General features: G+C 42.3%; 1 protein-coding gene across 1 annotated transcript; it reads right to left on the bottom strand.

Annotated features, from left to right (window-relative positions):
- Positions 1-41,736: 41,736 nt before the first annotated feature.
- On the bottom strand, positions 41,737-54,939 carry LOC149273388 (prostaglandin reductase 1-like; the record flags this gene model as incomplete). Its single annotated transcript, XM_089506378.1, has 5 exons — positions 41,737-41,805; positions 43,490-43,644; positions 53,026-53,144; positions 53,925-54,092; positions 54,880-54,939. Coding segments are annotated over 5 exons (571 nt in total), but the record flags the coding sequence as incomplete, so codon positions are not given.
- Between the last annotated feature and the right edge of the window lie 17,150 nt (positions 54,940-72,089).

The following is a 72,089-nucleotide window of genomic DNA, read 5'->3' as shown; positions in this document are numbered from 1 at the left end:
TTGCAGGCTTTTGAGGGCTTTCAGCAAAGTATGGAGGTTTGCTTAGGCTTCGGTGGTTGTGGGGAAGATGGAGGAGTGTATTGCAGGCTTTTGAGGGCTTTCAGCAAAGTATGGAGGTTTGCTTAGGCTTCGGTTGTTGTGGGGAAGACGGAGGAGTGTATTGCAGGCTTTTGAGGGCTTACAGTAAAGTATGGAGGTTTGCTTAGACTTCGGTTGTTGTGGGGAAGACGGAGGAGTGCATTGCAGGCTTTTGAGGGCTTTCAGCAAAGTATGGAGGTTTGCTTAGGCTTCGGTTGTTGTGGGGAAGACGGAGGAGTGTATTGCAGGCTTTTGAGGCCTTTCAGCAAAGTATGGAGGTTTGCTTAGGCTTCGGTGGTTGTGGGAGTGTATTGCAGGTTTTTGAGGGCTTTCAGCAAAGTATGGAGGTTTGCTTAGGCTTCGGTGGTTGTGGGGAAGATGGAGGAGTGTATTGCAATCTTTTGAGGGCTTTCAGCAAAGTATGGAGGTTTGCTTAGGCTTCGGTGGTTGTGGGGAAGATGGAGGAGTGTATTGCAGGCTTTTGAGGGCTTTCAGCAAAGTATGGAGGTTTGCTTAGGCTTCGGTGGTTGTGGGGAAGATGGAGGAGTGTATTGCAGGCATTTGAGGGCTTTCAGCAAAGTATGGAGGTTTGCTTAGGCTTCGGTGGTTGTGGGGAAGATGGAGGAGTGTATTGCAGGCTTTTGAAGGCTTTCAGCAAAGTATGGAGGTTTGCTTAGGCTTCGGTGGTTGTAGGGAAGATGGAGGAGTGTATTGCAGGCTTTTGAGGGCTTTCGGCAAACTATGGAGTTTTGCTTAGGCTTCGGTGGTTGTGGGGAAGATGGAGGAGTGTATTGCAGGCTTTTGAGGGCTTTCAGCAAAGTATGGAGGTTTGCTGAGGCTTCGGTGGTTGTGGGGAAGGTGGAGGAGTGTATTGCAGGCTTTTGAGGGCTTTCAGCAAAGTATGGAGGTTTGCTTAGGCTTCGGTGGATGTGGGGAAGATGGAGGAGTGTATTGCAGGCTTTTGAGGGCTTTCAGCAAAGTATGGAGGTTTGCTTAGGCTTCGGTGGTTGTAGGGAAGATGGAGGAGTGTATTGCAGGCTTTTGAGGGCTTTCAGCAAAGTATGGAGGTTTGCTTAGGCTTCGGTGGTTGTGGGGAAGATGGAGGAGTGTATTGCAGGCTTTTGAGGGCTTTCAGCAAAGTATGGAGGTTTGCTTCGGTGGTTGTGGGAGTGTATTGCAGGCTTTTGAGGGCTTTCAGCAAAGTATGAAGGTTTGCTTAGGCTTCGGTGGTTGTGGGAGTGTATTGCAGGCTTTTGAGGGCTTTCAGCAAAGTATGGAGGTTTGCTTAGGCTTCGGTAGTTGTGGGGAAGATGGAGGAGTGTATTGCAGGCTTTTGAGGGCTTTCAGCAAAGTATGGAGGTTTGCTTAGGCTTCAGTGGTTGTGGGGAAGATGGAGGAGTGTATTGCAGGCTTTTGAGGGCTTTCAGCAAAGTATGGAGGTTTGCTTAGGCTTCAGTGGTTGTGGGGAAGATGGAGGAGTGTATTGCAGGCTTTTGAGGGCTTTCAGCAAAGTATGGAGGTTTGCTTAGGCTTCGGTGGTTGTGGGGAAGATGGAGGAGTGTATTGCAGGCTTTTGAGGGCTTTCAGCAAAGTATGGAGGTTTGCTAAGGCTTCGGTGGTTGTGGGGAAGATGAAGAAGTGTATTGCAGGCTTTTGAGGGCTTTCAGCAAAGTATGGAGGTTTGCTTAGGCTTCGGTGGTTGTGGGGAAGATGGAGGAGTGTATTGCAGGCTTTTGAGGGCTTTCAGCAAGGTATGGAGGTTTGCTTAGGCTTCGGTGGTTGTGGGGAAGATGGAGGAGTGTATTGCAGGCTTTTGAGGGCTTTCAGCAAAGTAAGGAGGTTTGCTTAGGCTTCGGTGGTTGTGGGGAAGATGGAGGAGTGTATTGCAGGCTTTTGAGGGCTTTCAGCAAAGTATGGAGGTTTGCTTAGGCCTCGGTGGTTGTGGGAGTGTATTGCAGGCTTTTGAGGGCTTTCAGCAAAGTATGGAGGTTTGCTTAGGCTTCGGTGGTTGTGGGAGTGTATTGCAGGCTTTTGAGGGCTTTCAGCAAAGTATGGAGGTTTGCTTAGTCTTCCGTGGTTGTGGGGAAGATGGAGGAGTGTATTGCAGGCTTTTGAGGGCTTTCAGCAAAGTATGGAGGTTTGCTTAGGCTTCGGTGGTTGTGGGAGTGTATTGCAGGCTTTTGAGGGCTTTCAGCAAAGTATGGAGGTTTGCTTAGGCTTCGGTGGTTGTGGGAGTGTATTGCAGGCTTTTGAGGGCTTTCAGCAAAGTATGGAGGTTTGCTTAGGCTTCGGTGGTTGTGGGGAAGATGGAGGAGTGTATTGCAGGCATTTGAGGGCTTTCAGCAAAGTATGTAGGTTTGCTTAGGCTTCGGTGGTTGTGTGGAAGATGGAGGAGTGTATTGCAGGCTTTTGAGGGCTTTCAGCAAAGTATGTAGGTTTGCTTAGGCTTCGGTGGTTGTGGGGAAGATGGAGGAGTGTATTGCAGGCTTTTGAGGGCTTTCAGCAAAGTATGGAGGTTTGCTTAGGCTTCGGTGGTTGTGGGGAAGATGGAGGAGTGTATTGCAGACTTTTGAGGGCTTTCAGCAAAGTATGGAGGTTTGCTTAGGCTTCGGTGGTTGTGGGAGTGTATTGCAGGCTTTTGAGGGCTTTCAGCAAAGTATGGAGGTTTGCTTAGGCTTCGGTGGTTGTGGGGAAGATGGAGGAGTGTATTGTAGGCATTTGAGGGCTTTCAGCAAAGTATGGAGGTTTGCTTAGGCTTCGGTGGTTGTGGGGAAGATGGAGGAGTGTATTGCAGGCTTTTGAGTGCTTTCAGCAAAGTATGTAGGTTTGCTTAGGCTTCGGTGGTTGTGGGGAAGATGGAGGAGTGTATTGCAGACTTTTGAGGGCTTTTAGCAAAGTATGGAGGTTTGCTTAGGCTTCGGTGGTTGTGGGAGTGTATTGCAGGCTTTTGAGGGCTTTCAGCAAAGTATGGAGGTTTGCTTAGGCTTCGGTGGTTGTGGGGAAGATGGAGGAGTGTATTGCAGGCTTTTGAGGGCTTTCAGCAAAGTATGGAGGTTTGCTTAGGCTTCGTGGTTGTGGGGAAGATGGAGGAGTGTATTGCAGGCTTTTGAGGGCTTTCAGCAAAGTATGGAGGTTTGCTTAGTCTTCGGTGGTTGTGGGGAAGATGGAGGAGTGTATTGCAGGCTTTTGAGGGCTTTCAGCAAAGTATGGAGGTTTGCTTAGGCTTCGGTGGTTGTGAGGAAGATGGAGGAGTGTATTGCAGGCTTTTGAGGGCTTTCAGCAAAGTATGGAGGTTTGCTTAGGCTTCGGTGGTTGTGGGGAAGATGGAGGAGTGTATTGCAGGCTTTTGAGGGCTTTCAGCAAAGTATGGAGGTTTGCTTAGGCTTCGGTGGTTGTGGGGAAGATGGAGGAGTGTATTGCAGGCATTTGAGGGCTTTTCAGCAAAGTATGTAGGTTTGCTTAGGCTTCGGTGGTTGTGGGGAAGATGGAGGAGTGTATTGCAGGCTTTTGAGGGCTTTCAGCAAAGTATGTAGGTTTGCTTAGGCTTCGGTGGTTGTGGGGAAGATGGAGGAGTGTATTGCAGGCTTTTGAGGGCTTTCAGCAAAGTATGTAGGTTTGCTTAGGCTTCGGTGGTTGTGGGGAAGATGGAGGAGTGTATTGCAGGCTTTTGAGGGCTTTCAGCAAAGTATGGAGGTTTGCTTAGGCTTCGGTGGTTGTGGGGAAGATGGAGGATTGTATTGCAGGCATTTGAGGGCTTTCAGCAAAGTATGGAGGTTTGCTTAGGCTTCGGTGGTTGTGGGGAAGATGGAGGAGTGTATTGCAGGCTTTTGAGGGCTTTCAGCAAAGTATGGAGGTTTGCTTAGGCTTCGGTGGTTGTGGGGAAGATGGAGGAGTGTATTGCAGGCTTTTGAGGGCTTTCAGCAAAGTATGGAGGTTTGCTTAGGCTTCGGTGGTTGTGGGGAAGATGGAGGTGTGTATTGCAGGCTTTTGAGGGCTTTCAGCAAAGTATGGAGGTTTGCTTAGGCTTCGGTGGTTGTGGGAGTGTATTGCAGGCTTTTGAGGGCTTTCAGCAAAGTATGGAGTTTTGCTTAGGCGTCGGTGGTTGTGGGAGTGTATTGCAGGCTTTTGAGGGCTTTCAGCAAAGTATGGAGGTTTGCTTAGGCTTCGGTGGTTGTGGTGAAGATGGAGGAGTGTATTGCAGGCTTTTGAGGGCTTTCAGCAAAGTATGTAGGTTTGCTTAGGCTTCGGTGGTTGTGGGGAAGATGGAGGAGTGTATTGCAGGCTTTTGAGGGCTTTCAGCAAAGTATGGAGGTTTGCTTAGGCTTCGGTGGTTGTGGGGAAGATGGAGGAGTGTATTGCAGGCTTTTGAGGGCTTTCAGCAAAGTATGGAGGTTTGCTTAGGCTTCGGTGGTTGTGGGGAAGATGGAGGATTGTATTGCAGGCATTTGAGGGCTTTCAGCAAAGTATGGAGGTTTGCTTAGGCTTCGGTGGTTGTGGGGAAGATGGAGGATTGTATTGCAGGCTTTTGAGGGCTTTCAGCAAAGTATGGAGGTTTGCTTAGGCTTCGGTGGTTGTGGGGAAGATGGAGGAGTGTATTGCAGGCTTTTGAGGGCTTTCAGCAAAGTATGGAGGTTTGCTTAGGCTTCGGTGGTTGTGGGGAAGATGGAGGTGTGTATTGCAGGCTTTTGAGGGCTTTCAGTAAAGTATGGAGGTTTGCTTAGGCTTCGGTGGTTGTGGGAGTGTATTGCAGGCTTTTGAGGGCTTTCAGCAAAGTATGGAGGTTTGCTTAGGCTTCGGTGGTTGTGGGAGTGTATTGCAGGCTTTTGAGGGCTTTCAGCAAAGTATGGAGTTTTGCTTAGGCTTTGGTGGTTGTGGGAGTGTATTGCAGGCTTTTGAGGGCTTTCAGCAAAGTATGGAGGTTTGCTTAGGCTTCGGTGATTGTGGGGAAGATGGAGGAGTGTATTGCAGGCTTTTGAGGGCTTTCAGCAAAGTATGGAGGTTTTCTTAGGCTTCGGTGGTTGTTGGAAACATGGAGGAGTATATTGCAGGCTTTTGAGGGCTTTCAGCAAAGTATGGAGCTTTGCTTAGGCTTCAGTGGTTGTGGGGAAGATGGAGGAGTGTATTGCAGGCTTTTGAGGGCTTTCAGCAAAGTATGGAAGTTTGCTTAGGCTTCGGTGATTGTGGGGAAGATGGAGGAGTGTATTGCAGGCTTTTGAGGGCCTTCAGCAAAGTTTTGAGGTTTGCTTAGGCTTCGGTGGTTGCGGGGAAGATGGAGGAGTGTATTTCAGGCTTTTGAGGGCTTTCAGCAAAGTTTGGAGGTTTGCTTAGGCTTCGGTGGTTGTGGGGAAGATGGAGGAGTGTATTGCAGGCTTTTGAGGGCCTTCAGCAAAGTATGGAGGTTTGCTTAGGCTTCGGTGGTTGTGGGGAAGATGGAGGAGTGTATTGCAGGCTTTTGAGGGCTTTCACCAAAGTATGGAGGTTTGCTTAGGCTTCGGTGGTTGTGGGGAAGACGGAGGAGTGTATGCAGGCTTTTGACGGCTTTCAGCAAACTATGGAGGTTTGCTTAGGCTTTGGTGGTTGTAGGAGTGTATTGCAGGCTTTTGAGGGCTTTCAGCAAAGTATGGAGGTTTGCTTAGGCTTCGGTGGTTGTGGGAGTGTATTGCAGGCTTTTGAGGGCTTTCAGCAAAGTATGGAGGTTTGCTTAGGCTTCGGTGGTTGTGGGGAAGATGGAGGAGTGTATTGCAGGCTTTTTGAGGGCTTTCAGCAAAGTATGGAGGTTTGCTTAGGCTTCGGTGGTTGTGGGAAGATGGAGGAGTGTATTGCAGACTTTTGAGGGCTTTTCAGCAAAGTATGGAGGTTTGCTTAGGCTTCAGTGGTTGTGGGAGGTGTATTGCAGGCTTTTGAGGGCTTTCAGCAAAGTATGGAGGTTTGCTTAGGCTTCGGTGGTTGTGGGGAAGATGGAGGAGAGTGTATTGCAGGCTGTTGAGTGCTTTCAGCAAAGTATGGAGGGTTTGCTTAGGCTTCGGTGGTTGTGGGAGTGTATTGCAGGCTTTTGAGGGGCTTTCAGCAAAGTATGGAGTTTTGCTTAGGCTTCGGTGGTTGTGGGAGTGTATTGCAGGCTTTTGAGGGCTTTCAGCAAAGTATGGAGGTTGGCTTAGGCTTCGGTGGTTGTGGGGAAGATGGAGGAGTGTATTGCAGGCTTTTGAGGGCTTTCAGCAAAGTTTTGAGGTTGCTTCGGTGGTTGCGGGGAAGATGGAGGAGTGTATTTCAGGCTTTTGAGGGCTTTCAGCAAAGTATGGAGGTTTGCTTAGGCTTCGGTGGTTGGTGGGGAAGATGGAGGAGTGTATTGCAGGCTTTTGAGGGCTTTCAGCAAAGTATGGGGGTTTGCTTAGGCTTCGGTGGTTGTGGGGAAGATGGAGCAGTGTATTGCAGGCTTTTGAGGGCTTTCAGCAAAGTATGGAGGTTTGCTTAGGCTTCGGTGGTTGTGGGAAGATGGAGGAGTGTATTGCAGGCTCTTGAGGGCTTTCACCAAAGTATGGAGGTTTGCTTAGGCTTCGGTGGTTGTGGGGAAGACGGAGGAGTGTATTACCAGGCTTTTGAGGGCTTTCAGCAAAGTATGGAGGTTAGCTTAGGCTTCGGTGGTTGTGGGGGGAAGACGGAGGAGTTATTGAAAGCATTTGAGGCTTTCAGCAAAGTATGGAGGTTTGCTTAGGGCTTCAGTGGTTGTGGGGAAGATGGAGGAGTGTATTGCAGGCTTTTGACGTTTTTCAGCAAACTATGGAGGTTATCTTAGGCTTTGGTGGTTGTAGGAGTGTATTGCAGGCTTTTGAGGGCTTTCAGCAAAGTATGGAGGTTTTGCTTAGGCTTCGGTGGTTGTGGGAGTGGTATTGCAGGCTTTTGAGGGCTTTCAGCAAAGTATAGAGGTTTGCTTAGGCTTCGGTGGTTGTGGGGAAGATGGATTAGTGTATTGCAGGGTTTTAGAGGGCTTTCAGCAAAGTATGGAGGTTTGCTTAGGCTTCGGTGGTTGTGGGAGTGTATTGCAGGCTTTTGAGGGCTTTCAGCAAAGTATGGAGGTTTGCTTAGGCTTCGGTGGTTGTGGGGAAGATAGGAGGAGTGTATTGCAGGCTTTTGAGGGCTTTCAGCAAAGTATGGAGGGTTTGTCTTAGGCTTCGGTGGTTGTGGGGGAAGATGGAGGAGTGTATTGCAGGCTTTTGAGGGCTTTCAGCAAAAGTATGGAGGTTGTGCTTAGGCTTCGGTGGATGTGGGGAAGATGGAGGAGTGTATTGCAGGCTTTTGAGGGCTTTCAGCAAAGTATGCAGGTTTGCTTAGGCTTCGGTGGTTGTGGGGAAGTTGGAGGAGTGTTTTGCAGGCTTTTGAGGGCTTTCAGCAGGTTTGCTTAGGCTTCGGTGGTTGTGGGGAAGATGGAGGAGTGTATTGCAGGCTTTTGAGGGCTTTCAGCAAAGTATGGAGGTTTGCTTAGGCTTCGGTGGATGTGGGGAAGATGGAGGAGTGTATTGCAGGCTTTTGAGGGCTTTCAGCAAAGTATGCAGGTTTGCTTAGGCTTCGGTGGTTGTGGGGAAGATGTAGGAGTGTATTGCAGGCTTTTGAGGGCTTTCAGCAAAGTATGGAGGTTTGCTTAGGCTTCGGTGGTTGTGGGAGTGTATTGCAGGCTTTTGAGGGCTTTCAGCAAAGTATGGAGGTTTGCTTAGGCTTCGGTGGTTGTGGGGAAGATGGAGGAGTGTATTGCAGGCTTTTGAGGGCTTTCAGCAAAGTATGGAGATTTGCTTAGGCTTCGGTGGTTGTGGGGAAGATGGAGGAGTGTATTGCAGGCTTTTGAGGGCTTTCAGCAAAGTATGGAGGTTTGCTTAGGCTTCGGTGGTTTTGGGGAAGATGGAGGAGTGTATTGCAGGCTTTTGAGGGCTTTCAGCAAAGTATGGAGGTTTGCTTAGGCTTCGGTGGTTGTGGGAAGATGGAGGAGAGTATTGCAGGTATTTGAGGGCTTTCAGCAAAGTATGGAGGTTTTTCTTAGGCTTCGGTGGTTGTGGGGAAGATGGAGGAGTGTATTGCCGGCTTTTGAGGGGCTTTCAGCAAAGTATGGAGGTCTGCTTAAGCTTCGGTGGTTGTGGGAGTGTATTGCAGGCTTTTGATGGCTTTCAGCAAAGTATGGAGGTTTGCTTAGGCTTCGATGGTTGTGGGAGTGTATTGCAGGCTTTTGAGGGCTTTCAGCAAAGTATGGAGGTTTGCTTAGGCTTCGGTGGTTGTGGGAGTGTATTGCAGGCTTTTGAGGGCTTTCAGCAAAGTATGGAGGTTTGCTTAGGCTTCGGTGGTTGTGGGGAAGATGGAGGAGTGTATTGCAGGCTTTTGAGGGCTTTCAGCAAAGTATGGAGGTTTGCTTAGGCTTCGGTGGTTGTGGGGAAGATGGAGGAGTGTATTGCAGGCTTTTGAGGGCTTTCAGCAAAGTATGGAGGTTTGCTTCGGTGGTTGTGGGAGTGTATTGCAGGCTTTTGAGGGCTTTCAGCAAAGTATGAAGGTTTGCTTAGGCTTCGGTGGTTGTTCGAGTGTATTGCAGGCTTTTGAGGGCTTTCAGCAAAGTATGGAGGTTTGCTTAGGCTTCGGTAGTTGTGGGAAGATGGAGGAGTGTATTGCAGGCTTTTGAGGGCTTTCAGCAAAGTATGGAGGTTTGCTTAGGCTTCAGTGGTTGTGGGGAAGATGGAGGAGTGTATTGCAGGGCTTTTGAGGGCTTTCCAGCAAAGTATGGAGGTTTGCTTAGGCTTCGGTGGTTGTGGGCTTTTGAGGGCTTTCAGCAAAGTATAGAGGTTTGCTAAGGCTTCGGTGGTTGTGGGAAGATGAAGAAGTGTATTGCAGGCTTTTCAGGGCTTTCAGCAAAGTATGGAGGTTTGCTTAGCTTCGGTGGTTGTAGGGAAGATGGAGGAGTGTATTGCAGGCTTTTGAGGGCTTTCAGCAAGGTATGGTGGTTTGCTTAGGCTTCGGTGGTTGTGGGGAAGATGGAGGAGTGTATTGCAGGCTTTTGAGGGCTTTCAGCAAAGTAAGGAGGTTTGCTTAGGCTTCGGTGGTTGTGGGGAAGATGGAGGAGTGTATTGCAGGCTTTTGAGGGCTTTCAGCAAAGTATGGAGGTTTGCTTAGGCTTCGTGGTTGTGGGGAAGATGGAGGAGTGTATTGCAGGCTTTTGAGGGCTTTCAGCAAAGTATGGAGGTTTGCTTAGGCTTCGTGGTTGTGGGGGAAGATGGAGGAGTGTACTGCAGGCTTTTGAGGGCTTTCAGCAAAGTATGGAGGTTTGCTTAGGCTTCGGTGGTTGTGGGGAAGATGGAGGAGTGTATTGCAGGCTTTTGAGGGCTTTCAGCAAAGTATGGAGGTTTGCTTAGGCTTCGGGTGGTTGTGGGGAAGATGGAGGAGTGTATTGCAGGCTTTGAGGGCTTTCAGCAAAGTATGGAGGTTTGCTTAGGCTTCGGGTGGTTGTGGGAGTGTATTGCAGGCTTTTGAGGGCTTTCAGCAAAGTATGGAGGTTTGCTTAGGCTTCGGTGGTTGTGGGGAAGATGGAGGAGTGTATTGCAGGCTTTTGAGGGCTTTCAGCAAAGTATGGAGATTTGCTTAGGCTTCGGTGGTTGTGGGGAAGATGCAGGAGTGTATTGCAGGCTTTTGAGGGCTTTCAGCAAAGTATGGAGGTTTGCTTAGGCTTCGGTGGTTTTGGGGAAGATGGAGGAGTGTATTGCAGGCTTTTGAGGGCTTTCAGCAAAGTATGGAGGTTTGCTTAGGCTTCGGTGGTTGTGGGGAAGATGGAGGAGTGTATTGCAGACTTTTGAGGGCTTTCAGCAAAGTATGTAGGTTTGCTTAGGCTTCGGTGGTTGTGGGAGTGTATTGCAGCCTTTTGAGGGCTTTCAGGAAAGTATGGAGGTTTGCTTAGGCTTCAGTGGTTGTGGGAGTGTATTGCAGGCTTTTGAGGGCTTTCAGCAAAGTATGGAGGTTTGCTTAGGCTTCGGTGGTTGTGGGGAAGATGGAGGAGTGTATTGCAGGCTTTTGAGTGCTTTCAGCAAAGTATGGAGGTTTGCTTAGGCTTCGGTGGTTGTGGGAGTGTATTGCCAGCTTTTGAGGGCTTTCAGCAAAGTATGGAGGTTTGCTTAGGCTTCTGTGGTTGTGGGGAAGATGGAGGAGTGTATTGCAGGCTTTTGAGGGCTTTCAGCAAAGTATGGAAGTTTGCTTAGGCTTCGGTGGTTGTGGGGAAGATGGAGGAGTGTATTGCAGGCTTTTGAGGGCTTTCAGCAAAGTTTTGAGGTTTGCTTCGGTGGTTGCGGGGAAGATGGAGGAGTGTATTTCAGGCTTTTGAGGGCTTTCAGCAAAGTATGGGGGTTTGCTTAGGCTTCGGTGGTTGTGGGGAAGATGGAGCAGTGTATTGCAGGCTTTTGAGGGCTTTCAGCAAAGTATGGAGGTTTGCTTAGGCTTCGGTGGTTGTGGGGAAGATGGAGGAGTGTATTGCAGGCTTTTGAGGGCTTTCAGCAAAGTATGGGGGTTTGCTTAGGCTTCGGTGGTTGTGGGGAAGATGGAGCAGTGTATTGCAGGCTTTTGAGGGCTTTCAGCAAAGTATGGAGGTTTGCTTAGGCTTCGGTGGTTGTGGGGAAGATGGAGGAGTGTATTGCAGGCTCTTGAGGGCTTTCACCAAAGTATGGAGGTTTGCTTAGGCTTCGGTGGTTGTGGGGAAGACGGAGGAGTGTATTACAGGCTTTTGAGGGCTTTCAGCAAAGTATGGAGGTTTGCTTAGGCTTCGGTGGTTGTGGGGAAGACGGAGGAGTGTATTGCAGGCATTTGAGGGCTTTCAGCAAAGTATGGAGGTTTGCTTAGGCTTCAGTGGTTGTGGGGAAGATGGAGGAGTGTATTGCAGGCTTTTGACGTTTTTCAGCAAACTATGGAGGTTTGCTTAGGCTTTGGTGGTTGTAGGAGTGTATTGCAGGCTTTTGAGGGCTTTCAGCAAAGTATGGAGGTTTGCTTAGGCTTCGGTGGTTGTGGGAGTGTATTGCAGGCTTTTGAGGGCTTTCAGCAAAGTATAGAGGTTTGCTTAGGCTTCGGTGGTTGTGGGGAAGATGGATTAGTGTATTGCAGGGTTTTGAGGGCTTTCAGCAAAGTATGGAGGTTTGCTTAGGCTTCGGTGGTTGTGGGAGTGTATTGCAGGCTTTTGAGGGCTTTCAGCAAAGTATGGAGGTTTGCTTAGGCTTCGGTGGTTGTGGGGAAGATGGAGGAGTGTATTGCAGGCTTTTGAGGGCTTTCAGCAAAGTATGGAGGTTTGCTTAGGCTTCGGTGGTTGTGGGGAAGATGGAGGAGTGTATTGCAGGCTTTTGAGGGCTTTCAGCAAAGTATGGAGGTTTGCTTAGGCTTCGGTGGATGTGGGGAAGATGGAGGAGTGTATTGCAGGCTTTTGAGGGCTTTCAGCAAAGTATGGAGGTTTGCTTACGCTTCGGTGGTTGTGGGAATGTATTGCAGGCTTTTGAGGGCTTTCAGCAAAGTATGGAGGTTTGCTTAGGCTTCGGTGGTTGTGGGAGTGTATTGCATGCTTTTGAGGGCTTTCAGCAAAGTATGGAGGTTTGCTTAGGCTTCGGTGGTTGTGGGGAAGATGGAGGATTGTATTGCAGACTTTTGAGGGCTTTCAGCAAAGTATGGAGGTTTGCTTAGGCTTCAGTGGTTGTGGGAGTGTATTGCAGGCTTTTGAGGGCTTTCAGCAAAGTATGGAGGTTTGCTTAGGCTTCGGTGGTTGTGGGGAAGATGGAGGAGTGTATTGCAGGCTGTTGAGTGCTTTCAGCAAAGTATGGAGGTTTGCTTAGGCTTCGGTGGTTGTGGGAGTGTATTGCAGGCTTTTGAGGGCTTTCAGCAAAGTATGGAGTTTTGCTTAGGCTTCGGTGGTTGTGGGGAAGATGGAGGAGTGTATTGCAGGCTTTTGAGGGCTTTCAGCAATGTATGGAGGTTTGCTTAGGCTTCGGTGGTTTTGGGGAAGATGGAGGAGTGTATTGCAGGCTTTTGAGGGCTTTCAGCAAAGTATGGAGGTTTGCTTAGGCTTCGGTGGTTGTGGGGAAGATGGAGGAGTGTATTGCAGGCTTTTGAGGGCTTTCAGCAAAGTATGGAGGTTTGCTTAGGCTTCGGTGATTGTGGGGAAGATGGAGGAGTGTATTGCAGGCTTTTGAGGGCTTTCAGCAAAGTATGGAGGTTTTCTTAGGCTTCGGTGGTTGTGGGAAAGATGGAGGAGTATATTGCAGGCTTTTGAGGGCTTTCAGCAAAGTATGGAGCTTTGCTTAGGCTTCGGTGGTTGTGGGGAAGATGGAGGAGTGTATTGCAGGCTTTTGAGGGCTTTCAGCAAAGTATGGAAGTTTGCTTAGGCTTCGGTGGTTGTGGGGAAGATGGAGGAGTGTATTGCAGGCTTTTGAGGGCTTTCAGCAAAGTTTTGAGGTTTGCTTAGGCTTCGGTGGTTGCGGGGAAGATGGAGGAGTGTATTTCAGGCTTTTGAGGGCTTTCAGCAAAGTATGGAGGTTTGCTTAGGCTTCGGTGGTTGTGGGGAAGATGGAGGAGTGTATTGCAGGCTTTTGAGGGCTTTCAGGAAAGTATGGAGGTTTGCTTAGGCTTCGGTGGTTGTGGGGAAGATGAAGGAGTGTATTGCAGGCTTTTGAGGGCTTTCAGCAAAGTATGGAGGTTTGCTTAGGCTTCGGTGGTTGTGGGGAAGACGGAGGAGTGTATTGCAGGCTTTTGAGGGCTTTCAGCAAAGTATGGAGGTTTGCTTAGGCTTCGGTGGTTGTGGGGAAGACGGAGGAGTGTATTGCAGGCATTTGAGGGCTTTCAGCAAAGTATGGAGGTTTGCTTAGGCTTCAGTGGTTGTGGGGAAGATGGAGGAGTGTATTGCAGGCTTTTGACGGCTTTCAGCAAACTATGGAGGTTTGCTTAGGCTTTGGTGGTTGTAGGAGTGTATTGCAGGCTTTTGAGGGCTTTCAGCAAAGTATGGAGGTTTGCTTTGGCTTCGGTGGTTGTGGGAGTGTATTGCAGGCTTTTGAGGGCTTTCAGCAAAGTATAGAGGTTTGCTTAGGCTTCGGTGGTTGTGGGGAAGATGGATTAGTGTATTGCAGGGTTTTGAGGGCTTTCAGCAAAGTATGGAGGTTTGCTTAGGCTTCGGTGGTTGTGGGAGTGTATTGCAGGCTTTTGAGGGCTTTCAGCAAAGTATGGAGGTTTGCTTAGGCTTCGGTGGTTGTGGGGAAGATGGAGGAGTGTATTGCAGGCTTTTGAGGGCTTTCAGCAAAGTATGGAGGTTTGCTTAGGCTTCGTGGTTGTGGGGAAGATGGAGGAGTGTACTGCAGGCTTTTGAGGGCTTTCAGCAAAGTATGGAGGTTTGCTTAGGCTTCGGTGGTTGTGGGGAAGATGGAGGAGTGTATTGCAGGCTTTTGAGGGCTTTCAGCAAAGTATGCAGGTTTGCTTAGGCTTCGGTGGTTGTGGGGAAGATGGAGGAGTGTATTGCAGGCTTTTGAGGGCTTTCAGCAAAGTATGGAGGTTTGCTTAGGCTTCGGTGGTTGTGGGAGTGTATTGCAGGCTTTTGAGGGCTTTCAGCAAAGTATGGAGGTTTGCTTAGGCTTCGGTGGTTGTGGGGAAGATGGAGGAGTGTATTGCAGGCTTTTGAGGGCTTTCAGCAAAGTATGGAGATTTGCTTAGGCTTCGGTGGTTGTGGGGAAGATGGAGGAGTGTATTGCAGGCTTTTGAGGGCTTTCAGCAAAATATGGAGGTTTGCTTAGGCTTCGGTGGTTTTTGGGGAAGATGGAGGAGTGTATTGCAGGCTTTTGAGGGCTTTCAGCAAAGTATGGAGGTTTGCTTAGGCTTCGGTGGTTGTGGGGAAGATGGAGGAGTGTATTGCAGACTTTTGAGGGCTTTCAGCAAAGTATGTAGGTTTGCTTAGGCTTCGGTGGTTGTGGGAGTGTATTGCAGCCTTTTGAGGGCTTTCAGCAAAGTATGGAGGTTTGCTTAGGCTTCAGTGGTTGTGGGAGTGTATTGCAGGCTTTTGAGGGCTTTCAGCAAAGTATGGAGTTTTGCTTAGGCTTCGGTGGTTGTGGGAGTGTATTGCAGGCTTTTGAGGGCTTTCAGCAAAGTATGGAGGTTTGCTTAGGCTTCTGTGGTTGTGGGGAAGATGGAGGAGTGTATTGCAGGCTTTTTAGGGCTTTCAGCAAAGTATGGAAGTTTGCTTAGGCTTCGGTGGTTGTGGGGAAGATGGAGGAGTGTAGTGCAGGCTTTTGAGGGCTTTCAGCAAAGTTTTGAGGTTTGCTTCGGTGGTTGCGGGGAAGATGGAGGAGTGTATTTCAGGCTTTTGAGGGCTTTCAGCAAAGTATGGAGGTTTGCTTAGGCTTCGGTGGTTGTGGGGAAGATGGAGGAGTGTATTGCAGGCTTTTGAGGGCTTTCAGCAAAGTATGGAGGTTTGCTTAGGCTTCGGTGGTTGTGGGGAAGATGGAGCAGTGTATTGCAGGCTTTTGAGGGCTTTCAGCAAAGTATGGAGGTTTGCTTAGGCTTCGGTGGTTGTGGGGAAGATGGAGGAGTGTATTGCAGGCTTTTGAGGGCTTTCAGCAAAGTATGGAGGTTTTCTTAGGCTTCGGTGGTTGTGGGGAAGATGGAGGAGTGTATTGCAGGCTTTTGAGGGCTTACAGAAAAGTATGGAGGTTTGCTTAGGCTTCGGTGGTTGTGGGGAAGATGGAGGAGTGTATTGCAGGCTTTTGAGGGCTTTCAGCAAAGTATGGAGGTCTGCTTAGGCTTCGGTGGTTGTTTGAGTGTATTGCAGGCTTTTGAGGGCTTTCAGCAAAGTATGGAGGTTTGATTAGGCTTCGGTGGTTGTGGGAGTGTATTCCAGGCTTTTGAGGGCTTTCAGCAAAGTATGGAGGTTTGCTTAGGCTTCGGTGGTTGTGGGGAAGATGGAGGAGTGTATTGCAGGCATTTGAGGGCTTTCAGCAAAGTATGGAGGTTTGCTTAGGCTTCGGTGGTTGTGGGGAAGATGGAGGAGTGTATTGCAGGCTTTTGAGGGCTTTCAGCAAAGTATGGAGGTTTGCTTAGGCTTCGGTGGTTGTGGGAGTGTATTGCAGGCTTTTGAGGGCTTTCAGCAAAGTATGGAGTTTTGCTTAGGCTTTGGTGGTTGTGGGAGTGTATTGCAGGCTTTTGAGGGCTTTCAGCAAAGTATGGAGGTTTGCTTAGGCTTCGGTGGTTGTGGGGAAGATGGAGGAGTGTATTGCAGGCTTTTGAGGGCTTTCAGCAAACTATGGAGGTTTGATTAGGCTTCGGTGGTTGTGAGGAAGATGGAGGAGTGTATTGCAGGCTTTTGAGGGCTTTCAGCAAAGTATGGAGGTTTGCTTAGGCTTCGGTGGTTGTGGGAGTGTATTGCAGGCTTTTGAGGGCTTTCAGCAAAGTATGGAGGTTTGCTTAGGCTTCTGTGGTTGTGGGAGTGTATTGCAGGCTTATCAGGGCTTTCAGCAAAGTATGGAGGTTTGCTTAGGCTTCGGTGGTTGTGGGGGAAGATGGAGGAGTGTATTGCAGGCTTTTGAGGGCTTTCAGCAAAGTATGGAGGTTTGCTTAGGCTTCTGTGGTTGTGAGAGTGTATTGCAGGCTTTTGAGGGCTTTCAGCAAAGTATGGAGGTTTGCTTAGGCTTCTGTGGTTGTGGGAGTGTATTGCAGGCTTTTGAGGGCTTTCAGCAAAGTATGGAGGTTTGCTTAGGCTTCGGTGGTTGTGGGGAAGATGGAGGAGAGTATTGCAGGCTTTTGAGGGCTTTCAGCAAAGTATGGAGGTTTGCTTAGGCTTCGGTGGTTGTGGGGAAGATGGAGGAGTGTATTGCAGGCTTTTGAGGGCTTTCAGCAAAGTATGGAGGTTTGCTTAGGCTTTGGTGGTTGTGGGAGTGTATTGCAGGCTTTTGAGGGCTTTCAGCAAAGTATGGAGGTTTGCTTAGGCTTCGGTGGTTGTGGGAGTGTATTGCAGGCTTTTGAGGGCTTTCAGCAAAGTATGGAGGTTTGCTTAGGCTTCGGTGGTTGTGGGGAAGATGGAGGAGTGTATTGCAGGCTTTTGAGGGCTTTCAGCAAAGTATGGAGGTTTGCTTAGGCTTCGGTGGTTGTGGGAGTGTATTGCAGGCTTTTGAGGGCTTTCAGCAAAGTATAGAGGTTTGCTTAGGCTTCGGTGGTTGTGGGGAAGATGGAGGAGTGTATTGCAGGCTTTTGAGGGCTTTCAGCAAAGTATGGAGGTTTGCTTTGGCTTCGGTGGTTGTGGGGAAGATGGAGGAGTGTATTGCAGGCATTTGAGGGCTTTCAGCAAAGTATGTAGGTTTGCTTAGGCTTTGGTGGTTGTGGGAGTGTATTGCAGGCTTTTGAGGGCTTTCAGCAAAGTATGGAGGTTTGCTTAGGCTTCGGTGGTTGTGGGAGTGTATTGCAGGCTTTTGAGGGCTTTCAGCAAAGCATGGAGGTTTGCTTAGGCTTCGGTGGTTGTGGGAGTGTATTGCAGGCTTTTGAGGGCTTTCAGCAAAGTATGGAGGTTTGCTTAGGCTTCGGTGGTTGTGGGGAAGATGGAGGAATGTATTGCAGGCTTTTGAGGGCTTTCAGCAAAGTATGGAGGTTTGCTTAGGCTTCGGTGGTTGTGGGAGTGTATTGCAGGCTTTTGAGGGCTTTCAGCAAAGTATGGAGGTTTGCTTAGGCTTCGGTGGTTGTGGGGAAGATGGAGGAATGTATTGCAGGCTTTTGAGGGCTTTCAGCAAAGTATGGAGGTTTGCTTAGGCTTCGGTGGTTGTGGGAGTGTATTGCAGGCTTTTGAGGGCTTTCAGCAAAGTATGGAGGTTTGCTTAGGCTTCGGTGGTTGTGGGGAAGATGGAGGAGTGTATTGCAGGCTTTTGAGGGCTTTCAGCAAAGTATGGAGGTTTGCTTAGGCTTCGGTGGTTGTGGGGAAGATGGAGGAGTGTATTGCAGGCTTTTGAGGGCTTTCAGCAAAGTATGGAGGTTTGCTTAGGCTTCGGTGGTTGTGGGAGTGTATTGCAGGCTTTTGAGGGCTTTCAGCAAAGTATGGTGGTTTGCTTAGGCTTCTGTGGTTGTGGGAGTGTATTGCAGGCTTTTGAGGGCTTTCAGCAAAGTATGGAGGTTTGCTTAGGCTTCGTGGTTGTGGGAGTGTATTGCAGGCTTTTGAGGGCTTTCAGCAAAGTATGGAGGTTTGCTTAGGCTTCGGTGGTTGTGGGGAAGATGGAGGAGTGTATTGCAGGCATTTGAGGGCTGTCAGCAAAGTATGGAGGTTTGCTTAGGCTTCGGTGGTTGTGGGGAAGATGGAGGAGTGTATTGCAGGCTTTTGAGGGCTTTCAGCAAAGTATGGAGGTTTGCTTAGGCTTCTGTGGTTGTGGGAGTGTATTGCAGGCTTTTCAGGGCTTTCAGCAAAGTATGGAGGTTTGCTTAGGCTTCGGTGGTTGTGGGAGTGTATTGCAGGCTTTTCAGGGCTTTCAGCAAAGTATGGAGGTTTGCTTAGGCTTCTGTGGTTGTGGGAGTGTATTGCAGGCTTTTCAGGGCTTTCAGCAAAGTATGGAGGTTTGCTTAGGCTTCGGTGGTTGTGGGGAAGATGGAGGAGTGTATTGCAGGCTTTTGAGGGCTTTCAGCAAAGTATGGAGGTTTGCTTAGGCTTCTGTGGTTGTGAGAGTGTATTGCAGGCTTTTGAGGGCTTTCAGCAAAGTATGGAGGTTTGCTTAGGCTTCTGTGGTTGTGGGAGTGTATTGCAGGCTTTTGAGGGCTTTCAGCAAAGTATGGAGGTTTGCTTAGGCTTCGTGGTTGTGGGAGTGTATTGCAGGCTTTTGAGGGCTTTCAGCAAAGTATGGAGGTTTGCTTAGGCTTCAGTGGTTGTGGGAGTGTATTGCAGGCTTTTGAGGGCTTTCAGCAAAGTATGGAGGTTTGCTTAGGCTTCGTGGTTGTGGGAGTGTATTGCAGGCTTTTGAGGGCTTTCAGCAAAGTATGGAGGTTTGCTTAGGCTTCAGTGGTTGCGGGAGTGTATTGCAGGCTTTTGAGGGCTTTCAGCAAAGTATGGAGGTTTGCTTAGGCTTCGGTGGTTGTGGGGAAGATGGAGGAATGTATTGCAGGCTTTTGAGGGCTTTCAGCAAAGTATGGAGGTTTGCTTAGGCTTCGGTGGTTGTGGGGAAGATGGAGGAGTGTATTGCAGGCTTTTGAGGGCTTTCAGCAAAGTATGGAGGTTTGCTTAGGCTTCGGTGGTTGTGGGGAAGATGGAGGAGTGTATTGCAGGCTTTTGAGGGCTTTCAGCAAAGTATGGAGGTTTGCTTAGGCTTCGGTGGTTGTGGGAGTGTATTGCAGGCTTTTGAGGGCTTTCAGCAAAGTATGGAGGTTTGCTTAAGCTTCGGTGGTTGTGGGAGTGTATTCCAGGCTTTTGAGGGCTTTCAGCAAAGTATGGAGGTTTGCTTAGGCTTCGGTGGTTGTGGGGAAGATGGAGGAGTGTATTGCAGGCTTTTGAGGGCTTTCAGCAAAGTATGGAGGTTTTCTTAGGCTTCGGTGGTTGTGGGGAAGATGGAGGAGTGTATTGCAGGCTTTTGAGGGCTTACAGCAAAGTATGGAGGTTTGCTTAGGCTTCGGTGGTTGTGGGGAAGATGGAGGAGTGTATTGCAGGCTTTTGAGGGCTTTCAGCAAAGTATGGAGGTCTGCTTAGGCTTCGGTGGTTGTGGGAGTGTATTGCAGGCTTTTGAGGGCTTTCAGCAAAGTATGGAGGTTTGATTAGGCTTCGGTGGTTGTGGGAGTGTATTCCAGGCTTTTGAGGGCTTTCAGCAAAGTATGGAGGTTTGCTTAGGCTTCGGTGGTTGTGGGGAAGATGGAGGAGTGTATTGCAGGCTTTTGAGGGCTTTCAGGAAAGTATGGAGGTTTTCTTAGGCTTCAGTGGTTGTGGGGAAGATGGAGGAGTGTATTGCAGGCTTTTGAGGGCTTTCAGCAAAGTATGGAGGTTTGCTTAGGCTTCGGTGGTTGTGGGGAAGATGGAGGAGTGTATTGCAGGCTTTTGAGGGCTTTCAGCAAAGTATGGAGGTTTGCTTAGGCTTCGGTGGTTGTGGGGAAGATGGAGGAGTGTATTGCAGGCTTTTGAGGGCTTTCAGCAAAGTATGGAGGTTTGCTTAGGCTTTGGTGGTTGTGGGAGTGTATTGCAGGCTTTTGAGGGCTTTCAGCAAAGTATGGAGGTTTGCTTAGGCTTCGGTGGTTGTGGGAGTGTATTGCAGGCTTTTGAGGGCTTTCAGCAAAGTATGGAGGTTTGCTTAGGCTTCGGTGGTTGTGGGGAAGATGGAGGAGTGTATTGCAGGCTTTTGAGGGCTTTCAGCAAAGTATGGAGGTTTGCTTAGGCTTCGGTGGTTGTGGGAGTGTATTGCAGGCTTTTGAGGGCTTTCAGCAAAGTATAGAGGTTTGCTTAGGCTTCGGTGGTTGTTGGGAAGATGGAGGAGTGTATTGCAGGCTTTTGAGGGCTTTCAGCAAAGTATGGAGGTTTGCTTAGGCTTCGGTGGTTGTGGGGAAGATGGAGGAGTGTATTGCAGGCTTTTGAGGGCTTTCAGCAAAGTATGGAGGTTTGTTTAGGCTTCGGTGGTTGTGGGGAAGATGGAGGAGTGTATTGCAGGCTTTTGAGGGCTTTCAGCAAAGTATGGAGGTTTGCCTAGGCTTCGGTGGTTTTGGGAGTGTATTGCAGGCTTTTGAGGGCTTTCAGCAAAGTATGGAGGTTTGCTTAGGCTTCAGTGGTTGTGGGGAAGATGGAGGAGTGTATTGCAGGCTTTTGAGGGCTTTCAGCAAAGTATGGAGGTTTGCTTAGGCTTCGTTGGTTGTGGGGAAGATGGAGGAGTGTATTGCAGGCTTTTGAGGGCTTTCAGCAAAGTATGGAGGTTTGCTTAGGCTTCGGTGGTTGTGGGAGTGTATTGCAGGCTTTTGAGGGCTTTCAGCAAAGTATGGAGGTTTGCTTAGGCTTCGGTGGTTGTGGGAGTGTATTGCAGGTTTTTGAGGGCTTTCAGCAAAGTATGGAGGTTTGCCTAGGCTTCAGTGATTTTGGGAAGATGGAGGAGTGTATTGCAGGCTTTTGAGGGCTTTTAGCAAAGTATGGAGGGTTGCTTAGGCTTCGGTGGTTGTGGGGAAGATGGAGGAGTGTATTGCATGCTTTTGAGGGCTTTCAGCAAAGTATGGAGGCTTGCTTAGGCTTTGGTGGTTTTGGGAAGATGGAGGAGTGTATTGGAGGCTTTTGAGGGCTTTCAGCAAATTATGGAGGTTTGCTTAGGCTTCGGTGGTTGTGGGGAAGATGGAGGAGTGTATTGCATGCTTTTGAGGGCTTTCAGCAAAGTATGGAGGCTTGCTTAGGCTTCGGTGGTTGTGGGAGTGTATTGCAGGCTTTTGAGGGCTTTCAGCAAAGTATGGAGGTTTGCTTAGGCTTCGGTGGTTGTGGGAGTGTATTGCAGGCTTTGAGGGCTGTCAGCAAAGTATGTGTAATGCTATGTCCATGTTTATTGTTATCTCTATGTTTAACGTTATGTCCATTTTTAATTTTATATCCATGTTTAATGCTGTATCCGTGTGTAATGCTATGCCCATGTTTAATGCTATGTCCATTTTTAATGCTATCTCTGTGTAATGCTATATCCATGTTTAATGCTATGTCCATGTTTAATGTTATCTCTATGTGTAATGCTTTGTCCATGTTTAATGCTATTTCCATGAGTAGTGTTATGTAAATGTTTAATGCGATATCCATGTATAATGCTATGTCATGTTTAATGCTATGTCCATGTTTATTGCTATGTCCATGTTTATTGTTATGTCCATGTTTATTGTTATGTCCATGGTTATTGCTATGTCCATTTTTATTGCTATGTCCATGTTTAATGCTCTGTCCATGTGGAAGGCAATGTCACTGTTTAATGCTATGTCCATGTGTAATGTTATGTCCATGTTTAATGCTATGTCCATTTTTAATGTTATCTCTATGTGTAATATGTCCATTTTTAATGCTATATCCATTTGTAGTGCTATGTCCATGTTTAATGTTAACTGTATGTTTAATAGTATGTCCATGTTCACTGTTATCTCTGTTTCATGCTATGTCCATGTTTAATGCTATATGCATGTGTAATGCTATATTCATGTTTAATGCTATGTCCATGTGGAAGGCTGTGTCAATGGTTAATGCTATGTCCTTGTTTAATGTTATCTCTATGTGTAACGCTATATCCATGTTTAATGCTATTTCCCTGTTTAATGTTATCTCTATGTATAATGCTATGTCCATGTTTAATTCTATATCCATATTTAATGATATGCCCATGTTTAATGTTATATCTATGTTTAATGCTATATCCATGTTTAATGCTATGCCCATGTTTAATGTTATCTCTATGTGTAATAATATGTCCATGTTTAATGCTATATCCAAGTGTAGTGCTATGTCCATGTTTAATGTTATTTGTATGTTTAGTGCTATGTCCATGTTCACTGTTATCTTTATGTATAATGCTATGTCCATGTTTAATTCTATATCCATGTTTAATGCTATGCCCATGTTTAATGTTATCTCTTTGTGCAATGCTATATCCATGTGTAATGATATGCCCATATTTAATGCTGTGTCCATGTTTATTGCTATGTTCATGTTTAATGCTATGTCCATGTGGAAGGCTGTGTCAATGTTTAATGCTATGTCCTTGTTTAATGTTATCTCTATGTTTAATGCTATAGCCAGGTTTAATGCTATTCCCATGTTTAATGTAGGGCTGCAACTAACGATTATTTTAATAATCGATTAGTTGGCCGATTATTTTTTCGATTAATCGATTAATCGGATAAAAAAAAAACAATATGCAAATTTTTTGTTTATTTAAAATAATTTAATGAACTGGATGTTAAAAAACAACTTAAAATTTACATTAACATTCTTATTTTGTTATGATGTAATAAAAAAACTATATTTTCAAAGTACAAAAACCCAAACACAATATTTCTGAAACAAAATAACCCCAAACATTCTGAAAAGAGGTGGACTATTACTGTTCAAGAAACTTTGCACCCAGCACTTTGCACCCAGCACTTTGCACACAGCACTTTGCACACAGCACTTTGCACCCAGCCCTGGCACTTTGCACCCGGCACTTTGCACCCGGCACTTTGCACCCAGCACTCAGCACTTTGCCCCAGCCCTGGCACTTTGCACCCAGCACTTTGCACCCAGCACTTTGCACCCAGCACTTTGCACCCAGCACTTTGCACCCAGCCCTGGCACTTTGCACCCAGAACTTTGCACCCAGCCCTGGCACTTTGCACCCAGAACTTTGCACCCAGCCCTGGCACTTTGCACTTTGCACCCAGCCCTGGCACTTTGCACTTTGCACCCAGCCCTGGCACTTTGCACTTTGCACTTTGCACCCAGCCCTGGCACTTTGCACCCAGCACCCAGTCTCCAACTCTGCCCTGCACCCTGCCCTGCCCCCACACTCACACCCTGCACCCACTCTGCCCTGCCCCCACACTCACACCCTGCACCCACTCTGCCCTGCCCCCACACTCACACCCTGCACCCACTCTGCCCTGCCCCCACACTCACACCCTGCACCCACTCTGCCCTGCACCCACACTCTGCCCTGCACCCAGTCTCCAACTCTGCCCTGCACCCAGTCTCCTGCCCTGCATCCCCTGAAACCCCACCCCCACGAATCGCTCTGTGTGAATGGAGCCACTCGCACAGAGCGGTTCGCTCTGTGCGAACGGAGCCACTCGCACAGAGCGGTTCGCTCTGTGCGAACGGAGCCACTCGCACAGAGCGAAGCGGAAGCGGGGAACGCTCGCGGAGGTAAGTAAAAGGAGCCGAGTGCTCCAACAACGAATCGATCACTCGATTAATCGATAACGGAAATCGTCGACAACGATTTCCGTTATCGATTATTATCGATTTTATCGATTCGTTGTTTCAGCCCTAGTTTAATGTTATCTCTATGTTTAATGCTATGTCCGTGTTTAATGTTATCTCTATGTTTAATGCTATGCCCATGTTTAATGTTATCTCTATGTGTAATGATATGTACATGTTTAATGCTATATCCATGTTTAATGCTATGCCCATGTTTAATGTTATCTCTATGTGTAATGATATGTACATGTTTAATGCTATATCCAAGTGTAGTGCTATGTCCATGTTTAATGTTATTTGTATGCTTAATGCTATGTCCATGTTCACTGTTATCTCTATGTTTAATGCTATGCCCATGTTTAATGTTATCTCTATCTTTAATGCTAAGTCCATTTTTAATGCTATGTCCATGTTTATTGCTATATCCATGTGAATGATATGTCATGTTTAATGCTATGTCCATGTTTAATGCTATCTCCTTGTGTAATGCTATATCCATGTGAATGCTGTGTCATGTTTAATGCTATGTCCATGTTTAATGCTATGCCTATATTTAATGCTATATCCATGTGTAGTGCTACGTCCATGTTTAATGTTATTTGTATGTTTAATGCTATGTCCATGTTCACTGTTATCTCTATGTATAATGCTATGTCCATGTTTAATTATATATCCATGTTTAATGCTATGCCCATATTTAATGTTATATCTGTTTCATGCTATGCCCATGTTTAATGTTATCGCTATCTGTAATGATATGTCCGTGTTTAATGTTATCTCTATGTGTAAGGCTGTGTCTGTTTAATGCTATGTCCATGTTCAATGTTATCTCTTTGTGCAATGCTATGTCTATGTTTAATGATATGTCCACGTTTAATGCTATATCCATGTTTAATGCTATGTACCTGTTTAATGTTATCTATATGTCTAATGATATGTCTATGTTCAATGCTATATTTATGTTTAATGTTATCTCTATGTTTAATGCTATGTCCATGTTTAATACTATAGCCATGTTTAATGTTATGCCCATGTTTAATGCTATATCCATGTGTAGTGCTATGTCCATGTTTAATGTTATTTGTATGTTTAATGCTATGTCCATGTTCACTATTATCTCTATTTATAATTATATGTCCATGTTTAATTCTATATCCATGTTTAATGTTATGCCCATGTTTAATGTTATGTCTATGTTTAATGCTATATCCATGTTTAATGCTATGCCCATGTTTAATACTATGTCCATGTTTAATGTTATATCTATGTTTAATGCTATGCCCATGTTTAATGTTATCTCTATGTTTAATGCTAAGTCCATGTTTAATGCTATATCCATGTGAATGCTATGTCATATTTAATGCTATGTCCATGTGTAATGCTATGTCCATGTGGAAGGCTGTGTCAATGTTTAATGCTATGTCCTTGTTTAATATTATCCCTATGTGTAATGCTATATCCGTGTTTAATGCTATGTCCCTGTTTAATGTTATCGCTATGTTTAATGCTGTGTCCGTGTTTAATGTCATATCTATGTTTAATGCTATATCCATGTTTAATGCTATGCCCATGTTTAATGTTATCTCTGTGTGTAATGATGTGTCAACGTTTAATGCTATATCCATGTGTAGTGCTATGTCCATGTTTAATGTTATCTCTTTGTGCAATGCTATATCCACGTGTAATGATATGTCCATTTTTAATGTTATATCTACTTGTAATGCTATGTCCATGTTTAATGCTATCTCTATGTTTAATGCTATATCCATGTTTAATCTTATCTATATATGTAATGCTATGTCCATGTTTAATATTATCTCTCTGTTTAATGCTAAGTCCATGTTTAATGCTATCTCCATGTGTAATGCTATATCCATGTTTATTGCTATGTTCATGTTTAATGCTATGTCCATGTGGAAGGCTGTGTCAATGTTTAATGCTATGTCCTTGTTTGATGTTATCTATATGTTTAATGCTATGCCCATTTTTAATGTTATCTCTATGTGTAATGCTATATCTATGTGTAATGCTATATCTATGTTTAATGCTATATCTGTGTTTAATGCTTTGTCCCTGTTTAATGTTGTCTCTATGTCTAATGATATGTCCATGTTTAATGCTATATCTATGTTTATTGTTATCTCTATGTTTAATTCTATGTCCATGTTTAGTGCTATAGCCATGTTTAATGCTATATCCATGTTTAGTGCTATGTCCATGTTTAATGTTATTTGTATGTTTAATGCTATAGCCATGTTCACTTTTATCTCTATGTATAATGCTATGTCCATGTTTAATGCTATGCCCATGTTTAATGTTATCTCTATGTGTAATAATATGTCCATGTTTAATGCTATATCCAAGTGTAGTGCTATGTCCGTGTTTAATGTTATCTCTATGTGTAAGGCTGTGTCTATGTTTAATGCTATGTCCATGTTCAATGTTATATCTACTTGTAATGCTATATCCATGTGTAATCCTATGTCCATGTTTAATCCTATGTCCATGTTTAATGTTATGTCTATGTTTAATGCTATGTCCTTGTTTAATGCTATGCCAATGTTTTGTCCATGTTTAATGTTATGTCTATGTGTAATGCTATATCCGTGTTTAATGCTATATCCGTGTTTAATGCTATGTCCATGTTTAATGCAATAACCATGTTTAATGCTATATCCATGTGTAGTGCTATGTCCATGTTTAATGTTATTTGTATGTTTAATGCTATGTCCATGTTCACTGTTATCTCTATGTATAATGCTATGTCCATGTTTAAATCTATATCCGTGTTTAATGCTATGCCCATGCTTAATGTTGTATCCATGTTTAATGCTATGACCATGTTTAATGTTATCTCTATGTGTAATAATATGTCCATGTTTAATGCTATATTCAAGTGTAGTGCTATGTCCATGTTTAATGTTATTTGTATGTTTAATGATATGTCCATGTTCACTGTTATCTCTATGTATAATGCTATGTCCATGTTCAATTCTATATCCATGTTTAATGCTATGCCCATGTTTAATGTTATATCTATGTTTAATACTATATCCCTGTTTAATGCTATGACCATGTTTAATGTTATCTCTATGTGTAATGCTATGTCCATGTTTAATGCTATATCCAAGTGTAGTGCTATGTCCATGTTTAATGCTATGTCCATGTTCACTGTTATCTCTATGTACAATGCTATGTCCATGTTTAATTCTATATACATGTTTAATGCTATGCCCATGTTTAATGTTATATCTATGTGTAATGCTATATCCATGTTTAATGCTATGCCCATGTTTAATGTTATCTGTATGTGTAATGATATGTCCATGTTTAATGCTATATCCAAGTGTAGTGCTATGTCCATGTTTAATTCTATATCCATGTTTAATGCTATGCCCATGTTTAATGCTATCTCCATGTGTAATGCTATATCCATGTTTATTGCTATGTTCATGTTTAATGCTATGTCCATGTGGAAGGCTGTGTCAATGTTTAATGTTATCTCTATGTCTAATGATATGTCCATGTTTAATGCTATATCTATGTTTAATGTTATCTCTATGTTTAATGCTATTTCCATGTTTGTTTTTTTTTGAAAATATGTTTTTTATTCATTTTTAACATCGAAAAGACAATTGCTTAGTTATTAGACCATACTAAGCAATAAAAAAATAAAAAATACAATACAAAACACAATTTAACACATTAAGACATACCAAAAAATATAACATGAGATGCAGCAAGGGAAGGAACCAGAACCAGTCATACTTCAATTGCCAATATGTTTAGGATTTTCTCCCATTTCCTAATTTTAGTTACGTTAAATCCATTTAATTTAGTTATACCCAATTCCATTTTACAGTGATAAATTGTACTTAATTTTATCTCCTCCCAATTAGGCAGTTTATTACTTTTCCAATACTTCGCTATAGATAATTTAGTAGAGACAAGGATATGAGTTATTAAGCTTCTGTAGGCATTAGAGACTTTTGGCCAGTCCAGATGTAGTAAAAGACAATCTGGTGTGAAGGGTAGCGAGACACCAGTAATTTGTTTTATCTGATAAAAAACCTCCTTCCAAAGGACCTCTATATGTTGGCAAGTCCACCAGATATGTAGGAAGCTTCCAGTTTCATTCCCACATCTCCAACAATTTGCCTCAGTGTGTATATACATTTTTGCCAGCTTTGTTGGAACAAGGTACCATCTATAACAAACCTTAAAGAAGTTCTCTCTCAAATTTAAGCAGTGAATCTCATTATTAACCGATTGTAGTATGTTTCTCCAAGTATCCCAGGGAATAGATCTATTCAGTTCTCTCTCCCATATCTTAATTGCTTTTACAGACTTATGTTCATAATCCAATTTAATGAGAGTTAAGCACTTAGTAATCAATCCCTTGGGATGTGTCATATTAAACAAAGAATTAAGGAGAGCCCACTTTTCTCCAATATTTAATATATTATGTTTTGAAAGAAACCCTTTAATTCTAAGATAAGATAACACTTCCTTAGGGGGAAGTAAAAATTCCTCCTGAATCTGAGAAAAGGGTTTAATTTCCTTATCAAGACACATATCATGGATAGTCAGGATTCCTGCCCGTTTCCATGCTTGTAAACAAATATCCTCTATACTAAACTCGAGGACTTCCAATGGAAGGAAGTCTGCCAGACAATTAAGAAGAGCTAAGTTCTTCATAGTTTTTTTCCATGAATCTAACGTATCTTTAACAACCAGGGATCCTACTCTCACCTGAGCATCTCTTTCTAAGGCTCTAAAAGTCCATGGAAGAACGGCTAAGCCCTGGATACCTAGTGCTATTTCCTCAATTTGGTACCATACTTCCATTTTCGTATCTTTAATCTGAGTCAACATCACATGTGCGGCCATACAGGCCTCGTTATATTCTATAATATTTGGTATCCCAAGGCCCCCATTCTTCACCTTTCTAGATAGGAGTGACAGACCCATTCTTGGCTTCTTACCTTGCCATATAAACTTATTAAAGGCTGTCTGTACCAGTCCTAACCATGCTTTAGGGACCTTTAGCGGTAACATTTGAAATAAATAGGTCCATTTGGGCAATATATATGATCTGATAGTGTTGATCCTACCGACCCAGGAGATTTCTTTCTTTTTCCAATCGTTTAATAGTTTATTTGTGGATTTCAACAAGGGTAAAAAATTTTCCTCCATTATTTTTGTCAAATCCTTCGTGATCTTAATACCCAGATACTCCATACTATCCTTAACCCATGTAAACTCAAAATTAGCCTTCAAAAACAATATATCCGTCTGATTTATGTTACACGCAAGCAGGGTGGTTTTATTAACATTCAATTTATAGTTAGAATATTTTGAGTAGTCTTCAATTACCCTCAATAACTCCGGTAATGATTTTCTGGGTTCCTCTAAGACCACCAAAATATCATCAGCATAGAGACTGATCTTGCTTTCCATTGTTTTTAGTCTAAAACCATGTATATCCTGGTTTTCTCTAATATCATGAGCAAGAGGCTCAACCGTCAAAATATAAAGCAACGGTGAGAGGGGACATCCCTGTCTCGTACCATTTTTTATTTCAAACCATTCTGCTTCTATTCCTGGACCAATTGTCCTAGCTAAAGGGCAAGTATATAGGGCCATAATTGCTCGATATATGTTACCACTAAATCCAAATGCCTGCAATGTATGCCCTAAAAAATCCCATCTGACCCTGTCAAAAGCCTTCTCGGCATCTAATGACAGGGCCAGAATGGGAGTATTTAACCGCTGAGAAATATCTATGATATCAATAACTTTCCTAATATTATATTTAGATGATCTTCCAGGAATAAAACCTGTTTGGTCTCTCTGAATTAAATCCACAATCACTTCTTTTATTCTTTTTGCTAATATAGACGCATATATCTTAATGTCCCCATTTAATAGCGAAATTGGCCTATAATTAGACATAATCTCCTGATCTTTATTAGGTTTTGGGATTGGAATTATATTAGTCCTTAACATGTCCACAGGAAAGCTCCCCTTTACTATTGTTTCATTGAAAGTTTTAACGAGTTTGCCTGCCAAAAGGTCCTTATATATTTTATAGAATTTATTGCTGAACCCATCTGGTCCAGGCGCCCTATTAGATTGTAATTCAGATATTGCCTTTTTGACCTCTGCTATATCAATAGGTCTATTAATGATTCTTAATTGTTCTTCTGAAATTTTAGGAAGTTTCTTATTGAGAAAATAATCCTGAGGTTGGTCTTGTTCTCTACTTATTAAATTATATAGAGTTTTATAATAGTTATTAAAGGCAGCCCCTATTTTCTCGGGAGTAAGGCATAGCTCCCCATTTTGTCTAATCCTGTTAATTCTTTTAGATTGTCTCTTACCCTTTAGTTTGTTTGTCAGCAGGGTGTCTGCTCTGTTGCTTTTATAATACCATTTAGTTCTTAAATAATATAAATTTTTATTCCTTTCATCAATAAGTAATTCATTTATTTTATTCTGAATCTCACTTAGTTGTTTAGTTTTAAGTTCAGATGGTAGAAGCTTATTTTCTTGTGAGAGTCTATAATACTTCAAATAAAGATCTGCTAATGATTCCCCTCTAGTTTTTTTTAGGATAGTACCGAGTTTAATTAAGTGGCCTCTAATTACACACTTATAGGCGCACCAGATAATAGGTAACGTAGCTTCATCCCTTTCATTTTCCAGAAAATATTTCTCTGTCATTTCCGCGATATACTCTCTATTTTCTTTTTTGAGCAATATATTTTCATTTAAACGCCAATTTGCCCTCTTTTTGCATGTTTGAGGTAACATATCTAGTACTATCGCATTATGGTCTGACCAGGTTATTTCATGTATCAACACCTTTTTTACTTTCTTAACCATTTCATCATCTCCTAAAAATAAGTCAATTCTAGAATAAGAGAGAAAAGTCTTAGAAAAACAAGTAAAATCCATCTCCTCAGGGTGATATAACCGCCAAAGGTCTAAAAGACCGTGGCTTCTAAGCATTTTCTTAAATTGAATCGCCTGTAATTTTATATTTCCATCCAAGATCTTATCTCTGGCAGTTTTTTTATCCAATGTCGGATCTATTATACGATTAAAGTCCCCTGCTAGGAGTAATTTTCCCTGTTTTATTCTATCTATTTTCCAAAAGAGATTTTTAAAGAAAGAGTTTGAGGGTCCATTAGGTGCATAAACATTTATCAGAGTATATATTTCTCCTTGGATCTCAGCTATCAGTATTACTACTCTAGCTTCTTCATCAGCCTCATGGTAAATAATTTTAATATCTAGCTCATCACTAATAAGGAGTGCCACGCCTCTTTTCCTATTAGTCTCTAGTGAAGAACAAAAAACATGACTAAATCTCTTAGGAATAAATCTCTTGCAATCTAATTTTTTCCAATGGGTCTCTTGTAGAAAGACAATCTGAGCCCTTTCCCTTCTAATATAATCAAATAACATTGAGCGTTTATTAGGAGAGTTTAAACCCTGGGTATTAATGGAAATGATCTTAACCATAATCCTTGTTTCTCTGATTCCTATTTCTTCCCTCCCTGCGTATCTCAAAAAACATAAATAACACATAATAAACATTGAAAGCATAAACAATACAAAATATTAAAAATAGAACGCCATAGCCTTCTATACTCCGTGGAATCAACCCCCTACCACGGTTTAAGCATACCATATTCAAAATACGTAAGAATATGATATAAAATAGAGCCGCGAGACCGTTAACCGAGTGAAAGGAAAAAAAAAAAAACAAAAAAAAAAAAAACAAACAAATATATATATATATGGATATTCTCTTAACTATATAATTGGCATAGATAATAATTATAGGATATAATGTGTAATGTGTCCATGTGTTTATATAATGTGTCCATATCTAAGCTGCCAATTTTTGTGCACTAAATATTGCTTTCTACTTATAGCGTGTCAATTAGGCATTCCAATTTACTACCTTAATTACATTAACTATTTTCCTTAAAGTTCCAATTATCTTTTATTAACATATGCTATCCCATAAGTGTATGTCTATATGATTAGTGTAATTTTATATATCTATTTCAAACTAACAGACTATATAACTCTATAATTCTTATACCACCCGAAACCAAGTATCCATATAACATATATACTTAAATGTGTATTTAGTGTATCCCAATACCAACCTATCCATTCTATACATCATAATATTCCATAGTCACCTATTGTAATAACAATCCAAATTTCTTCCTATTCTTTATCTTTATTTAACATGTGCTATTCAAAGAATATTTGCCATTATGCTTTGTTTATTAAACCATCTCATTCTCTGTATCAAACTTGCTAAATGTTATCTTCTTATAACCATTGTCTGATATAAAACACCCTAATGTGAGATCAACTATCCTAAAAATAAATAAATAAATAAATTCCAAATTCTCTGCTTCTGTCTCTTTATTGCCGCCTATTTTTCGAAATACCTGGCTCAAAAGTATGCCCGCTTATCTAACCATTCCTTAGCTGCTTCAGGAGAAGCTAAAATTTCCTTTTTATCATCTATTGAGATAATAATTTTAGCTGGAAAACCCCATTTGTATTTTATATCATATTTTCTCATCTTTGAAGTAACCTCTGAGAAAGCCTTCCTGTCTTTTCTAGTTTGAAATGATAGATCTTGGAATATTTTTATATCTCGAAAAGGACCCTCATTTAATTTAGAAGTTCTGATCGCTTTAAGAATATTATCCCTCAATTTAGATGAATAGCAATTAATCATAACATCTCTAATAGCGTTAGGCGGAGCCGATAATGGTTTAGACAACCTATAGTAATTAACCAACCCCCTGCCCCCCTCTTCTGTTTGAACGCCTAGTTCTTTAAAGAATTTTCTTATATAGTCCTCCAAAGCAGATTGTGAAATTTCTTCAGGTATATTCCGGAGTCTTAGGTTGTTGCGTCTAGATCTATCATCCATTTCTGCTATTTTCAACTCCATATCTCTTAATTTAGACTGCTGTTTAGAGATTATGTCTTTTTGTGAGAGTATTATAAAGTCTAAGTTCATCAACTTTTCCTCCATGGTCTTAACCCTTCGTCCAATATCCCCCATATCTTCTTTCAGATCTGATATATTATCCTGAATTTCTTTTTTAATTTGGATTAGCTGTTGCTCAAAGCACGATTTAATATATTGCGTTGTTACCGCCTGATCATCCATATCCAATTGAGTTGGTAAGTGCTCATCTAAGTCTTGTGATTCTTTATACTCCGTTCCTTTTTCTGGGGTATTAATCTGAGATTGTTCTCTTGAGCTTTTGTCAGATTGTGGTGAGAAGAAATTAGACATCCTTTTCCCTTGTCTATCTTGTCTATCTTTTTTTTCTTTATCCTTATCCCTTTTAGAAAGGAGTTTTTGTTCAGCCATGTTATCTCTATGTCTAATGATATGTCCATGTTTAATGCTATATCTATGTTTAATGTTATCTCTATGTTTAATGCTATTTCCATGTTTAATGCTATAGCCAGGTTTAATGCTATTCCCATGTTTAATGTTATCTCTATGTTTAATGCTATGTCCGTGTTTAATGCTATATCTATGTTTAATGCTATATCCATGTTTAATGCTATCTCTATGTATAATGATATGTCCATGTTATATCCATGTGTAGTGCTATGTCCATGTTTAATGTTATTTGTATGTTTAATGGTATGTCCATGTTCACTGTTATCTCTATGTATAATGCTATGCCCATGTTTAATTCTATATCCATGTTTAATGCTATGCCCATGTTTAATGTTATATCTATGTTTAATGCTATATCCATGTTTAATGCTATGCCCATGTTTAATGTTATCTCTATGTGTAATGATATGTCCATGTTTAATGTTATATCCAGGTGTAGTGCTATGTTTATGTTTAATGTTATCTCTATGTGTAAGGCTGTGTCTATGTTTAATGCTATGTCCATGTTCAATGTTATATCTTACTGCAATGCTATGTCCATGTTTAATGCTATATCCATGTGAAATGATATGTCCATGTTTAATGTTACATCTACTTGTAATGCTATATCCATGTGTAATGCTATGTACATGTTTAATCCTATGTCCATGTTTAATGCTATGTCCTTCTTTAATGCTATGCCAATGTTTTGTCCATGTTTATTGTTATCTCTATGTGTAATGCTATATCCGTGTTTAATGTTATCTCTATGTCTAATGATATGTCTATGTTTAATGCTATATCTATGTTTATTGTTATCTCTATGTTTAACGCTATGTCCATGTTTAATGCTATAGCCATGTTTAATGCTATGCCCATGTTTAATGCTATATTCATGTGTAGTGCTATGTCCATGTTTAATGTTATTTGTATGTTTAATGCTATGTCCATGTTCACTGTTATCTCTATGTATAATGCTATGTCCATGTTTAATTCTACATCCATGTTTACTGCTATGCCCATGTTTAATGTTATATCTATGTTTAGTACTATATCCATGTTTAATGCTATGACCATGTTTAATGTTATCTCTATGTGTAATGATATGTCCATGTTTAATGCTATATCCAAGTGTAGTGCAATGTCCATGTTTAATGTTATTTGTATGTTTAATCCTATGTCCATGTTCACTGTTATCTCTATGTATAAAGCTATGTCCATGTTTAATTCTAAATCCATGTTTAATGCTATGCCCATGTTTAATGTTATCTCTGTGTGTAATGATGTGTCCGTGTTTAATGCTATATCAATGTGTAGTGCAATGTACATGTTTAATGTTATCTCTATGTGCAATGTTATGTCCATGTTTAATGCTATATCCATGTGTAAGGCTGTATCTATGTTTAATGTTTAATGCTATGTCCATGTTTAATGTTATCTCTCTGTGCAATGCTATATCCATGTGTAATGATATGTCCATTTCTAATGTTACTTGTAATGCTATATCCATGTGTAATGCTATGTCCATGTTTAATGTTATCTCTATGTTTAATGATATGTCCATGTTAAATGCTATAGCCAGGTTTAATGCTATTCCCATATTTAATGTTATCTCTATGTTTAATGCTATGTCCCTGTTTAATGTTATCTCTATGTCTAATAATATGTCTATGTTTAATGCTATATTTATGTTTAATGCTATGTCTATGTTTAATGTTATCTCTATGTGTAATGCTATATCCGTGTTTAATGCTATGTCCCTGTTTAATGTTATCTCTATGTCTAATGATATGTCCATGTTTAATGCTATATCTATGTTTAATGTTATCTCTATGTTTAATGCTATGTCCATGTTTAATGCTATAGCCAGGTTTAATGCTATAGCCAGGTTTAATGCTATCTCTATGTTTAATGCTATGTCCGTGTTTAATGTTATATCTATGTTTAATGCTATATCTATGTTTAATGCTATGCTCATGTTTAATGTTATCTCTATGTGTAATGATATGTCCATGTTTAATGCTATATCCATGTGTAAGGCTGTATGTATGTTTAATGTTTAATGCTATGTCTATGTTCACTGTTATCTCTATGTATAATGATATGTTCATGTTTAATTCTATATCCATGTTTAATGCTATGCCCAGGTTTAATGTTATATCTATGTTTAATGCTATATCCATGTTTAATGCTGTGCCCATATTTAATGTTATCTCTATGTGTAATGCTATATCCACGTTTAATGCTATATCCGTGTTTAATGCTATGTACCTGTTTAATGTTATCTCTATGTCTAATGATATGTCTATGTTTAATGCTATATTTATGTTTAATGTTATCTCTATGTTGAATGCTATGTCCATGTTTAATGCTATAGCCATGTTTAATGTTATGCCCATGTTTAATGCTATATCCATGTGTAGTGCTATGTCCATGTTTAATGCTATGTCCATGTTTAATGTTATCTCTATGTTTAATGCTATGTCCTTGTTTAAAGCTATATCCATGTTTAATCTTATCTATATATGTAATGCTATTTCCATGTTTAATATTATCTCTATGTTTAATGCTATATCCATGTGAATGCTATGTCATGTTTAATGCTATGTCCATATTTATTGCTATGTCCATGTTTAATGCTATCTCCATGTGTAATGCTATATCCATATTTATTGCTATGTCCATGTTTATTGCTATGTTCATGTTTAATGCTATGTCCATGTGGAAGGCTGTGTCAATGTTTAATGCTATGTCCTTTTTTAATATTATCCCTATGTGTAATGCTATATCTGTGTTTAATGCTATGTCCCTGTTTAATGTTATCTCTATGTCTAATGATATGTCTATGTTTAATGCTATATCTAAGTTTAATGTTATCTCTATGTTTAATGCTATGTCCATGTTTAATGCTATAGCCAGGTTTAATGCTATTCCCATGTTTAATGTTATCTCTATGTCTAATGATATATCCGTGTTTAATGCTATATCTAAATTTAATGTTATCTCTATGTTTAATGCTATGTCCATGTTTAATGCTATAGTCAGGTTTAATGCTATTCCCATGTTTAATGTTATCTCTATGTTTAATGCTATGTCTGTGTTTAGTGTTATATCTATCTTTAATGCTATATCCATGTTTAATGTTATCTCTATGTGTAATGCTATGTCCATGTTCAATGTTATCTGTATGTTTAATGCTATGTCCATGTTCAGTGTTATCTCTGTGTTTAATGCTATGTCCATGTTTAATTCTATATCCATGTTTGATGCTATGCCCATGTTTAATGTTATCTCTATGTGTAATGATGTGTCCATGTTTAATGCTATATCCATGTGTAGTGCTATATACATGTTTCTTGTTATCTGCATGTTTAATGGTATCTCTATGTTTAATGCTATGTCCATGTTTAATGCTATATCCATGTTTAATGTTATCTATATATGTAATGCTATGTCCATGTTTAATGCTATCTCCATGTTTAATGTTATCTCCATGTTTAATGTTAAGTCCATGTTTAATGTTATCTCTATGTTTAATGATATATCCATGTTTAATGTTATCTCTATGTGTAATGATATGTCCAGGTTTAATGCTATGTCCATGTTTAATGCTATATCCATGTTAATGCAATCTCCATGGTTAATGCTATCTACCTATGTAATGCTATGTCATGTTTAATGCTATGTTCATGTTCAATGCTATATCCATATGTAATGCTATGACCTTGTTTAATGCTATCTAAATGTGTAATGATATATACATGTTTAATGCTATATCCATGAGTAATGCTATGAAAATGTTAAATGCCATGTCCTTGTTTAATGCCATGTCCAAGCTATGTTCTTGTTTAATGCTATGTCCATGTGTAATGCCATCTCCATGTTTAATGCTATGTCCATTCATATTGAACTGATGATGTTAAGCCTATTCAAGGGAATGAGCTTGCGATGGAGGTATAATCATCCACAGAAGCTTTGTGCTCCCGTGTTGTCAATTATGTTTTGCCTTTTCTTCTCTACAGGTATAAATACACAGTTAACCTCTTAGTGTCCAGAGGGAAGGACAACCTTTCAAGCCATGGTTCCCCAGAGGTTTCCCCCCTTAGGGTGGTTTTTCCTCTCCTGTGTGCTGAAAGGTGACTCTTCGTGAGTCTCGAGGTAGCTGTCACCATGATCAGCTCTTTCAGGCCTAATTAATTGGACTATTAATTAATTAATGCTGTAATTAATAATAAATAAATTAAATGACCATTAGTTTCTGTTGTGGTTTTTTTTTATACTATTGACTAATAGTAGCTGTAACCATATGTAATAACAAAAATGAATGGAGTTTATCCAGACCAATGGATCGGGCCCAACCAGTGTGTACACTCAAGAGCTGCATGGCTGGCTTCCTCAGGGCCCTTTGCCAATGCACAGGTGTACAAAAAAAAAGACAATGTATGAATTTAAAAGGTTACAAAGTTGCATCAGTGCGTCTTTTTTCATATGTATAGACGTCACTTACATCTTCACACACATCATAGTTAAACATTTAGCGTGAGTAATGTTATAAAAAATACTAAAACCCCATATTTTTCAGATATATTTAATCCCTCATTAAATCAGTTAAATTGACAGAACATACCCCCAACAACAATTCAGGTGTCCAGATTGTATATGCATTTTGAGCATTTTAATTGGGCTTATAAGGTGTATATTGCTATTTTGGAACAGTTTTTTTACATTTAGTATGTTGAGTTTGTAACTGGAAATTTTAAACAAAGAAGCCGTAATCACCACCCAATCTAGGATATGTCACTAATGGCTTCAGGATACATTCCAGGACTTTCCTGAACCTTTCACCAATGCTTCTGTGTCGTTTAGAATTTTTTGGCACAGGTTATGTGTTATGGCAGAGAAATCGAGTATATGTTTTTTTTAGATTATGGAAATACCCTACATGCATAGGTTTCTTTACATTTTGTTTTGGAATTTGCCTGGAACGCTGCTTAGAGTTTTTATGTAGGTTATGTGCCATCAAAATACCCCACATTTTCATCTTGTTTTAATAAGTTGCAGCAATCCTACTGTTTTTTGTTATCTTAATTTAAATCTCCGTTTATTCAATGTATGCGTAAAGACAAGTTACAGTGTGTACATTAGAGGAATGGGAGACACCCCCCGCGTTTGCACAGTAAAACAACGGTCCGCTAAAATAAAATGATATTGGTAAGAATACCAGGGTCCGAAAGACTCTAGAATGAACAGTGGACAGTGAATAACACCAGATACGGAGAGGAGATCAACATAGTGTGATCGTGTCAGAAAATACAGTATTACAAAAATACAGCAGTATTAATAAAAAATAAACATAACTAAAACAGAATCCAAACACACCAGGATGTCATTGCTATCCTACTGTTAAAGCAAAAGCAGAACAATATATATTATTGAAAACATTTCCAATTCCCTAGTTTTGTATGATACAGAGTCCTATTAGAGAGGGGCAGGAAGGGCAGTGGTACCTAAGGAGTCTGTCCTAATACCTTTTTTATAGCAGACTTTTTGTGCGTTTGGTGGGGGGATCGTACAAGGAAAATGCCATTTTTGTCTTTGGATTAGGATGTTTCTCAAAATCTTAAAATGGAACTGTAGAAAAGTGTAGCTTTTTCCGGTTCCAAAATTATCTTAAAGCCCCTATGTATTAAACACGGCAACTTGGGTCAGGTTGATCACAACTTTTGTATACCATGTTGTGGTCTTGCGTAACACTAGGTAAGGCTGTTTGACTTTGATTGGAAAGGTATACCCCACCATGTTTTATTGTTATTGATAATGCAATTTGGTTTTGGGAACTGTGCATCACCCTTACCTCTGACATGTACCAGCACCAAAGTTTCACTGTGTATGGAGGAAAGAGCATACTCTACATGTCTGGCTGGGTACCTAACAGCCAGAATGTCTTCACAAAGCACTTTGGTTTGGGTACACCAATTGGTGGATGGAAGCTTTTTAGGCTGGGGTGTCATATATATATAAAAAAGTTAAACAACTCCAGGCTGGTATCAGAATTATCTACCTGGATACTAACGGTACGTACATTTCTAGTTTCCTATTTTTCCTTCTTGCTACATAACCCTGCACCCACTGATACTTTTTTAACCTGTTCCATGCCATAAGCACATAAGCTTTCTGGACCTCAGAGGTCTTTTCGTCAACATTTCTTCTGTAGGAGAGACCTCTAATGTCCAAACATACACCTATCAATATAAATCATACAACTTATGCAGTTAAGTGTCCATTTTGCTTGTGGAGCTCTGTAAGAACAATACCAAGACTTTGCTACACCTTTAATTTTATTTCAAATATTTTAAATACACAATAGATACTTAACATAGACACAACTGTACCATGGAACTGACAAAATGTTGATATTGTTATAAAGATACAACGCCTGGCTTCTTCAAAATATACATAAATAAAAATCAATTAATTCAATCTGAATCCCATTATGAGAAATGTATTCTTTGTTTTCATCACATTGGTTACAGATACAAAGGCCTGACAAATGGAGATATTATTTTATTGTGGGGCCTTGAACGGGTTTTCAGGTCTCCCAGGAACAATATGGGAGATAAAGGGATTAGCCTCAAACAGACCCCCACCTCTGATATTTTCCACCGACAGTCAGGCTGGAGCCCTGGCTGGACACCCTGTGGAGATAATCCTGTCTGGTATACATTGTGGGGCAGGAGGCTATTCTAGCCGCCCAGCAGCTCCAAAAGTAAAACCTGTATGTCCTGGTACTGGGCCTGGCGGTGTGGGTGGCAGAGGGCAGCTTCTGGGTCGGGGCAACAGGAAAAAGGGGTATAAAATAGAAACTGGGTTCCAGGGGAATATAAATATCCACAGCGGTGTGACTGAAGGGACGAGTCCGTCACACAGGTTATCAGAGAAATATAGAAAAGAGCATCTCTAGATAGCTTCACCCCACTGATGGGACTCTCCGGGCGTGGTTTATCCTTCTCTGTAACAAATATGTAACGGGCCTTTGAAGTCAGTTGTGGAGATGTTGTCATGTGTGTTCCGATTCACGTTGACACTTGAGACTCCTGTTTCTTCTGCGTACTGTTTGTAAGAGGAGTCACAGCCACCCCAACGCCTGTGCGAAGGACAAAGAACCACTTAAACAAGTGATATTCACAGAAAATATTCCATCTGAAGAAGAGACCCATGACTTTCTGAAAACCTTTGTAACTTTACATTGTTTTGTATGTTGGCCCAATAAAGTATCAACTTTGACATAATACCCTACTATCACCCTTTCAACTGCTGGGCTGTGTTAAAACACATTAAGAACAATCTCAATGCTCGCTTGACAGCCTTATCACACTAACATCAGCACTCACTAAATAAGACTGCAAAGTAAAATCTAGATCTAGGCTTTCCTGTGTGTTGGACATCACAGCAGGCACAGACCTCCCTAATACCCCTTTGGCCAACCTGTGTGACCTCTGGAGGTGTTATTATGTGAAGTCATGTCCTGGTACTCCAAGATTACACTCAGTACAAGGATGAGGAGGTAGGTTATGTGTCCCTCCCAAATATGTATAAGATCAGGGCAAAACTAAAGACATAGCTACATTTAAGTACAAATACCCCTTGAGGGCATACATATAATTACAAGTGAAAAAAAACAGAAGGTGCCAGTGCCTGACCTCATATCATGAGAAATAAGAGAATTATGGGGATCAGCTGGTCCCCCATCCTTAAAATCACCCTTATCTGTCTGGGTCTTCTGCAGAATCTTTATCAATGCCACATGACATACCTTTTTTATGATTGCCAGCAATAAGATAACAACAGATACCAGCATAATACTTCCTGCAATAGACACCATGATGATCTCATAGGTCCTGTTTGTATAATCTGCTATAACAAGGGCATAAAAAAGTAGTCATTTTCCTCTTCCCGTACTGCCACTCAAGAGTAATACGCAAACATGACCTTTTACAAAGAAAGAGAATATCGAAGTCCCTGCATGCCTGAGTTAAAAATCACACAGCAAGCCAAGCATAGTCAGAAAGACAATTATTTTACACTTTTATAGAAAGTGTTATTGTATGTGAATTAGCACTCCTTTTAACTTTTCTCAGAACAGCTGAGCTCACGAACATTAATGAAACATACCCCTGCTTGAGTATGGGTGACTTAATTCAGAAGTGTTGTATTTGAGTGCCAAGCTAGTTCCCAAGTGTATGTATAACTTAATATTAAAATTAATCAATCCTTGGTTAAGCCTCAACTACTTCATCTGGAAGGCTGTGCCATGCATCAACCACCCTCTCGGTAAAACTTTTGTTGTGTCATGTTTTGTAACAGCTTTCTAGAATGTTACCTAAATTGTGGTTCTCTCTCTCTCTCTCGCATTTAATATTTCAGCCCACAAAGAAAAAAACTCCTTTTTCGGAGTTTGTGTCTGCAACCATTTCGCTTCCAGAGTTTTCCAGAGCCATTCTGTAAAACAGCAACCAAAACATAATATAAAACATAGTAGAAAACACACACATATATATATATATATATATATATATATATATATATATATATATATATATATATATATATATCCTATAGTACATTACTGTGGAATATGATGGTGCCACATAAGATAATTATAATAATAAATATTATTAAAAATGAAATTCAATAATTGTGTATTATCAATATATTGTTAAGATATTTATAAGACAAAATATTGCGCTATAATAGCATCAAAAAGCGTAGTGTAAGGATAGTTTAGTCACCTTAACACTTTATTTAGCAATACTTTAGCCTTCATATACTAAAGATTGTGTTAAGTATTTTTTCCACCCTTGTGTTTTACACTATTTTTTTGCCGTAACCAAACAAAATTATATTTAATTAAAATATATAAAAAATAGCATTGAGCGTTCTAGAATATCAACCTCAAAGCAAAACTCATACCATGGGAATGGGTGGTGGATAAGAGAACATCCTAAAATAAACACGTTAGTCTAATAAGAAAGCTATGACCCCTATACAATTTTTTTTCCATTTATATGACTAACATGGCTGGTCCTGAACAACATACGTGATCAGTAAATCTTGTATGTAATGAACGTAAATTACAGAGTGTATTTACCTGAAAAAGAGATGCTTCTGCCTCTATAGCCCACGGGACTCTCTGGCTCTCCTCTTTGATCTTGGGTGGTTTATGATATATTTTATGGCATAAGGTTAGCACCTTGAATCATTCCTTTACGCTCCTCCCCCCCCCTTACATTTTTTTCCAGTATAAATTCCATTGTAAAAATGCCAGCGGCTAATTATCAGAGATTAGATCTCCACCTAGAGGGGACTGAAGCTGGATTGGAGTCAACGTTCTGCTACCCTGGACCAGAAGGTTTATGTTGGCAGAGAGCTAAGAAAACAATACACCGTATATTATATATATATATATATATATATATATATATATATATATATATATATATTGTGACAAACCCTGTTGCATGATGGCCATACATGTCACATTTAGGGGTCCTAAGCACAGTCCTCTAGGACAATCAGAGTCGGGAACACCAGCTTTGAACAAAACAGCACTTTATTTTAATCACTTAAACCCCCAAAAACCAAATCATAAAAAGAAAACCTCCCAATTGGAGCCCTCTCTAACTGAACTATGCTGGTCCAGACTGCCCAGCCTAATCACCCACTACCTCAACCTTCCAGCCGGACCCAGCTACGCCAGGCTCTGGAAAACCTCCCCCAGACAACACACAAAATGTCTAGGCAGGTATTGCCTCACTTGGCTCAGGGATGGTCTTCTTGTTCAAGGCCTCTCCTTGCCCTGGGAGCGCAGGGAACTTCCTCTTCCCCCAACAGTCTCTCTGATTATCAGGCTCCAGGGGTTTTTAATGTCCAGCACCTGTGCCTGATGCCGGCTCCATAGGAATCCCGGACCGGATCCTGCAGACTTCTAACCTCCTGGAAAAGCCGGCATGGATTTTCCACAGAATGGGGACGGAGCATTGGCCCACCCTGCTCTCCAATTGCTCCACCCCAGGGACCCATATTTATGATCTGGATAGCACCTGTACCGAAATGCCACACTAAGCATCTCCCTGGAATTTACACTGTCACAATATATATATATATATATATATATATATATATATATATATATATATATATACACACAGTATATATACTATACTGTTCAAAAGTTTGGGGTTGCTTAGAAATGTTCTTGTTTTTGAAAGAAAAGTATATATATATCTATATATATATATATATATATTAAATGGATCAGAAATCCAGTGCAGAAGGGGTTAATGTTGTAAATAACGATTAACTGGAAACGATGTAACTGGAAACGGCTGATTTTCTAATGGAACAAAGAAAACACATAATTTGGGGGCACAAATACAAGATCCATTCTATTTAGAAGCTCAAAGTTTTGTAGTATTTAAACAGAACTCATTCAACCGTAGTGTTAACCCATCACAGATAAGTGATGGCAATGCTTTTGTCAATTCACCTTAACACTTTTACAATAGTTCATATAAAAATGAAGGACATATGAATGTGTATGAATGTTAATGCATATGAATAAAGGATATATTGAAAATAAAGTTTTCTAAAACCAAATATTTTTGTATAGAAATGTCAATTGGCAGTAATTACACAAAAGCATATGAAGTGCAGTATCTCTACTGACATGCCCCATGTTCTTTAAAAAGGGATTTTATGTTAAACCTCCTTTTATATTAAGAATATTTTTGAATGGTCATTACGACATAATAGTAGAAGCTAGGACATCCCCAATAAGGATGGTGCAGGAAAATGTCCCGCAGGAGTCAATGGGAGCCCACACAGTGCGAATGCATTCACCCAGTGCGTGTAAACTTATTACATGGTAGCATTTGTAACTGTACCAGTCCCTTCCAGAGGCCTCCAGTACTTTTCCCAATAACAGGGTTTTTTTGTCACTGACCCCTGCCCTTCCTGATTTGCAAAACTATAATGTTGGAGATTAAGGCACTGTTTAAAATGTTTCAAAAATATAAACTTACATTCTCAAAATAACAATCAAATCCCTCTGGAGATGCTTGTTTCAGAGCTTCCTCCAAAGAGCTCACTGTCTTGTAGTTAAAGGCTTCATCAAAACCAATTTCCTTTAGATAGGCAATTTTGTCATCTGAGCCAGCAGATCCAACTGCCTTATAGCACCGAGCAGGAATATAAGTAGTTCAAATTAGCACAAGCAAAAATGGCTTTATTCAACATTGGAAATTTAATTTAAAGGTTGTTCACCGCAACATAGTTTTAAGACTTCATGTAATACTTTTCTACCTAATAAAAGTTAGTTGTCCTGGTTATCAAACCACAAATCACAGGGCACGATTGCAGCTGACTCAATGCTATCAGAGGTATGCGAGTTCTCTTATCAACAATACGTTCTTCTTGACCATTATGATTTACTTTGCCGTTTTGTGCATCAGCCAGAAAATCATGTAAGATTGGGATGATTATTGTCATATTAACAACAAAACCAACAAAGTGTTCATTGTATATAACACATTGGATTACAATCAAGCATTTGCTAAGCAAAGTTAACAAAAATGTGGAATTCCATAGAAAATGTCCGCTATAAAAATATTTTATAATAACATGCTATTACCAAATTATATGATAGATATGAGTTTATATTCCCTTAGTGAAGCATAGTGCCCACAGACAAAAAGAGAGTGAATTCACTAAGGACTTGGTCATCTCACAGTAGTGATGTATCCTGGCTTAGGGCGACTAGGTCTAGGGCAGCAAGTTCAGGGAGACAACAGTACCTCTGGTACAAAACTAGGGAGCAGACCATCCTCTCAGATGATCTAGCTCCTCAGTGAAAGTAGATCTTGCTAACCAACATTATGGATGTTGTGTCAGCTCAGCCCAGCCCCCATAGACTTCATTAAAAGACGATGCTCGCCTTTACGATGTGGTGCACAGCGTTATGACATCATATGCCTACGCACAGGCCCTTTTATTGTATTTGGGATGCCTTCTGCAGGGGTAGAGATTGAAGAAGTGGCCCTAGGCCAACTCCAAAGGAAAACACATCTCATAGTATTTACTAGACTTGCGCATTCGTCTTCGGGCGAACATGAAAACGAGCACGAAGAGGCCGTTTTTTTTTTCGTTCCGAAGACACGCCGAAGAGAATACAGTGCCGGCAAAACGTAGGAGTAGACGAAGACTCACAACCACGAAGAATCGAAGATTCTTTTTTTTTTCTTCGTTTTTGCCGCGCAGCCGCCAAAATTTCAAACAGGAGTGAGCTGATCTCGTCTGTCCAATCAGCTCACTCTTGTGACGTCACGCTAAGGGTCTCGTCCAATGCCTGTGCTGCTGTTTTTTGAATTCTGAAGGCGCCTTTATAAGACCAGAGCTTGCCTGAGAGATCCATTCATTTTTCGCTGTGACTGCTTTGGCAACACTGCTGTGCTGCATCCGAGCGTTACAGAGAGATTGTTCTGTTCTGTGTGAGACTGGTAAGCCTTAACCTGCCATTTCTCACAGTGTACTTCATCCTCACTTCAGTGCTACTTAATATAATTAATAATAATTTGATTAATTTAATTTTTTTTTATTTAATTTGTCATCAACTGTAGTGTAAGTGCTGTTGAGTTGACAGTGCACCCAGTGTCTCAGTGGCACTGGGGTGCCCTTGCCCTGGGCTGGCACTAGTGCCTACTGCCTGTCCTGCTTAAATAAATTAAATAGAATTTATAAATAATAATTTAATAGAGTCTATAATTTAATAGTTCATTATAATATTATATATATATTTGTCAGTCATATATATATATACTATAGTATACTAGTGTAGAGTGTACTGTAGACATTCATCTACTAGTGTCTAATTTAAAATCAGTAATATTAATTAATATAATTAATAATTGAATTCATTATCAAATTATATATATATTTGTCAGTTATAGTTAGTAATAGTATACTAGTGTAGAGTGTACTGTAGACATTCAAGACATCTACTAGTGTCTAATCTAAAATCAGTAATATCAATAATTCTATAATTCTTTCTTATCTTAATAGTTAATTAAATTAGCTATAAATAAAAGTAATAATATTAATTAATTACTACTAGCGTATAGTTCAGCTAATCTTATTAGTACTGGTGCTGCAGCTCTATACTTTGTGCTTTGTTTTAGCAACAGCAAGAGACCAAGTCAATTTTTCTTAATTAATAATCTTTCATTTTATTTCATTTGTTTTGCTCACCTCAGTCCATCAGTGAAGTGAACTTGTTGGGCTAGTGAGTGCAGCCGCATAAGTGCTGTGTGTTTTTGTTCAGCAAGCAGTGAAGCTAACTGTTTTGCTGTGACATTTTATTTTATTTCTAATTCTTCTCAAGAAAAATTGACTGTGACGAGCTGTACTAAGCAAAGCTTCAAGCTACTAGCTGTAGTACTAAAATAATTCTAATCTTCTTTAATCTTAATCTATAATATATTATAAATAATATATAACAATATAAATTCTAATTCATAATCTATAATATAAGTAATTCTAATTCTAATTTCTAATTCATAATCTATATTCTTCTATCTATAATACATAATATATAAGTAAATTATTTCTAATCTATTAATATTATATAACTTAATATTAATTAATAAATCATACTGAATCTGATTTAACCTCACTTTAGCTTAGTGGGTTTGAGAGCGTCTGCCTAGAGGTAGACTTATAGTAAGGAAATATAGCTTTAGGCTAGCATAGTAGTAGGCTAAGCTCTTAGGCCTGTGTAAATTCAAATTAAAAATAAAATACTGCTAGTTATTAAATAGTTAATAATTTAAATAACTTTAGCACTTTGCCAGATTGCACACAACAGCACAGTGCAGTAGTGCATAGTTTTACTTTTTAAGCAGTAGCACTGAAGAGAACTTCCTCTAATTTTTTTGTCTTTAATTCATTTTTCCTTTCTTTTATTTCTTTTTTTTTTATTTTTTTATAGTTTTTTAAACACTACACTACACTACACACACAACACAAAATTTGAAATGGATCCTCCTTTTGGGACTAAGGAGGGACAAGCTCCATCTACCACCACCACCACCACCACCACCAGTTCTAAGATGCAGTCTTTGCGTCAGTCTAGTCGGCCAAGTAGGCCAAGCTCTCGCTTATCATTTGGGGAAGCATTGCTTGAAGGATCATCAAGTAAAGGAAAGGCACCAAAAGCAGGCAGTAGTAGTGCGGCTAGGCCCACAAGCTCTATGGTTTTTTACGGAAAGCCTAAAGCACCAGAAGCACGTTCAAAGTTAAAGGGTAGCACAAGTAGTACCAGCCCAGTGACTAAAAATAAGTGCCTTTTGCCCCAAGCAGCATCTTCCCCATCCACAAGCAGCATGCAAGGTACCAAGCAGAGCCAAATTAGCAGCAAGACTCAGAGGGGTCCCAAACAAAAGCGATCTCATTCCTTTGTAGGGAAAACCACCCCCACCGCCTCTACCACCACTAGTGCTGCCCCTACTGTTCCCACTGGTACCGCCACGCCATGTCCTCCTAGTACCTCTAGCAAGCCACCAAGTCCTTACAAAATTTTTGTAAAGACAGTTAGAGAGAGGGCTACACATAGTGGGACTTCACCTAGCGAGGTAGCAGAGGAGCCTGAGACTGAGAGGCCAAGTGCAGAGTCTATTCTTCCTGCTCGCACTACTACTAGTCACGAGTCTCACGACGATATCAGTCTTAGCTCCAGCCTAGCAGGAATTCCATTTGATCTGGCTAATGAAGAGCTAGACTATGAGCCAGAGGAAGTAGAGGAGATGAGTGGTCAGGAATCAGATTCCTCAGGGAGCAGTGTCCAAATGACTAGTGCACAATTTTCCCCTGAGCCTCCACCTTCTCCGCTACGATCATCACCATCACCACCACCACCAGCAGCAGCAGCAGCAGCAAAACCTAGCAAAACCTAGCATTTAGCAGTCCCACTATGGCCAGTACTGTTACCACCAGTCCCACCACCACTAGTTCTGCCTCTGTTCATCCACCCCGAGCAGTAGGAGCAGCACCCAAGGTACACTCCAAGGCTATGCGCGCCCCAATTTGGGAGCACTTTGAAAATGTTGAAGAAGGGCGCTATGGAAAGTGCAAACATTGTGGGAAGCTAATAAGCAAAGGGAAAGTGTCTGGCCATTTAACCAGTGCTAGCATGAAGCATCACCTCAGCACTCAACACAACGCTGTGCTATTGGGGAAAGATGCAGAAGTAAAACTTAGTGCAGGCAGCATAGCTGGTGGCCGTGGAAAAACCCCAACAGCTTCTTCTTCTGAGCCAATAGCAGCAGCAGCAACAGCAGCAGCAGCTAGTGCTGGCAGCCAGAGACCAAGGCAGGTTGGAGCACTGCATGTCCAGCCCACCCTGGAACAATTTGTGGCATTCCAATCCAAAAGGTCAATGCCCAAACAGCAGGCCAATAAAGTAACACGACTGATTGGTCAGTTCATTGCTGTTGGAGGGGCATCCTTCTCTATGATCGAAGGGGAGCCTTTCAAACAATTGATGGCGGCTGTGGCTCCACAATATACAGTTCCGTCACGTTCCACTTTCAGCAGGAACATTGTCCCCTCATTGTATCGGTCCTGTGTTGCAGCAGTGAAAGAGGAGCTTTCCAAGGCTGCTGGTCAGTGTGCTCATTTCACTACAGATTTGTGGAGTGCACCTAGCGGCCAGCATGCCTTTCTTTCTTTGACAGCACACTGGTGGCAGCCCGGTGTGTCTAAGGAAGCTGCTGCAGCAGGCTACCGATCTTTCCTTCTCCATGCAGAAGTGATGGATGAAAAGCACACTTCCCAAAATATTCTGCATGCAATGAGGAAAATGTTTAGCCTTTGGGTGGGAGCAGAGGCGGGCACCAATGTTGAAGTTGGTTTTGTGGTAACTGACGGAGGTGCCAATATGGTGAAAGCGCTGCGAGATGGTCATATTGTTGGTGTGCGCTGTGCAGCCCACATCATCCATCTTGTAGTGAAGGCAGCAATGTCAGAAGGAACTAATGTGGCAGCAGTAGTTCTGTCCCGCTGCAGAAAGATCGCTGGGCACTTTCACCATAGTGTTAAGGCTAGCCAACTTTTGAGGGAAGAGCAAGAGAGGTCAGGTCTTCCCGTACACTGCCTATGCCAGGATGTCAGTACACGGTGGAACTCCACGTTAGACATGCTGGAGAGGATTTTGGAGCAGCAGAGGGCAATCCATAATCTTGCCTCAGAGCACAATATTGGGATTACCTCTCCATTGAATAGGGAGGATTCGACAGTGATCGCCCAGCTAGTGGCAGTCCTTAAACTATTCAGGGATGCCACAGAAAATTTAAGATCAAACACTGCCAGTCTGGCCCAGGTAATCCCAGTGTTCTCCCATCTAGGCAGCAAGATGGATGTGTTCCTTGGAAACCGTGAGGCTGTTCAAGGTGGCACTCAACATCCTGACGTAGCAGCCATAGCCAGGAAGCTGAAGGATCTGCTAAAAGTACACCTTCGCAAACGAATGGAAGAGAGTCCCGAAATAATGCTAGCGTGCCTTTGCGATCCAAGAATTAAGGGAAAGCTAGCTTTGAAATTTAATGTTCTCAGTAGCTACCGGGAGCAATTGGTCAACAAGGTGCGTGACTGGCAGCGTAAAATGGGAATGCTGTCCGAGGAGGGAGAGGTGCAGGAGGAGGAAGAGATGATGTGGTCTGCTACTCCTAGCAGCAGCATCAGCAGCAGTGCCACAAGCAGCACAACACAGCTGAGTGGAGCAGCTGCGTTTTGGGAAGAGGCACTTGGGAGTATAGTTGGACCATCTGACAGAGCTAGCAGCAGAAAGGAGAGTAGTGCTGCTGAAATGGTCAAACTTTACCTCTGTGAAGTTCCTTCTGCGCCTAATGTTGATCCTCTTAGCTACTGGGATGAAAAGAAGAGTGTGTGGCCTGCACTCTCATGGGTTGCGCAGCAGCTACTATCATGTCCGCCAACCACTGTTCAAAGTGAGCGCGTGTTTTCTATGACTGGAAACATACTGAGTCCACAGCGCTCACGCATGGCACCTCATCTGATGGAACAGATTGCCTTTCTTAAATTCAATCTGCCCAAGTTGGGTTACCCAGCTCTTAGCTTGGAAAGTTAATTTTTTTTCTCTGTAATGTTTAAGGTAGTTTCTCCCCCTGGTTGCACGTGTTTGTGGTGTGGCAATGTCTGCTACCTCCGCCGGTGTAGCCAATTTACGCTAGGGCCTAGTGTCTGAGTTCTGGAAGTCTGCTCCCAAACGCCATGGACTGACAGACTTTCATGCTTTGCCCTGGGGTGAAACAGGTGAGCGGGTCGTCAATTGCCCACTCATTCACCTTTTTCCGTTTCCAACGCTGCTGCTGGTGGTGGTGCCACTATCTTTTGCCAGTTCGCTTCCTGGCTGAAATCATGCCTCAAATGTCCCTAATGGAGAGGGTAGTTTCCCCCCCTGGTTGCACTTGCTGCGGTGTGGCAATGCCTGCTACCTCCGCCGGTGTAGCCAATTTACGCTAGGGCCTAGTGTCTGAGTTCTGGAAGTCCGCTCCCAAACGCCTAGGACTGACAGTCTTCGGATGCTTTGCCCTGGGGTGAAACAGGTGAGCGGGTCGTCAATTGCCCACTCATTCGCCTTTTCCAATGCTGCTGCTGGTGGTGGTGGTGGTGGTGGTGCCAGCGTCTCTTCTCTGCCAGTTTGCTTCCTGGCTAGTGTCATGCCTTAAATGTCCCTAATGGAGAGGGTAGTTTCTCCCCCCTGGCTGCGTCTGTTTGCGGTGTGGCAACGCCTGCTACCTCTGCCGGTGTAGCCAGCTTACGCTAGGGCCTTGTGTCTGAGTTCTGGAAGTCCGCTCCCAAACGCCAAGGACTGACAGTGTTTGGATGCTTTGCCCTGGGGTGAAACAGGTGAGTGGGTTGCCAATTGCCCACTCATTCGCCTTTCCCAATTCTGCTGCTGCTGCTGGTGGTGCCAGCATCTCTTCAATGCCAGTTCGCTTCCTGGCTAGAGTCATGCCCAAAATGTCCCTAATGGTGAGGGCAGTTTCTCCCCCCTGGCTGCATCTGTTTGCGGTGTGGCAACGCCTGCTACCTCCGCCGGAGTGGCCAGCTTACGCTAGGGCCTAGTGTCTGAGCTCTGGAAGTCTGCTGCCAAACGTCTAAGACTGACAGTGTTTGGGTGCTTTGCCCTGGGGTGAAACAGGTGAGTGGGTCGCCAATTGCCCACTCATTCGCCTTTCCCATTTTTCACTGCTGCTGCTGGTGGTGGTGGTGCCAGCATCTCTTCCGTGCCAGTTTGCTTCCTGGCTAGAGTCATGCCCAAAATGTCCCTAATGGTAAGGGCAGTTTCTCCCCCCTGGCTGCGTCTGTTTGCGGTGTGGCAACGCCTGCTACCTCCGCCGGAGTGGCCAGCTTACGCTAGGGCCTAGTGTCTGAGCTCTGGAGGTCTGCTGCCAAACGTCTAAGACTGACAGTGTTTGGGTGCTTTGCCCTGGGGTGAAACAGGTGAGTGGGTCGCCAATTGCCCACTCATTCGCCTTTCCCATTTTTCACTGCTGCTGCTGGTGGTGGTGGTGCCAGCATCTCTTCCGTGCCAGTTTGCTTCCTGGCTAGAGTCATGCCCAAAATGTCCCTAATGGTAAGGGCAGTTTCTCCCCCCTGGCTGCGTCTGTTTGCGGTGTGGCAACGCCTGCTACCTCCGCCGGAGTGGCCAGCTTACGCTAGGGCCTAGTGTCTGAGCTCTGGAAGTCTGCTGCCAAACGTCTAAGACTGACAGTGTTTGGGTGCTTTGCCCTGGGGTGAAACAGGTGAGTGGGTCGCCAATTGCCCACTCATTCGCCTTTCCCATTTTTCACTGCTGCTGCTGGTGGTGGTGGTGCCAGCATCTCTTCCGTGCCAGTTTGCTTCCTGGCTAGAGTCATGCCCAAAATGTCCCTAATGGTAAGGGCAGTTTCTCCCCCCTGGCTGCGTCTGTTTGCGGTGTGGCAACGCCTGCTACCTCCGCCGGAGTGGCCAGCTTACGCTAGGGCCTTGTGTCCGAGCTCTGGAAGTCCGCTGCCAAACGTCTAGGACTGACAGTGTTTGGATGCTTTGCTCTGGGGTGAAACAGGTGAGTGGGTCGCCAATTGCCCACTCATTCGCCTTTTCCATTTCCATTTCATTATTTTCCTTCTGATACACAACCAACCAACCAAACATAACACACACAATAACACAAATAACACAGTGACATAATACATAACACATATAACACACAGTGACAACACACATAACACACATAACACATACACGTACAATGCACAAATCACAAGGACCTTTCCTCTTGTTATTTGTCCTGGCCTTCACTTCTACACTCACTAGCATTAACGCTATAACTCACACTTCATACTATAACATTTTTCCATCCACATACCTGCCAACAGACCCAACTTTTTCAGGGACAGTCCTGCTTTTTTCCAGTCCTGTCCCATCTAATTTAGCTATCTAGGTATGCAAAATACACGTTGGTAGTTATAGCTCGGTAGGTAGCACTAGTATAAACATTAAATAAATATAATAAAGTACTAAATAATAAATCTAACTTTAAAATACATTTAAATAAACCCCTTAATTTTTTAAAACCCCTTAAAATTAAAATTAAATTATTATTTAGACATAATACATCTTTAACCAAACCAGTGCACTGCTACTAATCTTAAACATAACCGTACATTAACCCTAAGCTATTTTTTAGTTCTTGTCCAACATTTTTCCATCCGCATACCTGCCAACACACCTAAGATTTTGGTGGACAGTCCTGCTTTTTTCCAGTCCTGTCCAGTAAAAGTTGGGTTGTTGCAAAGTATGCCATTGTGAATAGGTAGCAAATGTTAGGCATGTATTACAAGTGGTCCAAAATCAATTTAAAAATTTAAAATAATCCCTATTCTTTTATTAAACATCTATGGATGTGTGACTGTGTATGATAAACGGAGGCCAAGTTCCTTGGAGCATTTGTCTCTAGGTCATTTTGTGTACAGTACACCTCAGTACGTGTGTGCAACTCTATTGGTCGTTTCGGCAGGGGGCTGGCCTGCCATCAACGAATGAAGTGCGTTCTGCAATTCACTTGTTGATGCCAGACCAGCCCCCTGCCGAAACGACCAATAGAGTTGCACACACGTTCCTTCACGGCAGCTGCTGCTGCTCCGATGTGTTGTTAACCCCGTATTAACCCCTGCTAGGCAACCGGGAAGGAAACGAAGATTAAACGAGCACGAAGAATGTCCGCGAATATACGCCCGAAGAGAAGACAGGAACGGGCGAATATTCGCGGAATACGAAGGTTTTTTTCCCCCCGAAGACGAGCACGAAGACGAACACGAAGAGCCCCCTGGTGCCCAAGTCTAGTATTTACTATTGAGTGTTAGGCGTTATCTCAGAGAAACTTGTCAGGTCTCTGTGCACCCCCACTTTTCCATCCACTGCTCATGATCATGGATATCTAATGGCAAATGCATAGAAATCATAGTGGTCACAACCTAGTCAGTTGCTCTTAGTTTACGTACCTTGATTTTGTCAATCTGTCCAACTACAGAGCCAACAGCTCCAGCTGCACAGTTGACAAGGACAACTTCCCCGTGTTTTGGCTTGCATATTTCTAACAGGCCAATATAAGCTGTCATTCTATGGAGAATATAAGAAAACATAAAAAATGGTAGATTCCTCCATATTGTTATGTGAAAATTATTTAATATATTAGATGGTCTGGATTTAATATTTTAAATTATTTTTAGCCTTTTCCCTGTTTGGGTAACCTAAGCAGATAGACTGCACGCACAGCCCATGCAGGTGATAATGCACATTGTGGCATATCCAAAGTCAGGTATATAGTAAGAAAATACACATTCACACAAATATGCCATTGATTTCCACCCCTAGCCCACACAAAAGTGTTGAGGGTTATAACTCATCATTATAACTCAAGCTGAGGGCCCTGTGCCAATGACTTGTGACTGTTGTCCATAAAAGCATATAAGGTAATTTTTATTTAAACAATATTACTTATATAAATGTAAGTGCCAGAATGTGTTTTTTTATTCATTTATTTTGGGAAGGAAGGAAGTTTTGACATTGGGAATTGGGGCACTGCTGACATCACATTGATAGATGCATGCAGAGATCAGACTTTTCTAATCTTTAATTTACATATAGAGAAGCTGTCAGTCAGCCACTGACATCACAGTATTCTCCCAAACTAAGCCTCATATATAAGTCTAAAAGCCTCACTTAAAAACACAAGCCTTCTGTGTATAGGCAATAGAATGCTGCAGGCCCATTTTTCTGTTATCGCTTTTAGCAGATATGTGGTTGGCACTTTGACCTTGCAGTCAACAGGTTATGATTAATTTATGATTGTAATTTATGCTGGACTATGGACTAATGAGAGTTGCTATTGGAATTTACCCAGGCATGCCTAGTACTCCCAGCGCCAATGACTTGGGAAGATTCTCTGGCCAGTTAGAAGGCAGTGCACGAAGCCCTTTACCATCTGATATGAAACGAGTTGTCCACCCAGCATATGCAACAAAATAGCCACCTACAGGGAAGTCAGGATTTTTACTTTCAATAACCCTGAAAACAAGGAGAAAACATGGTCAGCAAAATCAATTAATGCAGCGAAAGCAATAAAATTCATATGGCCATATTTATAGAAGATCAAGAAACTGGGTAATAGGGACTATCACAGCTTGGCATCAGTGATGTTCCACCTCTACATAGGGATTCTCCATAGCAGAGCCTGGATTATTTTAACATTAACGAATTATACAGTTATTAACAGTTATGTGGATATTAAATACAAACAGCCTTTTGCACCACCCTTTAAGATGGATTTTCAATAATCTATTAATTGCCATAAGATTTGTTTTTAAATGCACCACAAGAGGTTTAATGTTTATAATAACATTGACAATTTTCTGGTAGAACAAAATATACGTGACAGCGTTCTAATCTAATGCAATATTATGACAAGCTATAATGATGTTTGGAGAGTGGGAGAGTCTGGTTATATGCAGTATTTGGTGTGTTGGTGTATAGTGTTAGTAACTGGTCCGAGTAAATGTATGTGTGTTAGAATGTCAGGGATAAGCCTCGACTTATTGGTTCGAGGAAGAGGATGTAGACTTGTGCACGTACTGTGTGCGGAAACGTTAGGGTGAGTGGGTGTTAGAGCAGGTTTGTCCGTTAGTATTAGTGTGTGTTTACGTTACGGGGGATCCAAACAAATGCAGCACCAAGATGTCACTACCCCTAGGCTCGCCTCTGACCTTAGCTATATTACAAATAAGGAATGTACAATTAAGTGAAAGAAATATAATGCAGTTGTTTTATTAAAGACACTAATTCGCTTGAAATTTACCTGGCAACTTGTGATCCCATCATAACATCACCATCCTTCAACTTTAGTTTGCTGTATGGCCTGGTAGAAAAGAAAACTCAGAAAAGTTAAACACACATATTAAAAACAGTATAAATATTAGACTTGGGCACCAGGGGGCTCTTCGTGTTCGTCTTCGGGAAAAAAAAAAATCTTCGTATTCCGCGAATATTCGCCTGTTCCTGTCTTCTCTTCGGGCGAATATTCGTGGACATTCTTCGTGTTCGGTTTTTCTTCGTTTTTTTTCGGTTAAGGGGTTAATACGGGGTTAACGCGTACCGCAGCAGCTCTGGCGCCAGGAGTTTAAATGTCCATATGATCAACTCTATTGGTCGTCAGCAGGGGGCTCGTCTGCAAATGGTTGATGGTAGACAAGCCCCCTCCTGGCGACCAATAGGGTCGCTCGTACAGACTGTTAAACTCCTATGCCAGAGCTGCTGCGGTACGCGTTAACCCCGTGGTGCCGTAACTTGTCCGGCAGATACCATTGGTCTCCCTGTTCTATCATTTATTAACTGATAGAACAGGGAGACCAGTGGGATCTGCCGGACAAGTTGCTTCATTAACTTTTTAAAGTCTGTACGAGCGACTCTGTTGGTCGCTCGTACAGACTTTTAGGCTCCTGGTGCTGCAACTTACCCGGCAGATCCCACTGGTCTCCCTGTTCTATCAGTTAATAAATGATAGAACAGGGAGACCAGTGGGATCTGCCGGACAAGTTGCTTCATTAGGGGTTAACTTTTTAAAGTCTGTACGAGCGACTCTGTTGGTCTTCGTCTGTTGTGTCTTCGCCTACGTTTTACCGCCGCTGTCTTCTCTTCGGCGTGTCTTCGGAACGAACACGAAAACGCACTCTTTGTGTGCGTTTTCATGTTTGCCCGAAGACGAATGCACAAGTCTAATAAATATATTAAAATGGAAAGTAAGACAAAATGGCAAAGAGGTCTATTCACTAAAAAGCTGAGTGGCCAAATGAGTTATGTATTTACTTGACCGACCAGACCCATCTGAGGTGCGAATGCCCTCATATGCTAACACTAACAAAGTCCCCATGTAGAATACTTGGAAAAGAAATGTAATGAATTAGTAACTAACAACCAGTTAACCAAAAGGATTGTGTAAACATTCACCATCCCATGTGAAGTGTAGTAAAGAGTAACCAGTGGGGGTTAACAGCCCACCAAGTTCTGCCACCATAGGCCTTGGCTCACTAGAACATGCTACTGCTCACTGAGTGCTCTACCATGCATTCTTCTTTAGTTAGAGGTGTCAGGGAACATGTACTGTCCCTTTAAGAAAAAGCTTGTTGCAAGGTATGAGGAAGATTTTGTGACTCCTAACTTGACAGAACGAGAAACAGCTGGAATGTAAACAGCCTGTTTTTAATGCCTTGATACATTATACGGATTCATGGTCAAAACATGTAGATGACTATGAAGATTTTGCTTTCTTACTTTATGTCAAACTTGTCTGAACGGTCAGAAATTGATAAGTCCGTTGAACTTCTGAAATACCCAAACGCAAGGTGCTTCTTCAAAGGATTAAAAGAGGTTCAGAATGGAATGCGTCACTAGTTGCCATGTCTGTCCCTACATGGAATCCATGTTTCGCACACAAAGAAAACATGGAAAAGCCTAATATTAAACTTCAAAAACCTGCAGAAGTACTACAATGCTTGCCTTTAGAAAAAATCTTTTTTTTGAAAACAATTTATGGACTTCTGAGAAATAAATTATGATTTTCAGCGCAAACATTAAATGGTTGAGTTTAGACTTTTTGAAAAAGTTCTAAGCATAAAACTATTTCCGCGTAGATTAATTCCTCTAACAAATACAATAGTTAATACCTGATCACAGATACATGTACCAATGTGGATGCATAAATAATCAGGACCATTACTAATGATAATGGCAGCCTGGGAACCAGGGGCGTAACACTCATGGTCACAAGGGTAGCAACTTGGACAATTGATGGGAGATTATGCAATCTAGACAGTAGAGAAAAGTCATTTTCTTAATTGGACTATATATAAGGACTGTTGAAGGGGCAGGGTTTAAGCACCTGAGGAAGCCCATTGGGCGAAATGTGTAGTGCACCAGGAAGTAAACATTAACCAGAAGTCTTGTGGGACACTGTACCACACGGCTGGAGGCTGGAAGTACACGGTGCTATCGACAGCGTAAGGCCAGGTTCTTCCCTCTGGAGCATGTCTTCATTTGTTGTAAATGTAAGATGTGGATTGTTGTTTTGGGAATAAAACTTGTTATACCTTTTTAACCCAGCCACTTTGGTCTGGTTGTCATTTTGAGCCATTGATTTGGCTGATACTGTGCCTGTGGTGATCCTGGTCTCTTGTGGGGTTTCCCTATGGCCAGAAGCTATTTATATGGTCACCTATAAATCCATACTTAAACATTGTTGCACTATATGTATATGGGTTTATATATGTGGGTTTATATATATTAAGACAAACCCTGTAGCAGGAGGGCCATACATGTCACTTTTAGGGGTCCTAAGCACAGTACTCTAGGGCAATCAGTCTCGGGAACACCGGCTTGTAACAAAACAGATTTTTATTTTTAATCGCTGAAACCACAAAAACCAAATCCTAAAAAGAAAACCTAGCTCCCATTTGGAGCCCTCTCTAACTGAACTATGCTGGTCCAGACTGACCAGCCTAATCACCCCCTATCTAAACCTCCCAGCCAGACCCAGCTACGCCAGGCTCTGCAAAACCTCCCACAGACAGCACACAAATGTCCAGGCAGGTATTGCCTCACTTGGCTCAGGGATTGTCTTCTTCAGGGCCTCTCCTTGCCCTGGGAGCACAGGGAACTTCCGCTTCCCCCAACAGTCTCTCTGAGTATCAAGCTCCAGGGGTTTTTAATGTCCAGCACCTGTGCCTGATGCCGGCCCCATAGGAATCCCGGACCGGATCCTGCAGATTTCTTGCCTCCTGGAAAACCCGGCATGGAATTTCCACAGCATGGGGAAACGGAGCATTGGCCCACCCTGCTCTCCAATTGCTCCACCCCAGGGACCCATATTGACGATCTGGATAGCACCTGTACCCAAATGCCACACTAAGCATCTCCCTGGGGTTTACACTGTCACAATATACACACACTACTGGAATCAAGCTGCATATAGAATTTTTTTTTATATAACTTCACCCTTGGTAGACACTAAAATGTACATTTTGTCACATTTGTAATGTCTCTCTAAGGGGCCCGGGTGACCACCCCTTTAAAAGCCGCTAGCTGTAACCGCAATTTGTTTTTACACTGGGGCCCTAGTGTTTCTAGTTACAACCCAGCTGGGAACCCTCCTGTCATGGGTTACACAGCCCAGTTAGTCTGGCATACGGTATTCTTTAACAATGCACAGGTAAGCTGTAAAAAAGAAAAAAAAAAGCTGCAGTGCCCATACCCCCCAACCCCCCCCCCCCTGTAAGTTGACCTTTTTGCCCCTACTTAACCCTATAAAAAAAGTGATGGAACCCTTCTGTCATTTGTGTTTAAAAAATCTAGAGGAAAATCTTAGGCATATGAAGTGTTTCTAAACTCAAGACAATATATATATTCCGTACTTTGAATGAGCTGTGTACAGTTTTTAATGGATAAAACTGTGGAAAATGTCTAATTTTCCCCATTCTCTCTTTTAAAAATCTTAAATACAGTGTGTTGTACAGTATATATAAATATGATTTCAAATGAATGATTCACTTTTCCTGAAAACTATATACGGTAATTTGCGTGGGTAACCTAAATGTGAGAGTAAATTTCTGGTTGAATAAAAAGACAAAGTTAAAATGCTGAAAATGTTTCCAACTTTATGAGTAAAAAGATATGTCTGTTTAGTTACTAATCCAAATAGCGAGTATTTGCAGCTTCATTCCATTCACGTCGCCCCTGTAATATTTGATTAGTAAACATGCCAGCACTTAAAGTAACAGAAACACATGGTGTGGGCCAGACTCGGCTGTGTGTGTGCTGTGTCATGCTGACTCTGTAATGACTCCTCATGCAACCAAACACAGGCGGCATAACTTCCATGAAAGGAGTGTATTGTGAAAATACGTTGCTGACTGTAACAAGCAGACATTGAGATTTATAAGCATTGCACATAGGGTTTTTTGTTTGTTTGTTTTTTTACTTTTTGAACTGTAAGCTACCCTAACAAGTGACGGAAAAGGGACCACACTTGTCTCTCCAGACCCTCCTGAGAACTCTGGCTCCCCGTGCAGGTTGAATAGGTTGCCCAGCTTACCGGTGCTTCTGACTTCCCTGTCATGTAGCCGGGGCAGCGTGTAGGTGCGGCACCGGCACCGGTACGGGGAACTCTGATCTCTGACAGCCGGGGAAGGTCTGTGCAATGGACGCAGACAACCCCTGCTGCTAGCCACACCTCCTTCCTGCTGCAGCGGAAGTTGTCTACGCGAATCGCGTAGACATCTACACGCTGCCCCAACTACACACTCAGAAGTACCGGTAAGTGGGGCGGGGGGGGGGGAGACAGGAGGATCCAGGTCCCCTGCAGCTGGGGGGATCTGGATCTTAGTCGTCTCATAGTCAGACCTATTTGAGGTCTGATTATAAGACGACCCCGATTATAAGACGAGGGGTATTTTTCAGAGCATTTGCTCTGAAAAAAACCTCGTCTTATAATCGAGCAAATACGGGCTTCCTGCTGATTCACCAGATATAGCAGAAATGTAAATAAGCCTGTTGTCTTTGAGATACACTATATGGACAAAAGTATTGGGACCATTACACTAATAGGGACGTTTATAATATTGCATTTTGATGTTGGATGAGAAGGCCCGGCTTGCAATCTCTGTTCCAGTTCATCCCAAAGGTGCTCAATGGGGTTGAAGTCAGCTGCTTTGTGCAGCCAGTCAAGTTCTTCCACACTAAACCCATCCAACCATGTCTATGGACCTGTGAGTTGGGATATATGTATAAGTGTTTGTGTGTGTGTATATATTTATATATATATATGCATGAATGTGTATTTGTGTGCGTGTGAGCATGGATGTGTACGTGCGTGTGTGTGTGTGTGTGAGCTTGGATGTGTACGTGTGTGTGAAAGCATGGATGTGTATGTGTGTGTGAGCATGGATGTGTACGTGGGTGTGAAAGCATGGATGTGTACGTGTGTGTGAAAGCATGGATGTGTACGTGTGTGTGAAAGCATGGATGTGTGTGTGTGAGAGCACGGATGTGTACGTGTGTGTGAGAGCACAGATGTGTACGTGTGTGTGAGAGCACAGATGTGTACGTGTGTGTGAGAGCACAGATGTGTACGTGTGTGTGAGAGCACAGATGTGTACGTGTGTGTGAGAGCACAGATGTGTACGTGTGTGTGAGAGCACAGATGTGTACGTGTGTGTGAGAGCACAGATGTGTACGTGTGTGTGAGAGCACAGATGTGTACGTGTGTGTGAGAGCACAGATGTGTACGTGTGTGTGAGAGCACAGATGTGTACGTGTGTGTGTGAGAACACGCATGTGTATGTGTGTAAGAGCACAGATGTGTACGTGTTTGTGTGTGTGTGTGTGTGAGAGCACGGACGTGTACGTGTGTGTGTGAGAGCAAGCATGTGTAAGTGTGAGAGCACGCATGTGTACGTGTGTGAGAGCACACATGTGTGTGTATGTGTGTGTGTGTGAACATCGATGTGTGTGTGAGCATAGATGTGTACGTGTCTGAGCATTAATGTTACATAGTTGCATAGTTCATAAGGTTAAAAAAAGACCGAAGTACATCAAGTTCAACCCTTCTACCTAACCTTCCTATTCTTGATCCAAAAGAAGGCCAAAAAACCCTAATTAAGCTGCTAAGAATTCTGCCATCTGTGGAAAAAAATTCCTTCTTGACTCCAAGAGGCAATCGGATTTCTCCTTGGATCAAGAAGCTCTAAAAATAACACCACCTCCCTTGGCAGTGAATTCCATACCTTTATTGTCTTTACTGTAAAGAATCCCTTCCTTTGTCGTCTATGAAACCTCCGCTCTTCCAGTCTCAGAGGGTGACCTCTTGTTCTTTGTATATTTCTGTTAATGAACAGGTCACTGAAGAGCTCTTTATATTAGCCCTGCATATATTTATATAATGTTATCATATCCCCTTTTCTAGCGTATATCATTTTAACTTTTTTAGCCTGTCTTCATAACTAGTATCTCCCAATCCCCTTATTAATTTTGTAGCCTTCCTTTGCCCTTTTTCTAGTTCCATAATGCCCAGAATTGTACCGCTTATTCAAAATGAGGTCTTACCATTGACCTGTAAAGAGGCAAGATAATATCCTGCTCCCGTGAATCAATAGCTCTTTTTATGCATGCCAAAACCTAACTGGCCCATGCAGCTGCTTGCTGGCATTGTGCACGGCTATCAAGTCTGTTATCTACCATTATTCCTAAATCCTTCTCATTTGTAGTTTTCCCCATGGATATATTTAAAGAATAGGTTGCATTTTTATTATTTCTACCATAATGCATAACTTTGTTTCTCTATATTGAACCTCATCTGCCACTTGCACGCCCAGTCCCCAACTCTAAATCTTCCTGCAAAGAAGAAACATCCAGATTAGTCTGAATTACCCGGCCTAATTTTGTGTCATCAGCAAAAACTGTGACATGGCTCTCAATGCATCTTGGGAGATCATTTATAAATGAAAAGGGGACAGACCCCTGAGGCACTCCACTTAATACCTGCGTACAGGCTGAGAAACATCCATTCACAACAACTCTCTGCATTCTATCTTTTAGCCAATTTCTGATCCACATACAGACATTTGCCCCTAAGCCTATTTCTGTTAATTTGTAGATCAGCCTTTTATGTGGAACTGTATCAAATGCCTTAGCAAAGTCCAGATAAATCACATCTACAGCCACACCCAGGTCTATATTTTTACTAACTTCTTCATAGAATGCTAATAGGTTGGTTTGACAAGACAGGTATTTCACAAATCCATGTTGACTTCTACTAATTGGATTATGGATTAATATGTGATCTTGAATGTATACCTTTAGCAACCCTTGAAGTAATTTTCCCACTACCGATGTTAAGGTTACTGGCCTGTAAATGCCCGGTTCAGATTTTGATCCCTTTTGAAATATGGGCACAACATCTGCTTTGCGCCAATCTAATGGAACTATGCCTGAGCTGAAATCCCTAAAGATTAGTAATAATGGTTGGGCCAGAATTAGGCTTAACTCCTTCAGTACCCTTGGTTGTATACCATCCGGTCCAGGGGCCTTGTCTACCTTAACGGTATTTAATTACTTGAGCACTTTTTCTTGTGTCAGCCAATCCCATGTTTGATGCAACGGTTCCTTAAGATTAGCCAGCAGGGGCTCCGTTATTGGCCCTTCGTTGGTATAAACAGAAGAAAAAAGTATTTAACCCCTTGATGACAATTGCCGGTCCGGGCACGTCACGGAAAAACATGTCGTTAACGACAAATGACGTGCTAGGACCGTCATTTGTTAAAACGGGTAAAAAAAAAAACAAACAAAAAAAAAAAAAAAAATTGATCCGTGATCGATTTTTTTACCCAAACGGAGTTGCTGTAATGCCTCGACCTCGAGGTATTCAGCAACGCCATGATCGGAATCAGGGGCCATGTCTGGCCCCTCCCCGGGGCGTCAACATCCACCATACAATGTATGGCGACGGACCTCCTAAACTTAAATGGTGTCGCTGGAATGCCTCGATCAGGAGGCATCCAGCGACACCAAACACTTACCTCTTGATGGACTGTGACCGCTCCGGAGAGCGGTCACAGCCGCAGCTGCCGGTGATCTTCGCCATCAGCAAGATGGCGGCGGCCCGGGAAAAAAAATAATAAAGATGAAAACGTTCGCTAGACGGTCTCCAGACCCTCTAGAGAACTCCACTTGCAGGTTGAATACAGGTACTGCATTCAACCATGCAAGTCAATGGAGCCCAGCTTTCTAATCACAGTGTGATTAGAAAAAATAAATTAAAAATAAAATAAAATTAATAATAATTAGAAAAAAAAATAGTAAAAAACCAGTAAAATGTAAAAATAATTTCCCTCTGATGTCACTATCAGGGGAACCTTCAAGTTGAAAAAAAATGTTAAAAATGTTTTAAAAAAAGGCAAAAAAAATTAAAATATATATATAAAAAATATATTTTTGTGAGCAAGTCCTAAAATTAGCACATTAGCTTAAAACAATTCTCGCATGGAAAGAGTTAAAATACTGGCATATTAAATGCCCATGGGGTGTCTACTTTAAAAAAATGTATGATTTGATGGGGTAAATTGAATTGGCCGGATTCAACAATGTCCTAATTAACACGGGGGGGGGGAAGGATGGCCACACATCTAATTTCCAATTAGAAAAATGCACACGTACCAAATGTGGCCTTTTAGTTCCCCCCAAAAATGACAAACCCATGCATGTGGGGTATCACTGTACTCAGGAGATGTTGCTGAACACATATTGGGGTGTCGTGTGACAGCGGCATATACCAGGAGCTGTAAATTCATACATAAAGTAGGTGTGTGTGGGAAAAATACACACACAAAAATACTACTGCAAACTTTGAAAAAATGCTGGTGGTAAAATGTGTGCATGCAAAGAGTTAAAATACCAGCATTTAAAATACCCTATGGTATCTAGTTTTCAAAAATATATGGTTTTGTTGGGCACACTGAAATGGCCCGGCTCAAGATGTACCAAATAGGGCATGGGCAGTGGATCCCCAAATGCCAAAGTTCAACATTGAAAAATGTGCATGCCCCAAATGTGGCCCTTTTGCCCCCAAACAGCCAGGCAAAATCATTCATGTGGGGTATCACTGCGCTCATGAGATGTTGCTGAACACATATTGGGGTGTTTTGTGATAGTGACATATACGAGAACTTTTTAATTCATACCTGAAGTAAAATGTGTGTGAAAAAACAAATGCAAAAAATGACTACCACAAAGTTTGACAAAGACTTGTGGTAGATATGGTGCATGGAAAGAGTTAAAATACTAGCATTTGAAATACCCTGGGGTGTCTAGTTTTCAAAAATATATGGCTTTATTGGGCATACTGAAATGGCCCGGCTCAAAGATGTACCAAATAGGGCATGGGCAGTGGATCCCCAAATGCCAAAGTTCAACATTGAAAATGCGCATGCCCCAAATGTGGCCCTTTTGCCCCCAAACAGCCAGGCAATATCATTCATGTGGGGTATCACCGCGCTCAGGAGATGTTGCTGAACACATATTGGGGTGTTTTGTGATAGTGACATATACGAGAACTTTTTAATTCATACCTGAAGTAAAATGTGTATGACAAAACAAATGCAAAAAAATGACTACCACAAAGTTTGACAAAGACTGGCGGTAGATATGGTGCATGGAAAGAGTTAAAATACTAGCATTTGAAATACCCTGGGGTGTCTGGTTTTCAAAAATATATGACTTGATGGGGTAAATTGCATTGGCCGGCTTCAAAGATACCCGAAACGGCACATGGGGGAAGAATTACCAGATTTGGAAAAAATGGCTTTGAAATAGCAAAACGCTACCTGTACTTTTTGCCCCATAATGTGTAGAAAAAAGCAAAAAAACATTGGGTATTTCTAAACTCAGGACAAATAGTAGAATCTATTTAGCAGGTTTTTTCATTACCTTTTATAGATGAGTAAAAGATTTTTCAACAAAAAGTTAGAAACAGTCATTTTTTTCTAAATTTTTCACCATATTTTATACTTTTTTTAATAGTAAATAATATGTAAATAATATATGTGGGTACAGTAAACGGGAAAGAAGAAAATTACAACTAAACACGAGCAGCGCAGAAATGTTAAAACGGCCATTGTCACGAAGGGTACAAAAAGTAAAATCAGCCTTTGTCACGAAGGGGTTAAGATGTCGGCTTTCTCTCTGTCCTCACTAACTAAATTTCCAGTTTCAGATAATAAAGGACCAACATTCTCTACCTTTAACTTTTTTCCATTTACATACTTAATTTTTTTTCCAGTTTAGCCATTTTAATCGCCTTTTTGCAGGCTATGTTGGCATCTTTCTATGCCATAAATGATACTACCGTCCCTTCGCTTTTATAATGCTTAAATGCCATTTGTGTATTCCTTATTTCCTGTTTTACTTTCCAGGTAAGCAACATTGGTTTTGATTTGCTTCTTTTGTATTTGTTTCCCATAGGTATATATTGGGATGTGCAATTTTGCAATGTATGCTTAAAGGTATTCCATTTGTCCTCTGTGTTTAGCCCAGAGAACAATCCATCCCAGTCTATACATTCCAAAGTTTGCCCTTCTGAAATTAAGTGTTTTGGTAGAGTAGTTACCCATTTGCTTTTTGGAATTTATCTCAAATGAAACCATGTTATGGTCACTATTCCCTAAGTATTCTATTACTTTAATGTTTGAGATAAGTTCTTCATTGTCAGTTATTACCAGATCCAGACAGGCATCCATTCTGGTTGGGGTCTCTACTAATTGCGACATAAAATGGTCATTAAGCAGGTTCAGAAACGTGCTGTCCTTAGTTCCAGTATTCCAGTCTATATCTGGGTAATTAAAATCTGCCATGATTAAAACCTCATTCCTATTTGCAGCCAGTGGCGGAACTACCGGGGTCGCAGGGGTCGCGACTGCGGGGCCCAAGCCAAGGGGCCGCCCGAAATCAGGCAGGGGCGTCCAACATGCGGCCCGCGGGCCAAATGTGGCCCGCGAGACCTCGAGGTGCGGCCCGCGTAAGATCGGCAGCCAGGGCAACCGATCTTACGCGAGCCGCACCTCAAGCCCTGCTACTTACTTGTGGGAGGGTCTTCTGGACTGCACAGAGGAAGCGGAGTTCACGTGACATCCTACTTCCTCTGTGCTTTAGCAGAGAAGGCAGAGGGAGGCCGCACCCCCTGCTGAAGTCTGTGAGCGGCATCGAGGAGCTGCAGTGCAGGTAAGGGGGTGGGGAGGGTGTTTGAATGAGTGTGTGTGATTGAGGGAATGAATCTGTGAATGAATGATTATATGAATAAATGAGTGTGTGTGTGTGTGATAGTATGGATGTGTAAGTGCTGGAACCTAGGCATGATGGGACTGTGATTGCTGTTAGCAATCACACTCCTATCATGCCAAGTCAGCCAGTACATGCTGAAACCTGGCCAGCTGCCCCCCTTGTGTAGTGATGCTGCCAGCAGTATGGGGTCTGCACTTACAGCCACCCTGTACCAGCATGTACTGGCTGACTTGGCATGATAGGAGTGTGATTGCTAACAGCAATCACAGTCCCATAATGCCTAGGTTCCAGCATTTACTGGATGGATGTGTAAGTGCTGGAACCTAGGCATGATGGGACTGTGATTGCTGTTAGCAATCACACTCCTATCATGCCAAGTCAGCCAGTACATGCTGAAACCTGGCTAGCTGCCCCCCTTGTGTATTGAAGCTGCCAGCAGTATGGGGTCTGCACATCACTTACAGCCACCCTGTACCAGCGTGTATTGGCTGACTTGGCATGATAGGAGTGTGATTGCTAACAGCAATCACAGTCCCATCATGCCTAGGTTCCAGCATTTACTGGATGGATGTGTAAGTGCTGGAACCTAGGCATGATGGGACTGTGACTACTGTTAGCAATCACACTCCTATCATGCCAAGTCAGCCAGTATATGCTGAAACCTAGCTAGCTGCCCCCCTTGTGTAGTGATGCTGCCAGCAGTATGGGGTCTGCACATCACTTACAGCCACCCTGTACCAGCATGTACTGGCTGACTTGGCATGATAGGAGTGTGATTGCTAACAGCAATCACAGCGAGCACAGTCCCATCATGCCTAGGTACCAGCATTTACTGGTTGCCTGGGTATGATAGGAGTGTGATTGCTGTTAGCAATCACACTCCTATCATGCCAAGTCATATTGCTAATTTTGTCCAATTGTGTGTTACCTACTTTTATTAAAAATGTGAGTTTTTATTATTATTTTTAAAGGTGGGGGTCATTTTCGGTTTTGGCTAAGTGAACCCTGAATGTTTTGGTCCAGAATTTTCATTTTAGTTCATCCCTAGAATAAATCTAGGGAATCCTGAATTTGTAGTCGCAAAACTTTCTAGGCCCAGAAATTAGTAAGAGGAAGAGTAAAGGTTTTGTGTCATTTTACTTTATTTTAATCTGCATATTTTATTAAAGGCCATATTTTTTGTCACAGTGAAAAATGAGTGCGGCCCGCGCACGTATACAATTCTGATGAAGTGACCCACTGCAGAAAAAACTTGGACACCCCTGGATTATGCCCTTTGTACATGCGCCCCTTTTTCTTTGATTTTTTTACAGATATGATTCAATATGTAAATTGAATTTGTTGAAAAAAAATTGTTGGGTAAAAATCATGTTGTTTTTTTTGGGGGGGGTGAGGGGGTGGGGGGGCCCTTAACAGATTCTCGCACCCGGGCCCTGAGGCGTCTAGTTACGCCCCTGTTTGCAGCCTTTTCAATTTGAAATAGCAGCTGATCTCCCCCGTCATTACTTATGTTGGGTGGCTTGTAGCATACACCCACAAGTAATGTGTGACTCTTTCTACTATCTAGGTTAATCTCCACCCACAGTGTCTCCACATTACCACTGTCATCATGCACAGCTTCCTTAACACTGGGCTTTAGTTTAGGAAACTTTAGGGTTTGCAAATAAACAAATCCCTTCCTCCTTTCTATTCTGCGTGTGTTAGCATGGATGTGTACATGTGTGTGTGAATATGGATGTGTAAGTGGGGTGAGATGGAGTGTGTGTTAGTGAGTAGGAGTAAGTGTATGTAATTTGTGTAAGTGTGCTTTGATATGTTGTATGTTGGACGGGGGCAAGGGGAAAAGAAGGCACAGACCAGTTATGTGGGGGCAATGATGGCACAGAAATTGCTGCTGAAATTGGGGGACCTGGGACAATTATCGCACCAGGATCCCGTGGTTTCTTGTTACGCCCCAGGCAGTATTGATTAGTTTGAAGCAATGTTGTTCAAGTATGCATTCGTGAGTTTGATATTTCTCTTTGGCTAAAGCTGATCTGAGTGATGGGAGTGCTTCAGCATGGCTTATTATTACAGTAGGTTTAAATACCCCCTCACACTGTCTGCCAAGCCCCAACCTCCTCACAGGGACTACTAAATCTCCAATAGTGGTCACAATCTACCCTAGTGGGCCCAATCTGCACCTGCATGCCCCCAGGGGCATGATCTGCAAGCCAGCCCCCAGGGGCCTAATCCTCACCAGCAGGCAGAGAAAGTCCATTTTAAGCTACTTTACAGGTCCAAATAGAAGGCCTTTAGGGTTCTTTCACCCCCATACTGGGCTCCATGGGTTTTTCTTATTCCTAAACTGGAATATTTGTTATTTGTTAATCCTAAACAGGGTGGAATGGGTCCTGTACCCTCCTCACAATTGGGCTACATGGACCCTGTACCCAAAAAGGAGGAGACTGACAGGCCCAGTACACCAGTACTGGTTATACCCCCCTGCTGACCAATCAGCATTTACAAGGGTAAGGGACCAGCACAGACATACAAGTCTGGTCAGTAGTAGCCATAGACTCAGGGCCGGATTAACGTAGGGGCTGATGGAGCTGCAGCTCCAGGACCCTACCTTAAAACAGGTCCAGTCAGAACCGGCCCCTTAAACCTGCAGCAACTCTGGTCGCTGCCACTGCGACCGGGCCCGCCCCTCTAGGGGACCCGGGAAACTCTCACGATCAATTCCACAGGGGCCTGTCCTGGTGTGTGTCGGTGTGGCAGAGCCTGTCCTGTGTGTGTGTGTGTGTGTGTGTGTGTGTGTGTGTGTGTTCGGGTGTCGGTGTGGCAGGGCCTGTCCTGGTGTGTGTGTTTGGGTGTCGGTGTGGCTAATTCCCTGCACCTCTCCGACAGTTGGGGAAGGTCTGCGCGATGGACGCAGACAACCCCCGCTGCTAACCGCACCTCCTTCCGGCTGCAGCGGAAGTTGCCTACGCGAATCGCGTAGACGTCAACCCGCTGCCCTGGCTACACAGCAGGGAGTCGGAAGCACCAGTAAGTGTGTATGTGTGTGGGGTGTTAAATGGGGGCATAAGGCATTTCTGTAGGCAGAGTGCTCTATGAAATGCCTTATGTATTAAATACATATAAAAAAATATATATAATAAAAAAGCATCTCGGCACCAAGACACATATAGGAAGGTACATATGAACAAGGGCACAGGACTACAGGAACTAGGATGGAAATACGTATGTATATGAAGGCACAAATGAGAAACACAAGGATGACCACAGCGATAAAGTGAAAAGGAACAAATGAAATGACATACAGCAATGGTACATCAGTGCTCAAAAGTAACTAAGCAAAAAGCCTGGGGTTGGTAAGTTTGGACTTGGCACCATTCATTCATCTGGTCAGGCTTTTTGCTGTTTTCAGCCTTGTTTCTGGGTTTGGTTAGTTACTTTTGAGCACTGATGTACCATTGCTGTATGTTATTTCATTTGTTCCTTTTCACTTTATCGCTGTGGTCATCCTTGTGTTTCTATACCTTTTTTCCTTACGTGCTCTCCTTGCATTAGGTTTTGGTGTTTATATATGCTGCCAGCAAATGTGACGGAGACCCGTACTGGTACTGAGTAGCTCCGCCGTAGAGATTTTCCTTGGCGCGGAAAACTTAATTGCTAATGGGATTAAACCTTCATATTCCCCCAAGCACTCTCTTTATTGAGGACTGCACACATATATATACAGCAAACATGATAGGATTAAAGGTATAATCCCATCAACTACCAGACAGCCCAGCGCCACCATACAGTTCTATGGCCAGCAAGGCCCACCCGACAAAGAGTCACTATTTCAGGGTGATCCCGAGAGAGCGGCGTCAATCCCGGGGTACCAATGGAGAGTTTAGGGTAAGCTAAGATTTTATAATCAAAGAAGCGACGTGATCCGACGTTGGGGCCCTGAGTGACAGCGTTTGAAATATCCCTGGGAAAATTCAGTGAAATAGCCATATTTTCATAGCCACGGCTGGGTAAACCCTGGTCCTAGAGATAATTAAACCACGGTTCCCGAAGGAGCTCCCTCACTGTAACCACCGCCGAGTGTTGCCCACCACAAGCTTAATGTACCCTCAAAAGAGCAACTTGGTGGGGCAAAGGGCGTCCTTAGTGACGCTGTTCCAATTGTCGGCAGGCATCGTCGTGGTTCCTAGCCGCTGCAGAGTTCCATGAATTTGCTGCTAGGTCCCGGTCAGGCGCATCGAGTGTTTCCTGGCTTGTAGAGCCCCCATAGCCGGCAAGTCCATGGGAGTCTGGTTCCGGCAGACCAGACGGGGTTTTCCAGTCACCCTGTGCCCCCCAAAGAAGGGGTTGGGAAAGCAGGTAAGGAGTCTCCCCAGAAATCCAACAATACCCTCCTCCCACACCCATTCTCCTCAGCCTTAAAGGGTTAACTTGACACTTACATTGCCCCTAAGCCTCTGACCCTCTAGGTTTAGACTATGACCTGTTGTTCTAACATTGTTCTTCCTTTTAAATAAGCTTGCCTCTTCTACTTTGTTAATTCGCTTTTAAGTATTTAAATGCTTCTATTGCATCTTAGATCCTCTTCTTTACTCCAAGCTAAATATATATTAAGATACTTTAGTCTTTCCTGATAATTTCTATCTTGTAAACGATTTAATCTGCAACACAAGAGGGATCCTATGCACCAAGCAGGACCCCACCGTGGCCACCACCTCACCCATTCATCCAATATTTAAAATGATTAAAAAAAAGCTTTGACTATTCTCATAATCATTGTTAATATTTCTTTCTAAATTATAAAAAAAAGTTGCTCTACCTTGTCCGCTGACCCCTTACGCATCTTCTTTCAGGCAGCTCCACTTCTTATATTTCTTCTTATATTTCTTCTTGGACCATTGACCAGGACTCCTGGATTACTTCTGCAAAAGCTAAGGAAACCGTCTTTGTCGGCCACTTTCTGTGTGCTAACCATCCAAATAGGTATATACACTGCCAGTGCCTGCACTGTTGGTGACCAGTATGACCAACCACAAGAGAGACAAGGCACATTACAAAAGTGGACAGCAGATGTAAGCTAAAAATTGGAAGCTTTTAGCTAATTACTAAAAACCATATATTTTAATGTAAGTAACAGTTCGCGAAGATTTAAAAAAAAAAAAAAAGATTGTCTTTAAAGACCAAACCTTTGCTTGAGATGGATGGTTAAGAGGTGTAGTTATGACAAAGGGCATAGGCAGCAGCATATTTACCCCAGCAGCCGTCTTACCCACCCTCGTTGAGGAGCGCAAAAAAAAGCTGTCATATCCAGGAGCTCTGCAATGAAAATGAGGAGGCAGTAGCTTGGTGCTGCTCTGGAAGAGACCAAGGGTAGTCTCCCACCAGCCACCTTCCCCGTCCTCACTTCAGAGGGCAGTCTAAAAACTGCCACCAGAACTCAGAGTTGCATGATCGCACATGTCTATGTAAGTGCCCCTTATAAGAAACATTTGTAAACAATACAGTGTTCGCCCTTGCTGCACCACCCATAGGTATGCTCTGTCTCTCCCCCAAGCCCCACCATAACATAAACCAATGGTGTACTTTTTTTACAGCATGTACTTTTAAAAAAATATATTTTTTAGCAAAAAAAACCACAATGTCCAAAAAAATTATAATAATATTTCGATGCCATTTCATCTGTAGAAATGTATACATTTGGAAAGACACATCAAAAACCAAGCATACCTGTTTAGGAATTCTCCCTTCCCACATTTCACTTGCTCTTCTCTCATATCTGAAATGAAAAGGAAACAAAGTAAGTCTTAATAGCTTCAATTATCACATTAAAATAAGACTTTTACATTTAAAAAATCCAGGGAAATAAATGCCCCTGATAAGCCTTATACCTTATATTTGAATTGCCCCACAGAAATGCCTTATACCCCCCCTATATGCCACTCTGCCCATGGCTGACCCAAGGCATTATGCCGCCTGGCGCAAAGATTAAAATGCCGCCCTCCCCCATTATCTACCCTTCCTCTCCCTCCCTCTTATCTACCCTATTCCCCCCCTTTGTACTTACCTTTTAGCAGTCCTGCGGCGAGTCTCCCTGGTCCCGGAAATGACGTCATCTTCCAGCGCTCAGCATTACAAGCCGGCACTGAGACTGAGCTAGAGGGCTCGCAGAGGAGAGAGAGAGAGGGC

Source organism: Sceloporus occidentalis, unplaced genomic scaffold (assembly GCF_023333645.1).
Source record: "Sceloporus occidentalis isolate IW3139 unplaced genomic scaffold, rSceOcc1.0.p SCAF_380, whole genome shotgun sequence".
Lineage (NCBI taxonomy): Eukaryota > Metazoa > Chordata > Lepidosauria > Squamata > Phrynosomatidae > Sceloporus > Sceloporus occidentalis.
The sequence above is the reverse complement of the archived record's forward strand: the minus strand, read 5'-3'. Positions and strand labels throughout refer to the sequence as shown.